The following is a 72,089-nucleotide window of genomic DNA, read 5'->3' as shown; positions in this document are numbered from 1 at the left end:
TGCTTACTTACTGTTTTCATTGTGTAAGTTCTTAACAAACATTTGATTTCTCTCATCTGCCACTGTTTCTCTCACTGCCATTGCTACTATAAATACTGGGACTGATTGATTGGAGGAATGAGAGGCTTTAGGATTCTCTTGTCTGTAATAATTCATATTATTCTTTAAAAAACACAAAGCAAGGCATCCCAGACTAGAGATTATTGAAGACACAGGGTCCACAGGATCAAAAATGGCATTTGGGAACAGTAAGGGACAATGCTTCAGGGTTTTGTGAGCAAGCTGGTGGTAGAGCTGGAAGGATGTTTCAGTGGCAGATGGAATGTGTTTCCTCTGTGGAGAGAATAACTATCATTCCTTTGAACTAGTGTTCCAGGTAAATCTTTGAACAATTCATTTGAGAAAACATAACAAGGTTTTTAATAGTTAAACCTTCTCAGAAGAGCCCCATCCAGTGTTTTCCTGCCAGACCACACTGCCACATGAAAGGGGAAACTAACTTATGCTAATGTCCAAAAGGCTGGCCTCTGGGAAAATAAAAGAAACCAAAAGATGAAAAAATGAGTGTCAAGAAATCCATGAAGGATTTTTCCAGCTAGTTGAATTGCTTATGCAAACTTCAGTCCTTATTCCATACTTAGCATGAAGAGGCAATGAACTCAGTGGGAAGGACATGAATTTGCTGAGACAGAGGTAATGAGTTGGAATCCCACCCCCAGCACTATGGCAGTCACTAAGGCTGTGCACAGATAGCCTAGTTCTCGCTGCTGGGCTGCAGCCTAAGTTTGACCAGTGAAATGTGAACACAGTAAGGTGAGTCACTTCTGAATGGCAGATTTAAGAGCAGATGCATCCTCTTTCTTTTGCTGTTATGATACCCAATATGCCAATTCTTGCTTCCCTGTTAGCTTGGGCCCCAGGGTGTGGAACATGATGATGCACAGCCAGCCTCCCAGGGACTCTCAATCCCACATTCAAGTAGCATAAGAGGGAGGTAAACTTTTATTATTTGGTGTCCCAAAGACTTTGGGGTTGTTTGTTACTGCCACATAATTCAGTTTACCCTGATGAATATAAACACTTTCTGCAGATTATTGAGCAAAACTCTTGTTCCTTTAATCATCAGGTTTCTCATTTCTAAAATGGCAATAACTGTAAAAATAGCTACACTCGTCCAAGGGTCTGAAATTTGCACATAAACAGTAAATCCTTTTAACAATGGCAATTCTTTTCCTTGCCAGATCTCCATTAAAAAGGATGGAAGAATTTGTCTTCCCAAAGTGACTTCAGAACATATTTCCTTCACAAAGGCTAGACTTGGATGATAAGAATAGTACCAAAGATAACAAAAATCTCCAATGAACTTTATCATCAGACTTTCATTAAGGAGCAGAATCCACTGCTTAAACATTAGCTGGTAAAATCTGAGGCTTAAAGCTAAAGAATTTTATAGTTGAAAGGTGTCATATCCAAGAGATTTGCATCTCATTGACCAGCTGAGTAGGAGCTAATAGAGCAGCAGAACATCTGGCCAGAATACTTTCCTGTTCCCAAACCTGGGAGGACGTCTTGATACCTGCAAGGCTCTGTGAGCCAGACTACAACCAGGAAGCTTGAGCCTTCCATCTTGCACTATTAAATATCCATCCTCACTGCTCCCCACTATTGGATTTCATTATTTGCATTATATGTGTATGTCTGTGTCCATTAGTAGACTAAATTTCCAGACCACCTTCTTTTCCTACGGGCAGTTCCTATTACAGCATCTATCTGGATGGTCGCTAGGTCAGACTTTAAGCATTTCCTGTGAATGGGGACCTTACTGCATCCCAAGACTTTTCTATCTATGAAAAGAGTCTTATTTTACATACCAGAACAGACCTCTTTAGAATGCTCCCCTACTTCAAGTCCCATCTCCTAAAATAAAACAGAATACTTCTGCACTCCTTCTAGGGACATTAGGAAGACAATTATCATGCTGATCTTTAATTTTTAACTGTCTTCCTGGGCTCTAATGTCTATACATCTTATCACTTTTATCAGGTCTAGACTCTAGTTTTCACAGTCCCTCTTAAAATATGGTGCATAGACCTAGTCTGTCAAGTAACGTGCAATTACTTTGGTGCAGAAATAGCATGTGTTATGGTAATGGTTAATTCTTCAATGACTGACAAGATTTTTGGCTCATTACAGAGACTCAACAAATAAAACTAAATAAATGCCTAAGTATAAAAGTACCCTCTGATGTGGTCTATGCCAGTTCATCTGAGACCACATCTTTTCATCATGACCACAGACCTCTGTCCCACCAGTTTTCACTGCACGTCCTTTTCCATGTGTGACCACAAAGGAAAACATCTGACTGTTCTGTGTCTTATCAAGCAGTAGACTGCATGTGAGGCTACACTCAAGATCATCTTCTTAAGCACTCTATGCAGCTGCTTTGCTGGCCTCCTCCCTGCTGTCACACCCTAGGAACTATCTCAGGACCTGCCACATCCCTGGGCAACCAAAGTGGAAAGTAGGGTCTTTCCCTGGCCTAAAAAATTCTACAAGTTCTGTTCCCTGCCTCCTCTAGACTCATCTCATTTCATCCACACACCTCCAACCTGCACCTGTGCTCCCGTCATACTGCGGTCTTCTGGCTCCTTGAAGATGCCATGTTTCTTTCTGACTCAGGGCCTTTGCACATGCTGTTCCTTCCGCCTGAAAAATTCTCTCTCTCTCCCCTTCTACTCCCCTTCATCTAGTTAACCCTTGCACACATCTGCAATCAAACATCATTTTCTCAGAATAGTCATGCCAAACCGCCACTCTAGGGCTGGGTGTTATTTGGTTTTCCTAGCATTGTATACTTCTTTTTCAGAGAATTAACCATAATTTATAATTATGCAGTTTTTATGTTCCTCTTTAAGTTTTGTGAATGCAGAAACTTTACTTATCTTGATCATTGCATGGTACTCAGTGTCTAAAAGAGCACCAGACATGTAGTAGATACTCAAGAACTATGTGTTAAAAGAATGTGTCTGCAACTTTCTCCTTAACTAAACTTGCAAGCTGCATGAGGGTGGATAGTGTTATTTTTGCAGATCATTTTGTGCCTTAGGGAGGACCTACACAGTAGCTGGCACAAAGTAGGTACTCAATAATGTAAATAAATAAAGAAGGAAGGCAAGATGAGGGGAAGGAAGAACAGGATGAAGAGACATAACTAGTAATAACACCTCCTTTACTCTCAGAAGTGTCTCAGTTTGGACAATGAATTACATGGTCACCGTATTTATGTCTTATTAATGTTTTGAAGATTTTTTTAGGTCAGAGAGCAAGGTATGTGAAATAAATTAGGACTTGGAAATGTGCCTTATCTCTACAGAGGAGTTACAAGGCAGTCAGGAAGCCAGATAGGACAATTCCATTTCTTATGGTCCCTAAGAAGTCACAGGAATCTTACGGGTGTTCTGAGTCTCAAAATGGGCTGTCTCTATCCACCGTCTTGTGGAAGCTCAGATCTGAACTTGATTTCTTTTTTTATATTAGTGGAAAACCAACATATCTCCAAAACATTTCCCTACCCTATAACACACACACACACACCACACACACACAGATGAAAGATGTCTTGGCTTGGCTCGATGGCTCATGCCTGTAATCCCAGCACTTTGGGAGGCCGAGGCGGGTGGATCACCTGAGGTCAGGAGTTCGAGACCAGCCTGGCCAACATGGTGAAACCCCATCTCTACTAAAAATACAAAAATTAGCTGGGCCTGGTGGCGGGTGCCTGTAATCCCAGCTACTCAGGAGGCTGAGGCAGGAGAATTGCTTGAACTTGGGAGGCGGATGTTGCAGTGAGCTGAGATTATGCCACGACACTCTAGCCTGCAGGATGGGAGTGAGACTCCATCTCAAAAAAAAAAAAAAAAAAAGAGAGAAAGATGTGTGAGTCCATTTGGGCTGCTATAACAAAATAACATAGAGTAGGAGGCTTATAAATAATAAGTTTATTTCTCACAGTTCTGGAGTCTGGGAATCCCTAGATGAAGGCACTTGCAGATTTGGTTTCTGGTCTGGGCCTTCTTGCTGTGTCTTCACATGGTGGAAGGGGTAAGGGATCTCTCTTGAGACCTCCTTTTTTTTTTAACTTTTTTGTTTGTTTGTTTTTTGAGACGGAGTCTTGCTCTCTCACCCAGGCTGGAGTGCTGTGGCACGATCTTGGTTCACTGCAAGCTCCGCCTCCCAGGTTCATGCCATTCTCCTGCCTCAGCCTCCCAAGTAGCTGGGACTACAGGCTCCCGCCACCGCACCTGGCTAATTTTTTGTATTTTTAGTAGAGACGGGGTTTCACCATGGTCTGGATCTCCTGGCCTCGTGATCCGCCTGCCTCAGCCTCCCAAAGTGCTGGGATTACAGGCATGAGCCGTGGCACCCGGCCATGACCTCTTTTATAAGTATCCTACTCCTGTTCATGAAGGCAGGGCCTTTATGATGTAATTACCTTCCAAAGGCCCCACCTCCAAATGCCATCACATGAGAGATTAGGTTTCAACATATGAATTTTTTTTTTTTTTTTTAGACAGTTTCACTCTCATCACCCAGGCTGGAGTGCAATGGCATAATCTCAGCTCAATGCAACCTCCACTTCCCAGGTTCAAGAGATTCTCCTGCCTCAGCCTCCCGAGTAGCTGGGATTACAGGTGTCTGCCACCACACCTGGCTAATTTTTGTATTTTTAGTAGAGACGGGATTTCACCATGTTGGCCCAAAGTGCTGGGATTACAGGCATGAGCCACTGCACCTGGCCAACATATGAATTTTGAGGGGGCACAAACATCCAGTCAGTAACAGGGGAAAGCAGAGAAGAGAAATATGTGACTTTTTATGTTTTCACCAGTCTCCAAAAGTCATGGCTTCTGACCTGAAACTTTCCCTGTAAGTTTAGTTCATATTCCCTAGGACGAGCCTGATGAAAATCTTGGAAGAGAGGTATGTTTGAGCCCAGATCTGAAGAAATCAAAACTATTCTGTCTTGTCCCTCTCCCTCACCTTATAGTAAAGCTTTCAGAGCTGAAATTCTGAACTAGTTTGTTATCAAGTTTAATAGAGAACAGAGTTCATTCCTGACACTTAAGCTCTGGAAACCAACATAGTTCTCAGAGTCCAAAATCTATCTCCCAGTGGCCAATGTAGTTTATTTTCCCCAAAACTTCTTGCTACCTTAAACTTATCTCTCTATGTACTATAGTGATAGTTTACTGTAGCTAGGGTGCCCAGGGAGTCACTTAGACCCACTCCTTTCACGTTCCAGTGTGAGTTGCTGAGCACATTCAACAGAAGCAGATACTTTCCACACATACACACGCGCGCACAGACACACCCCTTACCAATATGTCTCAGTTCCTTTGAATATGAACACATATATGCTTACATTTAACTATAGGAATGTTTATAGGAATAAATGTTGTCACTCATGATATATATACGTGTTTTGGCAAACATATATATCTACATTTTATTTGTATATGAGTATATCAATTCATTCATTCATTCAACACATATATACCAAGTGTTTTCTGAACCTAGCTCTGTTCTAGTTGCTTAGAACGTTGGTGAACAAATAGTTTGTTTCATGAACAAACCAGAAAAATAGCCCTGTCCCTCCTAGAGTTTACATTTCAGCTAGGGGGGGTTGATGGAAGGGGAGGAGAGTAATGATAAAAAGTAAACGTAATAAATAAGTAAATTATATGATATCTTATAAGGTAATAAGTGCTAGAATAAAGTAATTTAGATAAGCGCATGGGCTGGAATGAGTGGACTGCAATTTTAAATAGAATGATTGAGTGGTTATGTAGATTTCATTGAAAAGCTAATATTTGAACAGAGACTTAAAAAAAGAAGTGATAATATAGTCCTCATGATATCTCATGGCTTTGGTGTCTTCTCCGGTCTCATGACCTAAGATCCATAGTCTAGTGGGTCTGGGATGGGTATTTCATTTACAGGGAGCAACCAGTACAAAAAACTCTAAGGTGAGAATGTACTTGACATTTGTGGGACAGCAGGGAATAGTTTGGAATATAATGATGGAGGCAGAAATATTACAGTCATAGGGGAAATAGTCAGGAATGATGGGGACCAGATCATGTAACTCACATGGATGTAATAAATAGATACTGTGTGTGTATGTATGGTACACATACTTGAATATGTATTTTTACTCTTAAATGTATTTTTAGACTTACATGTATTTTCATATAAATGCCTATTGTAAATGTATAGAGAAATATAGTATGTTATATTGCATGACACCATCTATTTGATTATGCAGATATATGCTTTAACTATCTATGCTAATAGATGTTCACTGATGTATCTACTGAGCAATTGAGTGCACATGTGAATTTATGGAATATGTGTAGCATCCTGTATACGTGTGTGCATGTGTGCTTATATACTATACTACTGTACCTGTCTACTAATAGCCTGCATCGTTTCAAATGACAGAAAAATCTCATGGATATGAAATACCCATGCATTCGTGGTTTCTCTCTGCAGACACCTAGCAGGAGACAGAAACCCACATCATTCCTCCTGACCATTACTCCTGCAGAGAGAACCTTGTTCCCTGCAGAAAGCTTCAGTGCTAAAACTAGCAAATACCAACAGGTTTCAAAGACTATGGATCTTAAGTCATGAGACTGGAGAAGACACCAAAGCCACAACCATTTGATTCTGGAAGAACATGCAAGGGTTCTATGACATCGATAAACCATTGGCCTCATTCTGGTGTTTGGCCATTTATCACAGTAGTTAAAAGTGCCAGCCTGTTCTTTGTTACATCCTATAATTTCTTTTCTTTTCTTTTTTATCCTTTTTCTTCAACTTGTTGCTGGCAAATAAATTGCTGATACATTCAGATTCAATTTGAGATTTTATTCTTAAAAAGCTTTGTGTTATAGGGTGAGATATGAGATTGTTTTTTCTTTTTTTTCATTTTCCATAGTTGCCAAAGTTGTAAACCTAAGGCCAAGTTAATTAAAGTCAATGGAGAATGTATTTTTTTATTAAACTTTCTCTATTGATTTTTTCCTCTCATACAAATAGTACAGACTTAGCTCTCGAAATCAAAAACACTGTAGAGCAAAGAAATGGAATAATTGGGCTCCCAAGATGATTTACAAACTCTGACACAGGATTTCAGAGATGGCTAAGATTTCAGAGGTGGCTAAGCAGGCAAGATGGTGAGAATCAAGGTCAGCTAAGGACAGACAGACCCAGCTGTGTGCCAGCTAAGGTTTATGCGGCCAAATTCCCAGGTATATTTGGCTAATAAAAGCTGTGTTGGTTTCTCCATGGTGCAAACATGTGGACCATTGCAACAGCCTCCTAGTTTTTCTTTCCACTTTTATTCTATTCCCTCCAATCCATTTTCTATCCAGTAGCTGGATGTATCTTCCCAAGGAATAATTCCGATGATGCCATTTTTAGGGTCAAAGTCTTCAATGGCTTCCTTTAGTTGAGGGTCGGCAACCTACAGCCCATAGGCCAAATCCAGCTCAATGCCTATTTTTGTAGATAAAGTTGTATTAGAACTATAAAGAAGAGCTTTCTCTTTCTCTCTTTCTCTCTCTCTCTCTCTCTTCTCTCTCATCAATATGAACTCAAGGATTCCTATTTTATGCAATGAGTGGTTGCATAAAATGTTACAATCACTATTTATTTTGATGGTTAAATTGTCCTAGATTTGGCCAGCAGGAGCCCTTCAACCTGACTCTTATTTCCTTTGACTTGTTACCATATTCTTTGAGCATTTTTCTATTTTCCTACTTTCTAGTGCCAAAAATGTATTGAGCTCATCTTACACTTTTCCTGCCTCAGCCTTGGAATCAACCCTTTTTCCATGGGACCTTGTTTCCTTTTAGCGAAAAATTATATTTGGAAAGCAAGATATGGGAGCCGGGTGTGCACATTGCTACTGGAATGGCATTGTTTTTAGGTCCTTTCAGCAGTAAGAAATATATGCATATGTATATACATACATTAACACACATGCATATACATACATACATATATATACACATCTATGTCTATTTCTACATCTATGTGTATATATATATACATATTTTAAAACAAAGCTATGAGTTTACTCCTCTATCTCCAGTTCCAATCTAACACTTCAGGTTTCTCTCTAGACTTCCCCTTTCCATATTTATAAATCTCTTCTCCAATTATGCTCAATATTGACTCTGATATTTTAACAAACTTAAGAGCAACGATCTTTTCTTGCCTTTGCATTCACCAGAGAGCTGCCAATGTGTTCAAAATTCAGGGACTCGATAAATCAGTGCTGTTCTTTAGTGCCTGGGCCAGGGGCAACCTTGGCTTTAGCAACAAAACTACAGACTGGAGAATTTTCAAGAAATCTGGAGGCTAGTTGTGTGCCTCACTGTCTGCGTGTGACAAGAGATCTTTTTAACTGACATTACTCTTCTTAAAATGAGAAATGAAAAAAATATTCTCAAAGTCTCTCTGAGACTCTCCAGAGACAGGTGCTATATAAATTTAAAGTGTAATCATTGTTGCTGTGTGGAAAAAATGTTCTCCATCCATCTTGTTCTACAATAGATGGAGAATGTTTTCCAGGATCACTGCTCTTCTCAGGCTTCTAAACAGGTAAAACAGCTAAATATTGCATTAGATGTGATTGCATCAGTCAAAACGAATTATAAACAGCACTCAACTCTCATATTTTTAAAATTTATTTTACTAAAAAAATGCAGCACAACATAGAGAATACACCTGAACCTATCTTGTTACTTAAAGTAGGGAAGCCTTTCAACTCAGGTCAGATGGGGAATGCTCTCTAGGGTGAAGCAATAGACAGTAAGCTAGAAGTGTCCAGGTGGCCTCAACCAAAGATAACTCTGTCTTTTCTTCAGTTTGCAGCATCACAGAAAATGATGCTCTCTCCTGCCAAGTCCCATCTTTTGGAAGGAGGAAATTGATTAGGTCCTGGAGGTTTTCATAAATGCATCAAGTGACTTTCTCAGCATCATCTGAAACAGTAAGTGAAGAACAAAGACTCAAAGAATGCTACCCTCTGCATTTACCTAACAGCTGCTTTCTGGCCTCCAGATGTAGGTTTCTTAGAGCATGATTATTTATTGCTGGCTATATTTCAGTCCATTAAACTTAGACACTTATATATACACAAACTCAGTTTCAAGCCCTGCCTAGGATCAGACAGAATAAGTCAACATAGAAGGACCTTTAGGAAACTTCTTGTCTAATTGCATCTCTTTATAGATGAGAACATTTTATAGATAAGACTTGTCCAAAACGAGTTCCGCTCTACCATGCTTTACTTCCCTCTCCCTTGTGATTTGTCCTCCTGATTTAAAAGCTGTATCTTGGTTAGAGGTCAGCTCTGGGTTTAGCTACTTTTCAAGATATCACAGTTCCTCAAAATAATTTTTGTTTAAGAGAAAATGATATACTATGATTTTGCTCTCAGTCTCAAACTGCATGCTTGGCATAATGGAAAATGCATTAAAATGACTCTTATTCTAACATTGCCACCAACCAGTTGAGTGATCCTAACCTTTCTGAACCTTAGTTTCCACATCTTTGAAATGACAGTATTGGATTAAAATATCCACTCCATTCCCCAAAAACGTATTGAACAAAATAGAAATCCTTCCCCCACCTACTTTATTTGGCACGTGACCTTGGGCAAATTACTAAACCTATCTGTAACTCAGTTTTCTTATATGTATAATGAGGAATAACAGAAGTACCTACTTCATTGCTTTGTTGTGAGGATTGAATGAGATGCCCACACAAAGCACTTACAACAGCAACTGGCATATATGGCAAGTGCTCAATAATTGCTTGCTGCTATTATTATTATAGTTATCATCATTGTTATTACTGCTGTTCTTTCCCTGCTCCTATTCTTGGCTCATGCTGTTTCCTCTGCCTGAGTTGATCTTCCTCTCATCTGCACGTCCAAATCCTATCTGCCCTTCAGGGCCCAGTTCAAATAATCTCCCAAGGAACCCTCCCTGATTCTCACCAGCTTCTTCCCTGGAACACCCACCCATGGTACACTGACATCACCATCTCATTTAAATATCATGTATACTCATCTATTATCTGTCCTTCAAGGCTTCTTGATGGCAGGGTTTCCATCTGACTCATCTTTGAGGTCAAGTGGCTGCTGCAGAACCCAGCAACTTGTAGGGAAGTAGTAAATATTGGTTGAATGAATGAGGTATAACATTGCTAAAATAGTATGTCTATATTGGTTGTATAAATGGTTATATCAATCCAACCAAGAGACATTTTTTTCTAAATGTTGTTAATTAAAAGCTGAGGATATAGACACCCCCCCTCAAAAAAGAAATCTACATTACTGATCCTAAATGCTAGTCCTTAGACCAGATCAACCCAAATCATCTTTGGAGTTCTTTAAATATGTGAAAACCTGGTACCCATCTCCCAAACATTCTCATTCAGTAGGTTTTTGTGGGAATGGAAGTGACTGAAGAATCTTTATTTTTAAAAGGCTTCACAAGGGATTGTGATGTACAGATAAAATGAGGATGCTCAAGTGTATACTATGTCTAACAACTTTCTTAAGGTTTCCTCCCCCAAATGACTGATTAATTTTAATACATAACCATAAAGTCTGAGAATTTTTTGCTCTTTTTATGTTGTCATAATCAATGGTTTTTTTTTTTCCAGACTGAAGATCTTAAAAAAAATGATAGCAGCTTTTAAGAGTGACTATAGTGGAACAAGCAATATTCTAAGTGACAAGAGACATAGGTTCTAGAATAAACTTAGCCAAATATGTATGAACTTGAACAATCTCCTTTGCCTGTCCGGGTTTTAATTTCCCCATCTTTAAAATGGGAGCAATGACAACAGCAGAATGCAGCTAGTTTGGAGATTTTGAAGTCAGATTGGCTATTTAGCATTAACCCACCATGATGCTGGTTGATCTTGCTAGATACAAATCTGCCATAAGTGAAAGCATCTTGACGGTGTCTTGGAAGCTGACTGGGAAAATACTGCTTTTAGCAGTACCTTTAAAGCAACAGGAGCTTTTCTGCATTGCATAGAGACAGAATGAGCTTTGTGTAAACTGTGCTGTAGCCACATTATTCTGAAAGCCCATTGGGAAGATGCCAATAGTAATTCAGCTCAAATAATCTCTATTAGCCATAACCCTTTTGGTTGCAAGAGACAAAAACATGACTGAAATTATTTTTGGCTAGAAGGATCGAGGAGACTTGCAGCATAGCTTTGAGAACAGCTGAAATTAAAGACATGAATGCTGCAAGTGTCTCTGCTACTCTTTGTGTATTAACTTTATGTGCTCAGCCCGGCTTCCTCCACACTGCAAGGGATATGGCTGTTGCTTATATTTTCATCTCCATCTTTGCCACCAGAGAGGGACTGCCTTTTGTCTTGTTCCAATTTGGGAATTCCTGGGGAAGGACTACTCTGGCTTCGGTCACATGTCCATACCCTGAATCAAACATCTGAGTCCATGGAGAAGTACACTGATTGGAAGATCCTACTAATATTAAAAAGTTTGAGGAAGAGAAGGAGCAATTGCCTCTATAAAGGGATGCTACTCCTAGAAAAATGATAGGTGCTGAGAGGCCAAATGATCAGTGCCTACTGAACTGTCCCATAGGTATTTAGGTAGATATGGGTAATACAGTTCTTGTGAACTAGCCCTCTACACGGAATGCAATGTAAGGAAACACAGCTTGGTTCTGACACCAACTAGCTGTGTGACCTGGGACCTCATCATTCATCTCTCTGCATTTTGATTACTTGTATAAACAACTGTCTTCCCCCTCCCCTGCCTTGAGTAGCGTTCTTTGAGATTGGACAGAAGGTATTACTTATATTTACATCTGCAGAACTGAGTACAAAGTATAGCCCTTAATTAGTACTCCATGATGTGGGTGTTTTTTTAAGTTAATATCCAAGCAAAGTTTTTGATGTTGCTTACTGAGATACTTGTAACAACTAGATTTTTTTAATGAAGAAAAGGGTGAATGGAAAATAAACAAACAAGATAAAGCCAAGTGCATACCGTAAAGTACTGTTAGAAAACAATGATGATACATTTGCCTTTAAGCTTCCTAACAGTCAGAGCAAAGATGGGAGATGAAAAGACACTCTATAATTAGGGTTGCCAGATATAGAAAAATAATAACAGAAAGCCAAGTTAAATTTGAATTTCTGATTAAAATGAATAATTTTAATATTCTATATTTATGCTGTATTAAGGATACATTTATACTAAAAAAATTATTTAGTGTCTATCAAAAATTTAGCTTTATCTGGATGTCCTGTATTTTATCTGGCAATGCAATCTATAATCAGGTTTTCCATACCCAAAAGATAAGGACCAAACCAGTTGCTCAGGTGATGTTGAGCTTTTCCTAATACCAGATTTCTCCTAATAAAAGAATAATGGGATGCCTAATAATACTTGGTTAACTGAGCTTTCCTAGACTCTTGGTTTTCTCCTCTGTACAACGAAGGAGTTTGAATCAAGAGCCTATAAGCCTCCTCCTTGTACCAATGTCCTGTGATTGTTTGTGATTTTTCATACCCTGGGATTATGCTTTTTGACTAGATGGCTCTGCTGCAGCCAAAAACTACCAACTGGAGTACTTTCATTTAGCTGAATTATTTACTTCACTCAAGGTGGTGATGTAGCCATGCTCTGATTCCCCAAACCTTTTGTGCCAGTTCTGGCTGGTGGCTCTTGTGCCCAACCCAAAAGGACTAGAGAGAGTCGCTTTCCCTCTTTCACTCATTCCACATGTGCATTTTACTGCTAACCTCCTAGGCCCAGCAGGAGCAGTGGTGACTGTAGCTTTCCTGAAGGAAGTTAAACTGAGGGCTAGAGTGTAAGTACTGCCCAGGAAGCAAAAGGAGACTCAGGGAAACAAAGCAACTAATCCTGGGTGGTTTGGCCAGTAAGTCATTGAGTGCTGACTTATATCCAAATTCTACAGCCTTTCCACTATGTAATACCGTCTCACAAAGAAGCTGAAGCCCGGAGCCTTGCAGAAATTTGTTTAGTTTACAACAGTAGGACCCAAGTGAAGCATTTATTGCCGTAGTGAAGCTCTCTGAGTTTAGATTCTTTTCTTTAACTTATTATTTTTATTATTTTTTGAAGCCTGCATGTTTGAGAAAAGAGAGTCTGGAAAATACTTTCTGCTCTCTGAAATCAAAAGTTTTTTTTGTTTCATGGACCAAACTGGTAATATTTCAATGAAAAGATGTCAGGCTTACAAGATCAGGCCTCTAGACCACCCTTCCAACCTTCTCACTTGGTTTCTGTCTGCCCTGAGATGGCCTAATTCAGTAGTCGGACAACTGTTTGCATTTCCCTGAATATACCACATCCTCCCAAGCCTTTGAGCCTCTCCTTACCTTTTCCAAGACCCAGCTCAAGAATCACAGCTTCTGAGAAATCTCTCCTAGTTCTCTCAAGCAGAGCAAGGCATTGTCAATCAGCTCCTAGTGCCTACAACTCTTACTACATAAGATTATGATTCTTCGTTTACACATCCTTTGTCCACTAAATCATAGGGTCCTTATAAAAATTTTTTTCTTTTTTATCTGTTTATTTTATAGCTACGTACCTCCGGCATTTAATGTAGCACCTAGCATAAAGTTCGAGCTCAGTAACTATTTGCTGAAGGGAGAAAAGAGGAAAAGGAGGAATGAAAGGAGGGAGGCAGGAATGAAGAAAGAGTATTTGTATTAGAGTTCTTCAGAGAAAACCAAGAGAATCTCTCTCTCTCTCTCTCTCTGTGTGTGTGTGTGTGTGTGTGTGTGTGTGTAGCGAGAGAGAGAGAGAAAGATTACAAAGTATTGGCAAACATTCATTGATGACATAGACCAGGTAGTCCCATGATCTGCCCACTGTGAACTGAAAAACCAGGAAAGTTGGTGGTGTAATCTGAAGTCCTAAGAGCTGGAGAGATGGTGGTATAAATTCCCATCTGGGTTTGAGGGCCCGAGACAGGATCTCCAAGGCAGGGAGAAGATCGATGCTCCAGTGCAAGCAGACAGGCAGAGAGGGTGAATCCTCCCTTCCTCTACATTTTTGTTCTATTCAGATCCTTAATGAATGAGATGATTCCCAGCCACACTGGAGAGGGCAATCTACTTCACTCAGTCCACCAATTCAAATGCTGAACTCTGATAGAAACTCCCTCACAGATAGATACACTCAGAAATATTGCTCGGGCAGACATCTGTGCATCCCATGGTCAAGTTGACACATACATTAACTTATCACAGTTTCTGTGCAGTCTGCAGAAGAAAGGAAGCCCACTGACGTTTTGTTTGTTTCTTCTATTATTATTCTCTTGGTGACTTCTTTTAACAGTTTCCTTTTATTTGTTTGTGGGCTTTATACATAACCAATTTTTAATAAGTCCCCACTGTTTTTTAATATTGAACCATTAGGATTAGGACTTACAATTGTCTAGACTGTGCCACAAGGTCTGAATCAAGGCTTAAGATACATTGGGAGGAAATTGGTCATTATCTAAGTCAGTTTTTTCTTTGGTTTGTGTCTTCTCCCTTTGTACTTTCGGGCATAGGCTCAGTTAGTTGCTCGTAATATAAGGATAAATGCAACGAAAGCAATTTGCCAGTGCCGTTCAGTTGCACATCCAGTCATGTCAGCCAGTGCTGCCAATTTTCCTTCATAAATATTTTCCATATCTGCTTCATCTTCTCTAAACACCCTGCCACTGCGTTGAGCCAAGCTTTCCACCTCTCTCTTGCTGAAGGATTGCCACAGCCTCATGGTGTTCAACCAGCCTCTCCACTTCCCTACCTCTGATCTATCCTCTATCCAACCACCAGAATGAGTTTGCTAAAACTCAGCTCTCAATTGCTTAATTGTCTTTAGTCGTCTTCTATTAGTCTTCAACAGAAAGAACTGGTTTCCCTGAGAACAACACTGTTCGCATTGGATGAGGGTCTACCCTAATAACTTCATTTTAAATTGATTGCCTCTTTTAGGATCCTATCTTCAAATAAGGTCACATTCTGAGGTACTGGGGATTAGGAGTCCACCACATAAATGTTGGAGGGGCACGGTTTAACTCATAACATCACCCGTCCAGCCCCTTTCATACCTCCTTGTTTTTACACACATTGATTAATTTGCTTGAGATTCTTTTCCTCCCAGCTCCTAAGCACCACAGGTAGATTTGAATAATTAAAATCTTCTATTTTCTCTTCATCTTGTTCATCATTTTCTTGTATTCTTCTTCTATTATAACCTTTCTTTCAATGAATGATATCTATTGGTTTCCATGTCTATCTCTCTAATTTGCCATTTTGTTCCTAGTGCCTAACAGTTTTTGGCATAGTGTGGATAATTAGATGTGTTAGAATAAATAAATTAGAAGGGATGAGACACAGAAATTGACACATAAAGTGAGCCCCCCAAAAAGCTTAAAAAATTTATCCAAATGAAGAAAACGGGGAAGAGCTTTCCAGGCCTGTCCAGAGAAGTGACACAATATGATGTGTTTATGGAACTATTAGTATATAAATTAGTGAGTTAGAAATTATAGAAAGTGTGACTAGAAATGTAGGCAGAGACATATTATAAAGGGCCTTGTGAGCCAAGGAGTGTGGTCAGTATCTTATACTCATTAATTCATTTTATACACACACACACACACACACACACACACACATTTACTGACTTCCTAGCACATCGTGTTAAATCATTGAAAAGTCCCAAAAAAGGAAATGACATGGCCACATTTGTTTATTAGAATATTATTAGTTTTGGTAGCAAAGTAAAGACAGATTGAAGAGGGTCAAGACTGGAAACAGGCAGGCCATTGAAGAAGTTGTTGCCCTGGCCCAGGCCTGAGATGATAAATAAACCAGCACAGATATTACAGAGAGTGGGGCAGGGGCGGGGGGGGTGGGAATCACAGTAATACTTAGAAAATAAAAGCAAATAAATTTGATGGCTGATTAAACAAGAGACATAAGAGAAGTTAAGGAGGAAAAGATAAATCCCATGTTTGACTGGGTGATTGGTAGGATGATAGAGCCATTCCTAGAAACTTCAAAGATAGAAGAGAATCTAGTTGGAATGCATTTAGAGGTGGGGTGGAGTAGGGGATAAAATACAGAGGAAGATAAAAGTTGAGTTGAGTTGCAAGTGCTCAGGAAATATCCCATGGGAGATAGCAGGTAGATGGCCATCTCTACCAGTCTGAAACTTGGGAGAGGTTTTGGCCGGATACTGTAGTCATCTATATAGAGAATATAACTGAAGTCGTGGTAATAGATCCATATTCCAGAGAAAATGGATATAGTGAGAGGAAGTCAGGAGTAATTCTAAAACTCTAGGCTTAGTAGCAGTAATCCACCAGCTTTGGTTTTGTCCTATTTGTTGGTAACCCACATATTTGGAGGACTACAGACTTTCTACGTTCATATTGAATATTGTCATCTAGGAATACATTAGTTTATGAAAACAAATACAATCAAATCCATGACTTTCAAGAGTGACAACCAAAAAAAAAAAAAAGCCTCTGGTGATCTCATTTTATTTTGTTCATTTATTTTGCTGATTTTATTTTTGTATTTGGAGTAATGCAATGTATTAAAAATATAGTCATTATTCATAAACCAAATCTCCCTAAGGAGCTCATTCAAAGTTATAATTGCAATAATTAAGTTAGATAAAACAGGTAAAGGTTATCTAACCTCTCTTTTCACCTCCATGAAAGAAAACATAGAAGTCCATGAAAGTAAAAAAATCTTTACCTGGCAGGGACCCTATTCAATCGTCACACAAAATGGGAGGGCTGGAATCCTCCACTTTGAGGGATGAAAACCTAGCTATCAATAATGGGCATGTCACAATTGATCTTTACTAGTAGAGTCAGCCATTTGCAGATTCTATTCTGTCAAGCTACATAACCTTGTTCCCTCCCCTCAACATTTTGGTTTCTTTCCACTGTTCCAGTGCAGCCATCCAGCCCAGAACACAACAAGAATAGAATTGATGAGCCCTCTTTTCCTCAACAAACACCTGTGGTAAGCAAAGGCTGTGTCTACTTCTTGACTATTGTATTAATATTTGTCTATTCTTAAATAGTCCCTCCAAATTCTCAATTTTCTTCATCTGTAAAATGGAAATTGTACTGATTTTTCTACCTAGTACTCTTGCATTACAAACTACCTTTGGGTTTGACTGTTTTCCCTCTAGTAAAATCGTTGACAGGACTTGAAGGTTAAGCCTTTCTAATTCCTTGGTTGTGGTATCAAAATACCCTTGACATTAAAAACCCCACTTCTCCACATTACATTGAGAAAATAATCCAAAAGAAAGAATAAAGTTTGTGCCATAGATATTCTTTGAAATATTATCTATTGTAGAAAGATGATATCTCACAACAAGAGATTAATTAATATTCACTTAATAGAATTGTATGCAGCTCTTAAAATGGCGTATTTATGAAGAAAGAACTAAGAGGGGAAAAGATAAAGGTGATAGCCACTTATATTTCTATAATAATCATAGATATATGAAAATGATTTAGTCATTTAGGCAAGGACTTTAAGAGGACATTCATAAATGACTTTTAAAAGTCAAATTCTAATAATCTTGTGGTCATCCCTGCTATTTCCATTTAACGGAAGAGGAAACTGGACTCAAGAATTGCCCAAGACCAGTTTTAATCCGTTGAAGTAGCAGTATTGTGAGTGGATTGTCTTCTTGTCATTGTGTCTTCCATTAATGATGTTGGATGATTTTATGCAATTTTTGTTTTAATATTTGCTAGAAAGAAGACTGGGAAAATGAGTTCCATCTTGTAATAAGTAAACAGCGTGTTCATTTTTAATTCTGCAATTAGAAGTATAAACTTTAGAACTGGGCAGGCTCTGTATTCCATTGCTATTGTGGAAAATGCCTCACAATCATTTTAGAAGTGAGTTCCTCCCACTCTCCATGTCCTGGGTGCTCAAATGGAAAGGTCTATTCACCCCCCATCCTTTGTCTTTTCCCATAATCACTCATGACAGTGGCTGAGAATCCCTGTTGATCATTAAATGGATAAAAGAAATGGGCTTGAGCCATCTTTTTGACTGAAATTGTACCACTGTTGTGAGCCCTATGGCTCTCTCGCTCTCTCTAGCTTGGCTCCAGCCCCTTTAAGACTGCCCATGCAAGCTAGCTCAGCACATTGCTGAGAGAAAACTTGAAGACTCACTTAAATGATTGACCTATTTCTGGGCTCTCTGTTATTGCAAATTACAAGAATACACTGTGTGCATTTTCAGGTAATTTGATACTATTACCTTAAAACTCACTGGTTCCGCCTCCCCCTTCCCTCCTCTGTTCAGATGGAATATCTGACCTTTTCCCTTGGCAGGCTGCTTCTCTTTTCCAGGTAACTGATGATGATTTTATACCCTGGATGATAATCAATATGTAGAAGCTGTCTTTATTGATTTGGATAAAACCACCAATTATGGCTATTTTGAGCAGAGCTCAATGGGATTAGATGTGATTACATGGCAATGGGGTGTGAGCCCATCAGCAACTCAGGGGCTGCTGTGAGGCTATTTAATTGTTACAGATGAAATGCAAATGGGTGCTTATAACCACTTTCCACTCAGAAGACATACCTGCATCCTTCACAGGGCAGAACCTCCAGGCTGCACCACACCTGGCCATGCACTTAGGACTGTATGAGTCTGGTTCACAGACAGCACAGATCAAATGGCTCAAGGAGAACCAATGGCCTTCATGAATCCTGTTTACTCCAGTCTTGGCTGTGTCATTTATCCAGAAATCAGAGGCAGCAACATTTCCAAGAATATATGGATTTCAGGCAGATCAGTAAGAATGTCAGGCAACAGGAAGAGAGAACACAGCAGGCTTTAGCTCAGGCAGTATCTTTAGCTTGGAATGTTGGAGTGTCCCTCCCAGAATCCCCTTCCTGATAGCCCCAGATTCTCTGCTGCCTCCTCTGAAAACTTTCCTTGTCATCTTTTCTGGAAGATGATTCTATATCCTAGTCATTAGGAACATAGATCTTGAAGTTCCCCTGTTACTTCTTAGCTAAGTAACTTTGCACAAGTTACCAAACTTTTCTATGAACAATTTGTACAATAGGGACAATATTGAAATACTTAAAACTATACTTGGCCCTCATCCCCAGCCTTCCATTTGCAATGAAAAAGAGTTGGAGTCAGAGATTCCAGTGTACATCTCTGCTCTCTATATTTCCCAGCTATGTAGCTATGCCTACATTTCCTCATCTGCAGTAGTTACATGATTTAGCATATGCAATGGCCTCAGCCTACAGAAGGTGTGCTCTCTCCCTGATTATTATTTTTCTCCTCTCACTCAGTTACTGAGTGGATTATCTGGATTTTAGACATCTAGGACCACATGTGTCCTCCAGTCATTGAGGGCTTGGTAGCACAATATGATCATAATAACAACAACAACACAGTCCTATTCCATTCATTAATTCATTTATCCATCTGTTCATTCAAGAGGTATTTATCGAGCATTTATTAAAGGAGGGACTGTTACGAGCACTGGGGTATATGGCGCTGAGCAAAACAAATGAGGTGTCTGAAATGATGGAGCCTACATGCCAATGGAAGGGGAGAGATATTAAACATATGGAAACAAATAAATGGAACAAGATAATTTAAGTGCTGTGGAAATATAAATCAGGGTTATGTGACCAAGAGTGACTGGGACATGAGCATTGGGAAAAGGCTGTTGATTTGATTAGAAAGTGCCTCTCTAAAGGGATGACATCAAAACTATGACCTGGAGGCCACAAAGGATTCTTTCAGGTAAAGTTCTGGGAAGAATTGCAACAAGGTCATTAGGCAGAAACAGACTGGTATGTTCAAGGAATATCAAAGGCAATCTGGACAGTCCATAGCAAGCAATGGGGAAATCTCCTTGAGCAAAAACGCAGGTGCTCCCTCTCCACTGAAATCATTAGCTCCTATTTATTTCAGGAGTCCTGCACTGACTCAGGAACAATCATGACTCAACTGCTGGCTCCCTCGTGGTGACTCTCGAGTCACACTGAATGTGGGGCCTGGGCTTTTTGTTCCTGCAGTTCCTGCTATGCCATTTGATATCACCAGTGTTGACAGAGTTCTAGCCACTGCCCTGTTCTCCTTCATAATCACCACACTAGAGCAAGGACACAGATGCGTGTTTGGGGAACAGAATATTTCTCCTTATGTGTACTGCACTCAAGACTTAGACCACAGAGCAGAATTGTGATTAGTTCTCTTGCCAGCCCTAATTGAGTAGAATCTATTTATATGATCTTGTCTTCAGTTCATTCAGACTACCCTAGAAGTGGCATCCTAGAATGCTTTTACTAATTTGGGAGTTCAAGACATTTAAAATGTATGGAATCATGCTCTATTCCACATAACTCTTCTCTTTTCTAGTATACTTAGTAGATAGGAGTCCAGACGTGGAGTCAGATGGACCTGGGTTCAAGCCTCTTTTCCACTGATTGAGTGAACCTGAGCAAGGGAAATAATCTCCCTGTGCCTCATCTTCCTCTTCTATAAAATAGGGAGAGTAATAATAACTGTATCATAGCTTATAAAACACCAGTACAGGACCTGTCATATAAAAAGACACAATAGTTTTTCTTCAGCGTTGTTACTTTTGGACCAAGATGTGCGCCTTGACCTTCTACTTTTTTCCTTTTTTTTTTTTTTTTTGAGATGGAGTGCAGTGGCGCAATCTCGGCTTACTGCAACCTCAACCTCCAGGGTTCAAGTGATTCCCCTGCCTCAGCCTCCCAAGTAGCTGGAATTGCAGGCACCCACCACCACACCTGGCTAATTTTTGTATTTTTAGTAGAGACAGGGTTTCACCATGTTGGCCAGGCTGGTCTTGAACTCCTGACCTCAGATGATCTACCCACCTTGGCCTCCCAAAGTGCTGGGATTACAGGTGTGAGCCACTACACCCGGCCCTAACTTTCTTCTTTTAAGAAGAGTTCCTTCCCACTTCCTGTGACACTAAGATGTGATTTTTATTCTCCATGGTTGGGACACAAATGAGACACACCCATCAGCTGGTTTGTTGAGTTACTGATTTCTTAATTACTGAGTTACTGATTCCTCCAAAGAGGATCCCCAGACTCGCATATAAGTAAAACTCTTCTCAGCAGTGGCTGAATTTATAGGAGATAACACAGCTGAGTTCCTTTTTTGGAGTTCCTTAAAACTGCAAAAAACAAAACAAAACCCAGAGCTCACACTATACTAGCTACTCTGATTTGTGCAGACACCTGGACATGCATTAAATTCACGGTGTCAGAAAACAAACATGGAAAACCCACTGAAGCACCAATCCATGTTTTCCTCTCTTGCTTTTCATGTGCTTTTGAGTAACCAAAGAACATTCTTGTTTAAAGTTAAAAAAAAAATGCTAGTAGAGTTTGCTTTTGGAGAGAGCTCCTTATAAAAGCTGCAGGCTTTTGGGGGGCCGAAAAACAGAACAATTGGAAACTCCAAGTGTGACTTCTGGCCCCATCATTTAAGGCTGAATTCTTCTGTCTGAGACACAGTGATGGTTCCCACTGCATAATTTAGACTCCCGCCATGCACTTAAGTCCTGTTCACAGGAAGAGTAGCTTACTCAGCCTGCAGCAAAGGTAGAATATGCAATAGTTCTGTGGTGTTGTTGGAACAGGGCTGACAAGAGAGAATTTTCCTGCTAATCCTCTATCCATTCTGACACCAGCCTGGCATTTGGGAAGTGGAAGGGAGATAAAGATTAGGACTATTTAGGGTGAGCAGAGACGTGTAGCAGCCTATATGCAAGTGTCGCTTCTCAAATATGAAACTGAGAAATAGATCACATTTTACACTGAAATTTTGCACTGCTTCTGAGCATCTTGCCAAGAGCTATTCGAAGATAGCAAATATTTTAGGATTAAGGGTCTCCAAATCTGAGCAGAATAGGCCCAGCCATGGAGTAGGTCAGCACTTCTGAGGCAGTCGCTTTCACTTTTCATGGCCATGTTTGTATCCATGTCATGACTGAGTCAGGAAACCCGCCTGCTCTGTTTTGTTTTGTTTTACCAGTTTTGGTTGTTTGACCATCAGATTATACAATCGCTGAGACTCAACATGCTACAACTCAACTTGGCTGCAAAGATAGCAAAACATAGCATTTTTAAAAATCTGCCAGTCTTTAGAGAGTTGAATTGCATAATGTCTGTAGCTTACCAAGTGTTTTTCCATCTTCAGTCTGATACAACCAAACTGAATAGTCTTGACAAGGTGATGTTTATGGTTGCTAAGACAGAAAATTCCCACCTTAAGCCCTGTTCCCTCTTCCCTCTGCTTGCTCCCTGGGTGACTTCCTTCTTTCCTTTATTTAGTCATTCAATTGGTTTAAACTTCATTTTAACAAATGAATTCATTCCAATATGCATGTGGTTTTAGCCACCACCTGATGCTGATGGCAGCCTGCTCCCTCTTGTCATCCACAAGTGAGTACTACTGTCTGCTGCATGAACATTTCCACCTGGCTGCCTCATGTACACTTCTGCTCACCCTACATAGTCCCAAACTCTGCATTCCTCACACTTAAATGTAAAGCTTAACTCATTCTCTTTCCTCCTCCTTCTTCTGAATTTCTAATTGATGGGAAGCTATCAGCACATTTTGCCCAAGCCAGAATGCTAGGTATACCTATTGATCCAGCTCCCTTACCAATTTTATACAATTGATTAATAAAACTTGCCCACTCAGCCTGTTAATATCTCTGAACTCTGTGCCTTTTCCTGTTGTCACTGTAGCTCAAGCCAACATCATTTCTTACTGTGATCACTGCATCAGCCTCCCATCATTTCTCCCCACCATTTTTCTTGTCCAATTTCAATAGCTTCTATGCAAGTAAGAGTGATCTTTCTGAAATGCTTATTTGACTATGTCACTCACTACTAAAATCTTTCAGTGGCTCTCCATGGCCCTCAGTCCAAGCTCCTTTGTTTGGCTTAAAAGTTGTCCATACCTTAACCTTTTCCTGCCTATATAGCCCTGTTTTCTACTGCCATCTGCCTACTTCTACCCTCCAAATTTCCCCCAGTCTCTCTACCCGCCTCCCCAGCCTCCTTTCTCTCTCTCACTTCCCTGCATAGATGGATGGAGCCCTTGCTTCTTAAACAGCGCTCCTTCTCTTCTCTGCCTATTTCTTTCCTTTTACCCATAAGTTAGCTAGTGGAACTTCTTCCAGGAAGAATTCTCTCATCACCCTCCTCCCTTATTAAACTGTGACCTCCTTAAAGATAGGGCCCATGTCTTCTTCACTTCTGAAAGTCGATTTCTAGCAGAGGGCCTCCCACACAGTGCTTCATAAAAACTCAAAAGGTTGAGTGAGAATTTCTATCTCAATGTATGACTGACAGTCTAAATGCAGCTCTTAGCCCAACATGTTACCCAGAAGGCCTCAAGGACCTAGTGAAGAGTGACTCCCTGTGTCCTCGTGGGTTTCCCTGCATCCTGAAGTGGGCACACAATCAAATGGCCAGCTCTTACAGTTAAAAGCCAAGCAAACCTTCCACACCTTTCCGGAAGTTCACAGTAGATCTGTTTTCATTTTGCAGATGAGAAAATTGAGGCAAGGGAACAGGTGGCCAAAAATACCCTCATAGCCTTGAGAAAGTCCATCTTGATGTTATCCAGTGAAACTTAATGGCAACACAGGAGCCAGGGAGCCTGCTTTATTTTGGAAATGAAAATGTCGGTATAGTTGGTGAGAATTTGAAGAGAAAAGACACAAAAAAGTAGAAGGCTAACACCAATTCCAAACAATTATAAAGAATCATAATAAAGTTACTATGAATCAAAATATCTCATATTTATCTCATTTAGTTCTCACAATAATCTTTTTATTCCTGTTTGTTGTAGGAAGAAATTAAAGCTCAGAGAAGTTCAATAAATTGCCCAGAATCTCACACACACTAGTGAACAGCATAGTCAACATTTGAACACCAGTTTGCCTGATTTCAAAGTCTACATTCTTGGATGTGAGGGTGATCTGGCTGTGACATCTGCTACCCACTGATCACCAGGGTTGATTCAGCTGATCTGGCTGGCTAGGCAGATGTCCCCTTCCTCCCTCACCGCTCCATGTGTTTCCCTCCCTAAGCTGCATGCTCGGTTGAAGAGGACGACCATCCCCAATAGAGGAGGGCCAGTCTTCAGCAAAGGGTATACGAGTAGCTGTGCTCCACTGCTAGAACCTCCAAACAAGCTCTCAAAGTCTATATTCTTCATCATCAAGTGATACTGCCTTTCTAAAGAGAAAATTGAAAAATTCAGGAAGACTGCTCCTTATGTGTGGCCAGGGCCATATATAGTAAACATTCCTTAACTATCTCTTAAATGAAAATGAGTGAGTGAAAAATTTATCTAGAATCTTCTGCTGGTTTATTTTCAGATTTCTTCCATTTACAGAACAGACTTCCCAGGAGTCCTCAGGCCAAGTCAGACAGTATCTCTTGAGATTTTTTTTTTTTTTTAATGGAGTTTCACTCTTGTCACCCAGGCTGGAGTGCAATGGCACAATCTGGGTCCACTGCAAACTCCTCCTCCTGGGTTCAAGCAATTCTCCTGCCTCAGCCTCCCAAGTAGCTGGGATTACAGGCACCCGCCACAATGCCCAGCTAATTTTTTTGGTATTTTTAGTAGAGACAGGGTTTTGCCATGTTGGCCAGGCTTGTCTCGAACTCCTGACCTCAGGTGATCCATGTGCCTCGGCCTCCCAAAGTGCTGGGATTATAGGCATGAGCCACCGTGCCCGGCTGAGATTTTTTTTAAGAGAAAAATCTAACCATTGACCATATTGGACATGAACAAGATGCCAACATCTTGAGCAGCTTTGTCCAACAGAGCCTTCTGTGACTAAGGAAACGTTCTAGAACTGCATTGTACTATCTAGAGGTAGCCACCTGTGGCTGTCCAGTACATGACATGTGGCTTGTGTGACTGAGAAACTAAATTTTAATTTAATTTTAATTAATATTAATTGAAATAGTCACATGTAGCCATTAAATAGCAAAGACATTTCATTCAATAATTATTTATTGAGCACCAAGCTAGATGATGTTAAGCACTGAACTAGGTGATAAGTGAGGTAAAAACTAAAGCAATTCCTTGTCCTCATGGAGCTATAGTCTCATGAAGCTAGATATCAATCAAATAATTATACCAATAAAAACAAGACTGCAATAATGGTGATTGTTATGAATGAAGGTTATAGAGTGTATTGAGATCTGGACTAATCTGAGTGTCTCATGGAAGTTTCCTGAAGAAGGAATATTTGGGTCTGATCTGATGGATGTTAACCAGGTGAGAACCTTCCCTGTAGAGGCAAATTATAGGAGAAGTCCTGAGACAATTGGCAGAATGAGAACTAAAATGGGGCAGAGAGGCTAGAATGATAAGATCATGGGGGCACTGTAGGGATGGCCTGGGTCACACCATATCAGGTCTTATAAAGCCATGTTAAGGCTTCTGTCTCTGTACCAAGCATAATGTGAACCTATTGAACTGGTTTTGGCTGCATAAGGGGATGCAGGGAAACCAGTGAGGAAACTGCCTGGTAGTGATAGACTCAGTGAAGAAGGGAGCTCAACAATAGGCATTTACTAGAATCTCCCAGGTACAATACAACTTCTATCTCATCCTTTTCTAGAGCCAGCCTTCCTACAGTTACATGCATGCCTAATTGCAGGGCTGGGTAGGAAGCCCCTCCCACTCCTACTCTCTGCCATGGCTGGCACATCTCACAGGTTCTCACGCTGAAATCTCCTCTTCTACTATCTACTACAAGTCTGCCCACCATACAAAGGGTGCTGCTTGGCTGTTTTAGGCTCATGGCTCCTTAGAATGAACCGTGAAGGTTATGAGAAGAAGAACATTTAATAAGCCTAGTGAGCCTCTTCTCATTGCTTTCTTCTTTCCTCCCAAATAACATTGCTGTCTCACTTCTCCCTTCGCATGGGACAGTCGTTTATTCTTTTCTCTGGTAGTTACTCTTTCCAGCCAAACTCTGACAATCTACCTTTCTGATGCCTCTTGCCAAAGGCATCTTACAATCTCAAGGGAGGGATGAAGGTTCACATACATAACATAATACAAGATGGCAGGTATTGAGTACCATCTTCATGGAACAAGTAACAATAAGCACTTAGACAATAATAAATCAAGAGAGACTTCACAAAGGGATGATATTGGGCTATATCTTTAAAAATGTGTGCACACAAGAGCAAGAAGCCTTTCTAAGAGATAAAACTGTACAGGCAAAAGTCAAGGGCAGGGAAAGGCAAGAACTGCAACTAGAATTGTTTGGTTAGAGCCCTGAGGGAAGCAAGGCAGGCCAGACAAATTGAAGCCAGATGGCAAGGGGCCTTGAGTGTCACATAAAGCTATTTGAGCTGTTTTCATTAGGTAGCAGCCACTGGAAATATGGGGAGGCCTGAGCTAATCTGAGCAGCATCTCACAAAGATGGATCTTAGAGTTATGTATGGAAGAATTTCACTGGATAAGAGACCAAAGTCAAGGAAACCAGAACAAAATCTTTCGAATGGCCTTGCCTGGGCTTTCTAAGGCTTCACACTTTCTAAGTGTGCTGACTCTTTCTAAGTGCCTGACTCTTTATTGTACACCTGTTTTTGTTTTAATGTATTTATTAAACACTTACTAGACATTCACCAGGCATGTCCAATGCCAGACAACAAAGTTGACCTCCATCCTAACACTATGTTTTATTCATCCTGCATCTATAAACTCTAGCAGAACTCAAGTCAAGCAGTAGGCACTTAACAGATATTTGTTGAAGGACTGGTCAACTTTGGTTTCTAAACCATTGTAGCAACAAAGATAACAACGATAACAACAGCATGAGTAATGTCAGAGGTGTTTGAACCAGAGTGCCTCCATCTTGAATAGGGGCTGGGTATAATAAGACTGAGACCTCTTGGGCTGCATTCCCAGACAATTAGGCATTCTAAATCACAGGATGAGACAGGAGGTCGGCACAAGATATAGGTCATAAAGACCTTGCTGATAAAACAGTTTGCAATAAAGAAGCCAGCCAAAACCCAGTAAAACCAAGATGGTGATGAGAGTGACCTATGTTCATCCCCACTGCTACATTTCCACCAGCACCATGACAGTTTATAAATGCCATGGCAAAGTCTGGAAGTTACCCTATACGGTCTAAAAATGGGAGGAACCCACAGCTCTGGGAACTGCCCACATCCTTCCTGGGAAACTCATTAATAATCCACTTCTTGTTTAGCATGTAATTAAGAAATAACCATAAAAATGGGCAACCAGCAGCCCAGGCTGCGGCTCTGCCTATAGAGTAGCTATTCTCTATTCCTTTACCGTCTTAATAAACTTGCTTTCACTTTGCACTGTGGACTCACCCTGAATTCTTTCTTGCACAAGTTGCAAGAACCCTCTCTTGGGGTCTGGATGGCGCCCCTTTCAGGTAACAGTAATAAGAGTGACATCAGGGCATCACTCTGTCCCAGGCAATGGTATGAGTGCTTCACACAAATCAATTAATTTAATTCTCACAATTATCTTATGAGATAAGCATATTACTGTCCCCGTTTTACAGATAGGCAAACTGAGACCCCTAAGAGAAAGGTCTTCCCCAAGACATCACAGATATTAAGTAAAAGAGCTGGATCGCAAACCATAGCAACAGATCAGAGCCTATGTTCTCACTCAATATCTCACACCTCCTTTCATGGGGCTGTCTGCTGATTTCTGGACTCTTCACCTTCTGCATTCTGCTTTATGTCTAGAATAGCAAGAAGCAGAGACGCTCTCCAAGTAAAAGTTCATCCAGACAGCCCACTTAAGAATTTCTGGAAGGGAGGACTTCCCTCCTGAAATTGGATAATGGGGTCCACCCTACACTGGGCATGAGGTAAGGAATTTTACCTTCTCACAATTCTCACAACTTGTGATGGAAGTATTATTCTCAAATAAATTGCCTAACATCGCACCACTAACAAGGGGCAGGGCAAGTCTGTCTGAACTCTTTCCATCTCACCTCTCTGCCTCTACCTCTACAATAATGGTGAAATTGGGGTGGGGACAAGGAGGAGGGAAGTGAGGGGGCATTTGTACCCCTCACCAACAAATGAAAAAGCAGACATTTGGAGAAGAATCATTTATATTCTATGGGCATCATCATTAGGGTTTTGTGGGGAAGTGTGGGTTGTTCTGTGTTTTTGTTTTTGGCATGAAAACAATCTACCACATATCTTATCAAAATGACATGGCTATTCCTTGTTATAAGAAAACTCCCCACACCAAACCATTGCCATTACAAAGTGCATTAAAGTAGCAAATTATTTTTATTCTGCCTAAGTATATAAATTACTAAATTTTTCAGGTTTCTCTAGTAAGTGTCATGCCAATGCTATTATCTTGTCCTAGTTCAATGAGCCTTATCTTGAATATCACCTAGTGTTCATAACGGAAATTTTAAAACAAAAATCTGAGGTCAAACAATATGTATTGAAAGCAGACACCTGGCCTGAATGACACAACCTCAGGTCGTTCAGTGATTCTCCTGATTATCTGTCTTTTTGAATAGAAGAAAATGGTTTTTCAGATTTGTATTTAAATTTCAAAATAACAGTAGTAGAGGCAAATCTCCAAGACCTGATATTGCCTTAAATCCAGTTTTTAGTATTTTTCCTTCAACTCTTCAGCAGGATAAAATCATTACAAAAGTCCCCTTAAGGTCTCATTAAGAGGAGACCCCATGAAGCTGACCCCACAGGGAGATATAGGTAGGGTACAGCCATCCTATCTCATAAAGAAAGAACAAGCCCTTCTGATGAATCTCAAACTGTCTTCATCTTAGTCCAAATGTAGGAGTTACATGTGAACCAACCAATCGACATCTCACTCCTTATAACTAACAATGCCTGCAGAGGCTGTTCTTGGGCTCTTTCTGAGGTGTTGACTGAAGTCCTAAGACGCAGACTCTCTGGTTTCTTCCCAGAGTCCCTGGGCTTTGTGGAGGTCCTGGAATCCAAGCCACGGTGAGCTCATGATCCAAGGGTTTACTCACCGGTTCATGCAACAGGAAGAGAGTTCACCTGGGGCTGGTCTAGAAAATATAAAAAGTGAAGCTCTCCTGGCCCACAGGGAAAAGGTAAGAAAGTGTGTCTGGGGAACAGGAAGGCACTCATTAGGATACGGAGCATCTCCTAGGGGCAGAGTGATTTTGATTCAGATTCAGACTGTAACAGCTCCTGGCATCATGCAAATGAAAGCACCAAGGAGTCTTTCTTCCATGAAAATGGGGCAAGTTGCCCTTTTTTTTTTTCAAGTAGCTAAGCAACAAAAAATATAAATTACATCACAGAATGGTTGCCTAGAAAGAAGAGAAACTATTTGGGCTTTAAAAATGACCTTTCTTTTTGAGAAATATTTAATTGTGTCTAAAAAGTGATAGAAAACAAAAGGTAATGAAATGGCCCTAAATCACCTTAGGGTTAAAAATAAGTAAAAATAGTTCTGGCTGAGTGTAACAGTCAGTGTGAGTAAGAGTGTGCATGTGTGTTTGTGTGTGTGTGTGTGTGTGAACATGTATAAATCTGTCTTCTGCCTAGATTGAAAATCATTTGAAGACAGAGACTATGATATTTGGGCTGAATTGAAATCAAATAAATTTCTAAGATAAATTTTGATCTACTCCTCTCCCAGTCTTTCTTTTCTTTAAAATGGCACTATTTTCCCCTTGTCTACATATGAGAAACTCCCATTAACTATAAACTCCTGGAAAATAGAGACCACTTAATTATCTCTTTTGGTTACCTAATTCCATAACACTCACCTAGTTCTCTCTCTCTCTCTCTCTCTCTCTCTCTCTCTCTGTCACACACACACACACACAAAACATTCAAATACTTCATAAGGAAGTCTAGGAAGAGCTAATCAATACATATTTACTGAAACACTTTTGAGTATGTACAATGTGCATGGAAGTTACGAGAATTTGTAAGAGCTGCACCAAGAAATGAAATGATTGAATTCTGATTGTGGATTCCTACACCATAGAAAATACTCATAAAAATATTATAGCACAACTGTTTCATTGGTATAAAAAGAGAAACATAATCTGTGCTGGCTGTTTTCCTACTTCTAAGTGTGTCTATATGTTTTCTTTATTTCAGGCAAACAAACACACATTGAGCACCTATATAAGACACTACTGTAAGAAAGACAGTAAAGGGTCAGATAGGTGTCTGCCCTTAACATGTTCAGGAAGAGAAGAATAAGACAATATGGTTGGCAGAAGAGGTGGGAGTGTCCAGACTGGAGAATGTGTCCATATTTTGCCACTTTCTTGCTGCGTGACCTCAGATAAGTAGCTTAACATTCCTGAGCTTTAGTTTTCTCTTCTGTAAAACAGGGATAACTAACTGTACCTCAAGGTTTTCACAAAACTCAAATAAAATCATGAAAGTGATGTGCAATCTATAAAGTACTATTAGATGTTAACTAAAATATAATTTCACAGACAATAAACATATCTACTATATTCACTGAATGGTTGAAACTGGAATTCTGGCCATCCTGGGGTTAAACCTGGCTTGCATTGTGTGTTTTTAAAACTTTGAAAGAGTCTCAACACTTAAAACTCAAATTCAGATTCCATTAAATAAAAATCTGAAAAATCTTACAGCATTGGACCCACATTATTAATAACAATAATGGGCTAAAATTGAGTAGCATTGCTACTTTTAGAAGGAAGAGTTATCTTTTAGTTAGCCACAGTCTCCACTATTCCCTTTTGGCTTATGTAAGTTAAAAATCACTATAATAAAAGAGAGACAGAGGTAAGTGCAACAAAAGAAGGGGAGCTGGCAGAGAGATGGGACTTCTGCATATTCAAGAGAACACTAGCAACTGGAAGGGTTGGGAGAGCTGCCTGGTAAAGGTGATATTTGAGGATGTGAGAATGAGGGGAGTTTAAAAGAAGAACAGTTTGAAAGAAGGTACAGTGGCATGGGAATTGGTAGTGATAACCACTATCAAATTAAGATAAGGATATGTGGAGAGTACTCATTTATTTATCCAATGTGTATTGAGAATCTAAGTGTCAGGCTCTGGACATCAAGAAACAATAAACAGATACTTGAACCTGCCTTCTCTGGAGCTCATAGCCTAGTGAGGAAGACAGGAAAGTAGAGGTAACAAAGTTGAACAAATTCCTTTTGGGGGTCTTTGATGACAACTAGGAAAAAAAATCACAGTATTCCTCAATCTTTACCAACTAGACATGCTATTCAGGAGTTAGGATCATGAACCATAGACAAGAGTCCAATTTTACCATTAATCCCCGGTATACCCATCAACAGCTGGCCATGCTCATACACACCACTCTTTCCTAACTCTTACAAATAGAGATAAAGCCAATATCAGCTACTTCCCAGTTCCTTTTAGATGACAACAGTAGAAAATAGAAGTGCAGATGCTTCTTGACATGTGATGGGATTACATCCCAATAAACCCATCATCATAAATCAAAAATATCCTGTTGAAAATGTATTTAATACTCCAATAAACTCATTGAAAAGTCAAAAAATCATAAGTTGAACTATCATAAGTCAGGGACCACTGTAAAATTATTTGCAATGTAAAATATGTTATGTAAGTGTATGTTGTTAGCATAACCATTTCTCTGATCTCCAGGGATCACTTACAGCATAGGCAGTAGGGATAATCTCCTATCAGGGCAACAGCAAGAATAATGCTTCATAACTATTCGTGGGTAATGGAAAACAAGGGCAGAATGAATGTGAGCACAAGCCTTTAAACTACACAGACTTGAATTCAAATCCTGTCTTCACCATTTGTTACCTGAATAACTGGGCCTGTTTCCTCACTTATAAATTATATCTAATAATGTCTCTTTCCTAAGGCTGTTATGAGAATAAAATTAGAGTTAGACAGTGCCTAGTTCATAGTAATTATTTGATAAATGGCACTAAAGATTGTTTTACTTACAGCTCAACTATCTCAAGATGACAGAGGTAGCATTGCAGAATCAAGGAATCATAGAACTAGAATGACCTCAAAAAAATTGTATTTTCTCTTTCTGAGACTATGGTCTTTCACATCTTGTTCTAGCATTTCTTACTCCAAAAGTTGTGATCCGACTTATTCATTCCAAGAATTCCTCCTCCTAAATGTAAGCCCATTTTGTCTTATTTTATTCCTCTGTAGAATAACAGGACTAGAGAAAAAATCAGGATAAGACCAAGATCTAAAATGACCAAATGTTCTGGTTTGCCTGGAACCAAGGAGTTTCCCAGGACACTGCACTTTCCATGCTAAAATGAGGACAGTCCTGGGGAAACAGACAGTTGGTCACTGTACCTCAGTTAGTGGTGCCATGTTTTGATCTCTGATTAAGCTAGAAAAGCCAAAAACTGTACAACTCAGTGCATTCTATTTCTTACTGTATACAAATACTGACAACTAGAAGTAGTAAGAAAACTAGAAGCAAATGCCCCAGGTGGACCAGTGTATGCACTGCCACCTTTCTCCCTTAATTAAACCTGGTCTTTACGTTGCCAGGACTCTCTGATTTGGTAGTTATAGTCACCGTGGAAGAAATGTGGCCTTCCCATTGTAGCTATGTATCTGATGCTATCTCAGAATCTCACAACTTGATGCCAAGTGATTTTTGAATGAACAGTGTCTATAGTGAAAGGCTTGTTTTTGTGTCTTGTCTTGTCTTATGCAACCTGGATCAGAACAAAAACATGGCACCTTTTTTACTTCAGTGACTATATGTGAGCTTTGTCTCCACTGATTTAGGCCAAAGTTGAGTTCTCCTGTCAATGTATTTGTCTGTCTGATTAACGGCAGTCCTCTCTTCTTTGGCTAGGATGCCAAAAGCACATTACTGAGTGGCTTGTGAACCAAATAATGATGGCTGAAGGTATGAGCTCTCTGATAAATTTGCACATATCAGACAAAATGGGCTTCCATTACATATATCAGAAAAAATGGGCTTACATTTAGGAGGAGGAATTCTTGTAATGAATAAGTAGGATCACAACTTGCAGCTGTTTAACTTTATTTTTCATGAACTTAAAATAACTTAGGAAACTTTTTTGCTTTGGAATTGTCTTTAGTTTTTCTCTGAGAGTCAAAGCCTTGAAGTCAGTCAGGACAATGTCTGAATACAGAGAGAATGAGAAACATTCCCTCTACGATGCCCCCAATTCCTTTGAGGGTTATAGGAAATAAGCCAATAATTTCCAGTGGTCAGTCAGTTTTTCCAGTAATTTAAATGACTCACAGTGGTATAAACCAGGTCCTGTTGAGAAGCATTACACCATCCCCTTGTGATGATAAGCAGAAGCTCTTTAGAGAAGTTGTACAAACCCAACTTTCAGCAGCATCAGCCACATAATCAGATAATCTTGAAGAGCCATCTTGATTTTTAAAGCATTGAAAAATAGGTCTTTAAAAAATATGGAAGATTTAACAAATGACAAGCTGAAAAAATAAATTGTAACACATACGACCTACAAGTGATCTGGTTTCCTTAATATATAAAAAGCTCTTATAATCCAACAAGAAAAAGCAGATTAACAATCCAATAGAAAAATGGATAAAGATCACAAGCAGGCTTCTTCTTAGAATATAGAAATGGTTTATAGGATTTTGAAAAACATGTTCAACTTCATTAAAAGCAAATGTTCAAAACCCATAATAAAGCAATAGTGTAAATTTATTTTATTATGATAAATTACATTGAAACATTTTGAGATAGCAAAAGAATAAACACATATTAAATGTTCATCAGTTTGAAATTGAACTGGTACAAGAATGGAGATTCAGTATGCCTTTCTTATGAGGATCCTCTCAAAACCCTTTCTTGTTGTAAGAACAGACTTTCACAGACCATTGGTTGGAGTAGTGCTGTTTCTTTATTCGACCTCCAGAGCTGCTAAATAAGATGACAAAAGTCTGTGTTTGGAGAAGGGACAATATTGTTGGCAGTAATGCTGGGGTGTCCAAGACTAGAGGATGAATCTAGGTTCTGCATTTTCTTGCTCTGTGACTTGTGAACAAGTCACTTAACATTCCTGAACTTAAGGTTTCTCCTTTGCAAAATAGGGATAACAGCACCTCACAGGGTTTTCATGAGACTCTGATAAAATCATAAAAGTGACTTGCAAACTGTAAAGCACTATAACATGTAAATTTTAAAAATTTCACAATTAGCATATCTACTTGTACTAATGGGATTGTTAATTCTGCCAGACTTTATAGATCATCCATGGCCATCCTGGGATCAAATCTGGCCTGCACCATGTCTTTAAAGCTTTGAATTATCAACATTTCAAACTCAAATTTCAGGGTTTTAAAAAGTCTGGAAAATCTGGCAACATACTGCCCACATTCTAGCATGGCAATAATAGACTAGAATTGAGTGGTGGAGCCTCTTTTAGACGGGATGTTTACCCTCCACTTGGCCGCAAGTCATCACTACTCCCTTTTGTCTTATGCTTCACTCATTTACACTTCCTATCTGTAGGCCTTTGAATTGCAACCCTGCAGTTAGTTTGTCACCATAGTTTGCAAAAGAAATCACTGCAGACCAGGAAAGTAGGGTCTTGGTCACCGTCACCCAGCAAGCACTGAAACCCACCAGAAGAATCTTTATGGCCAATTACTCTTTAATTCATGTGTGCCTCACACACCACAACTCTGAAGCTCTGGGCCCATAATCAAGCTCATTTATTTTCTACAAAACAAGAGAGAAGATCCTGTTTGTCCTGTAGCTGATCTGGGCTCCCTCTTACTAGCTCCTTCTTAAAAAGCTAGATTTCAAGTGAGAATAATCCTCAATTAAAACCTTGTCTTGATTTCCCTTTTTAGCTTGGCCACTCTTGCCCACCCCAGTGTCCGTTAGGCAGTTCCTCTGCTACAGTTTCCATGGCTGTGTGCTCACAGGCCTAGTCACTTTATAAGAAACTTCACTTCAGCAGGATGTGAACACCACAGGGGAAACGGTCTGGCAGAATTTATCCTGCTAACAGTATTAAAACTGGTTTAGCAGAAATACCATTTGACCATCGACCAATAGGATTACTGGGTATATACCCAAAGGAACATAAATCATTCTGTTACAAAGATACATGCGTGCGTATGCTCATTGCAGCACTATTCACAATAGCAAAGACATGGAATCAACCCAAATGCCCATCAATGATAGATTGGATACAGAAAATGTGGTACAAATACACTATGAAATACTATGCAGCCATAAAAATGAATGAGATCATATCCTTTGCAGGGACATGGATAGAACTGGAAGCCATTATCCTCAGCAGCTAACGCAGGAACAGAAAACCAAACACTGCACGTTCTCACTTATAAGCGGGAGCTGGACAATGAGAACACATGGACACAGGGAGGGGAACAACACATACGGGGACCTGTCGGGGCAGGGGAGTGTGGGAGGGAGGGAGCACATCAGGAAAATTAGCTAATGCCTCCTGGGCTTAATACTTAGGTGATGGGTTGATAGGTGCAGCAAACCACCATGGCACACATTTACTTATATAACAAACCTGTACATCCTGCACATGCACCCCAGAACTTAAAATTTTTAAAGAAACAACAAAAAACTGGTTCAGGCTCTGAGTAAGCTTCAAGACACTCCTAGATGAAATTCTTCTCTATCCCATGGGAGCCAACAGACCCACAAGAAAAGGAACTCGTGTGTGTGTGTGCGTGTGATTTATGAATGAGAATTACGCAGTAAGTAAGCAAATTAAACCATATCTGGACAACTCTTGCCTGAGAAGTATGATGTTAAGAGATAAATGGGTTGACTCAACACTGAAAATGAAAGTCGGTGATTCATGAATGCATTCATTTTCTTCTTCATGCATTCAGCATTAACCGAGTGCCTGTTACATTCCTGGCATTTGCTAAGATTCCTGGATAAAAAAACAAGCCCAGTTCTTGGTCCCAACAATCTTACTTGACTGTACCATTAACCACCTGTCCAGTTAAACAACTTAACCTCTCTTTTTTTTCTCAATTCCTTTACTTTTGTAATGGGCATAATACTACTCACTTCGAGAGATTCTGTTAGCCTAAATGAGGTTTGTATAGGTTTCCGGGGCTTAAAACATATCAACTAACCACAGAGATTTAATAAACTCTGAGCCAAGCAGAGCCCATCACTTTACAGATAAACCTATGAGGTCCAGAGGAATCAGATTACTTGCTCAGGTGGGCAGCAAGTTGTTGACTGAGCCAATTCCCAACACTACCACAGTCACTACCATCACCAGAGCCCAGCAGTTCTGTTGACACCCTAAGCTACACTAGGATGCCTACTCTGATTTCAGTCCAATCACTATATAAATGACTATAGCACAATTTTGTGTTTTTTAAACATAATTTTGATAACTTTAAGAGAAATGCTTTTCCTTGTTATCCTATGTATTTGTATCCATTTAAAAATATTAATTTGAGAAAGAGTTAACTATCTTCTCCAGATTGCCAAAGGAGTTCACTGCACCAAAATTTGTAAGAAATTATTGCCTTTGAGCAGTGGTTTTGAACTGGAAACAGTTTTGCTTCTGGCCCCTGGGGATATTTGACCATGTCTAGGAAGAGTTGCTACTGGCATGTAGCAACCAGGGATACTGCTAAACATTTGACAATGCACAGGACAGCTCCTTCGTAACAAAGAATTATCGTACCCCAAATGTCAATCATGCTGAGCTTCAGAAACCCTGTTTTGGAGCAGTATACAGCAAAAGGCCAAAAAGTTGCTAGACTTTGTATTCTCACCTAATTTCCAAGTATGTTCATCTTTTTTGATCCGCTTGATCTCCCCATGACTATTCACAAAAGTGAAGTGGTTTTATATGTTTTTGTTGATAATCCTTGCACCTACCCCAATTCGAGCAAGTATTACAAGTTCCCCTGGATCTGGAAGCCAGAAGCTCTGTGCAAGGCAGAGTTATGAGTGCTGCTGAATTTATTGGGCTAACTTCTTGGAAATGTAAGTGAGAAATCTGTCCCACAGGCAAAAGCAAGATGGTCCATGAGCCCTTTGTTTAGCTAGCCAGGCCTTGCATGGACTGCACGGCTATTTCAGTGGTTTCCCTTAGGATGGCCTCACTTAAAACGTAGAACTCCTTTTCAAGGCTAAAAGAGCAGCAGGAAAGAAGGAGCAGGTGAGGGGATAAAAACATTTTCTCCACCTGGGGACCAGTAATAGCAACAGAAGGTACATATGAACAATCTTCTTCTTCCTTCTTTCCTCACAGTAATATATTCATCTTCAAAGGAAAGTCTTTCATGTGTTGATTCTTTTTTTTTTTTTTTTTCAAATGAAGCTTCACTCTTGTCATCCAGGCTTGAGTGCAATGGCATGATCTTGGTTCCCTGCAACCTCTGCCTCCCAGGTTCAAGCGATTCTCCTGCCTCAACCTCCCAAGTAGCTTGGATTACAGGGATCCACACCACCCCCGGCTAATTTTTGTATTTTTAGTAGAGACAGAGTTTCACCATGTTGGCCAGGCTGGTCTCGAACTCCTGACCTCAGGTGATCCACCCGCCTCGGCCTCCCAAAGTTCTGAGATTACAGGCATGAGCCAACATGCCTGGCCAGGTGTTGACTCTTAAAAATGAATTACTCAAATAGAAAGAACAAAGGTTGAAAACGCCAGGAATTTTTTCTAAAGCAGAACAAAGGGTAGAAGTCAAAATAGCATTTTTAAAATTCTTGTAGGAGAAGCCTTGACAAATAGCTTGTCTTGTCTTCGCACATTTTACGTTTCCCATCCAGGCTGTGAGTGGCATTCCTTTCTGTTTGGAGGTTCTGAAAAACATCTGGCCTGGTCTGGCACAGACCCGGCTTGCTGGTGAATCTTTCTTCCTATGTAATAGCAAAAATAGGATAAGTAACTGATGTTCCAGGATGATACAGGTGCAAGAGTGGATCAGGGATTTCCAATGAGTAAAGAATTCAATTCCAAGTGAGCTGGTTAACTCCTGAATTACCAGTCAACAGTACAATACTTAGCACTGGGAGGATATATAATAAATATTGTTAAATGTATGAATTCACTAATGGATTAAAAAAATCACAACTACCCTTTGAGGAAAGATGTATTTCTCATTTGCAGATGAAAAAATAAACTCAAAGAATTTAACCATGGTTGCCTCAAATTATAGAATTGCCAATAGACTAAGCCAGGACATGGGCTCCTAGTCATTTGACTGGAAACACCTTATTCTAGACACTATTTTTTTTTCTCTTAGAGCTTTACCTAGGAGGGATTTAGTTTCAGTATACCTTACATGGGCTAAAGAATAATCTGGCTGGAACATCAGTCTCACCACTGACCATTAGCACTGATGACAACAGACAGTTTGGAAAATACTACATTCGGCAATATTAAACAGGTTTCTTTATTACGGGGCTTATTAGAGCTTCTAATATGCCAATACATGGCAGAAATAGACTGCAACATTCCCTAAACCTAACCAAGCAGTGCATTTTAGACATAGCGTAGCACCAATGTTGCACAGTACTTTTGAGAAATATGGGATAACCATTTTGCCTGTCTTATCTTTGCTACCTGATTGGATGGTGGCCAAAATTGAGAAATTATCTCACTTCATCTTCGGAACAACTAACCTAGTGAGTCAGCTGTTCACCACCATCTGAGTATGAGATATCAGTTTAGAGCACTTCAGAATGAAGACCCAGCCCTGTGGTTGTTTAACTATTTAACCATTAGCTAAAACAAAACAAAACAACAGACAAAACCCTGTGCTTGTTTCAAACCAACTCAGGAACTGAGCAGCTTACTGAAAGTTTGTGCAATGCCAGAATGCATGTTCATCTTTGCTTTCTGACTGCTGGTGTAACTTGAGCCAAAAAAAAACCTTGATAAGATACATATGAACAAATTCAAGTTAAAATAATCTCTCTCCTATCATGCCCTCAATGAATAAATGTGACATGAAGTACATTCAAGATGTCCAGATGATCATCTGTAGGACCTTGTTGGGGTACACATGCGGATTGTTTTTGGTCAAATTATTTTGTCTTTCTTGTATATATAGGTCATCTTTTAAGAGATATGAAAATGAAACTGATATAATGATATCAGTTAATTGATAACATAACTGATATAGTGCCTTTCTGCCTACCTACTTGGCTCTAGGACTTTCAAGAAAATAAAAGTGACATTCCATGACATATGTATTAACTCAGAAAAGAAAAAAAACCCAATAAATGTTATATGTAGACCAAACTATTATATAGGTTCTATTTTTTTTCTTATTATAAAACGGGATTGAAAGTTATATCACTTTGCCACTAGAACTCCAATGCACTATCCATTGCTCCACAGAGCTACCTAACAGTTACATCACTTCAGAGTATAGTCTTTCTTTAGTTGTCACGTCATGGTGCTGTATAGCCTTTGGAGGCAAATATTTGAGAAATGGGTACCCAGCTGCCTAAGGCAATGCTGAAAATACCCCAAATCTACTGCAGGGGAAGAGTAATAATCAAAAGTAGCATTAAGGAGATATTTTAGAGTATGAAGAGGTTGTAAAATTCAGAGTGCTCATTTAAGCATGCTTAGTGTAGTATGGCGGTTAAGAGCTCAGATCAGGGAGCTAAACTCCCAGGTTTGAAACACAGTTCTGTTCTTATAACCTTGAACAAGTTATTTAAACTTTATATGTCTCTATTTTCCCTCTGCAAAATGGAATAAGAGTATAACCTACCTTACATGATTATGAAGACTCAGTATGTGTTAAGTGCATAGAATGGGGTTTGGTGCAAAGTAAGCTTTCAATTAATATTAGCAATAACGCCAGGCTTGGTGGCTCACACCTGTAATCCTAGCACTTTGGGAGGCCGAGGTGGATGTATCACGAGGTCAGGAGTTCAAGAACAGCCTGGCCAACACGGTGAAACCCCATCTCTACTAAAAATACAAAAATTAGCTGAGTGTGGTGGCATGTGCCTGTAATCCCAGCTACTGGGGAGGCTACGGCAGGAGAATTGCTTGAACCCAGGAGGCAGAGGTTGCAGTGAGCTGAGCTCATACCACTGCACTCCAGACTGGGCTACAGAGCAAGACTCCATCTTGGAAAAAAAAAATAGCAATAACTAGGATTACTAGCTGTGTGTCCACAGGAAGTCAGTTCACTCCTATAGGTCTTATTTCCTCCATCTATAAAATTCAGATCCTCATAATAACATTGCAGTACGATAGGAAAGATCAAGTAAGACAAAGGAGAGAAGCTAAAGTGTAAAACATCACTTCACAAACATTAGGAAATTATTTTCTTTCCTGATATGATCTTTATTCATCTCAGTGAATGGTACTTCCTCTTCATCTGCAGGCCTTAGTTTTCCTCTCTGGACACTGCTGTTTCTAGTGTACAAAGTGGAATGCACTTGCTGTGTGTGCTAAGGCAGGAACCCCTGGTCCGTCATCAGCACTTTGCTTCTCAGAGAATGGCACCATCTGCTATCCAGGGGTCGGAGCCAGAGTGCCTGCATCCAGTTGATGGGCACTTCCTTTTGGGTACACCCCCAACACAGAGACCTAATCCCTCTATTTCTCCATGTCCTCAGCCATTATTGTAATTCATGCCATCATCATTTGTCAGTAATAGCCTCCTATACTCCAACTTCCATACTTTTCCAGTCAAATCCATTCCATTCTCCCCAATAGAAAGGGAGAATTTTTAAAAAATATGATTTTACTCATGTCCCCTTCCAGCTCAAAGTCCTCCAATGGCTTCCTATTCTCATATCCCTGACCAGAACATGCTCCTTACAAGGCTTTGCACGACTGGAACCCTGCCTATTTCTTCAGGTTTACCCCATACCATTCCAATCTCCCCAACTTCCTCTCCCCGCTATGTTACTTTCTACACCCCTGTCCCATAGCTCTTTTCTCAGTGATGTGAATACCCTTAAGCTCTTCCCTACCTCAGGACCTTGGTACTTGCTGTTCGTTTCCCCTGGCTCTTTGAATGGCTGCTGACTCCTTTGCGTCTTTCATATCTCAGCTCAGATTTCACTTCCTTAGTGAGGTCCTTCTTGATGGCCCCCAAATGCTTGTTTTCATAGTGTTTACTGCATAGTTCTTATGAGGTTTAAATGAGAAATGCCTTTAGAACAGTGCTTGGCACATAAGAACTGCTCATTAAAAGTTGTGATAATTATCATCATCATATCATCCTCCTTCTCTGCCACAGTAGCCTATTAAATTGCACGAAGAACACTAACAAGAGTGTGTGACTGTGATGTGTGTTTACTTCCTTTCTTTTTGTCTATCTGATTATCAGTTCCCTAAGGGATAGATCTCGTTTCTCATTCCCCCCCGGTGTACCCTCGCCTCGCCTCGCCTCGCAGCAAACTGCCAGTCACAGAGCTGGCTCTCAAACATTTATTGAAGGAATGAATGAAAGTGAGTGCCTCTTGGCTGTCAAAGGAGTTCAAATTACTAAAACCCCACAAAGGCCCAGGGCAGTTTCACCATTACGGCAGCCCCGCACCTGGTTCCAGAGAACAGCACTGCATATGCTCCCAGGCAATTGCATTTGCGTGTCTCAAACACTTGCCTGAAACTGGTACAGAATTTCATCTGATTTCTGATGACTCCCATCCCTCCTTCTTCCCTCCCACCCCTTGATCTCCCTCGCATTTTCCTGTTTGTATTCAACGCGTCCCTGCTTGTGTGAGAAAAGCAAAGAATCCCACAAAACTCTTTTCTTTATCCTCTTTCCAGAAAAATGGGCCAATTCACAGCTGCAATCGTTGGGAGAATTTCCTGTCTGGGAGTCTGGAAACTGCCAAGAGTGGAAAGCTGCAGCCAGCCAGCGAGGCCTCTGTTGTCACTGGCCCAAACAACAACAAAAACAACCGCAACAACAACAACAACAACAAAACATGCCACGTGTGCACTGGCATATACAAACACGCCCACAGAACCAAACCAAGCGGACAAGGCTTCAAGGAGAGCTTCTGGGCGGCTCATTCCCGCGGCGAGGCATATCCCTTGGCATGGTGCCATTGCAGCCCAGCTCCCAGCCCCCCCGCCATCTGTCATCAGCGCTCTGCCTACTGTAAGTGTGCCGACACAGTACACGGAGGCTAACAAGTAGCAAATGGAGGGGAAGAAAAAACAAAGCCACTGCAGTCAGTGGGAGAGGTGGCTAGGGCTTTGACATAAACTGACAAAAAGCTGGGAAATTTAAACTGAAAGTTTGCCCTCAAGACTTTCAGCTGTGAGCGTTGGGCTGGGGAGGAGGGAAGGGTGTACGGTGAGGGAGGTTGGCAGGGAGCAGTCTGCAAAAAAGCTGGTGAGATAGAGTTAAGTAGGCCGGCTTTTTCCAGACTCTATGAATAATATGAGACATTACTTAAAATCCATTCTGACTGTTCATAGATTGCCCAAGAAGGCTTTCCCTTAAAAGAAAAAAAAAAAAAGGAACTAAGAAAACTTTTTCCAATAGAACTTCTGAAGGAAACATTTAATCAGGACATTGCGTGTAATATAATACAGGTTGCTAAATTTCCTATCAAATAATCACCTCCAGAGCAATTAGGATAGATTGCCCTTACCTTATTGTTAAATTAGTTGTCAGCTTTATGTTGTCATTTAAGGAATCGTTGGGGAAAAATCAGGGTATTTGTTATTTTTCAATGTTTTTTCACTATAACAAAAAAAAATTTTTTTTAACCTAATTGTCTACCAAAAATCTACAGCAGCAAAAGAACCTAAATCGGCTAAGATTCCTGCTAAAATGTGTCTAGATTTTTTGTGTGAGTGGCACAGACAGTCTGCATGCACTTGGATGGATGATTGTCTTGTGGTTTTCATTCCTTGTCATTAAATGCAGAGACTCTTTCCCTTAAAATCTTAAATATAAAGACCCAGATTACCAGGCATTTGATGATCCTCTCACAAGCTTGGCATCGCTCTATGTTAGAGATGGAGAAACTAAGGCTAAGAGAGTTTAAAATTACTCAAGTTAAAATGGCAGAACCCCAGGATCTTCAGACTTGAGGCCCTACCCTTTTGTTTTAAACAATGAGATTCTGCTAAGCTGCTACTATTTCACTTTGCCCTTTTAGTTCTCACCACAAAGCCACAAATGCTATAAATTCTAATTCCCACTATTCAAAAATATTAATTAAGCAAGCAAAATTGCAGTAAGTTTTAACTAATATGGCCAGCAACAAACCAGCTCTCATTCTGTTTGTTTGTCAGTTAAGTGTTACTATTTGATCATTTTAATAGTTGATTGCTAAAAAAGTTAAACTCTGCAAAAGAAGTTTCAATCCCCAAACAATTCTGATTGATAGCATGGTAGCTCAGCTCATTATCCCTAATCAACAGAGTAAACATGTATTTACAAATAAAAACATATACCAGATGTATTTTCATCCACAAGGTGATGCTGTCAACTAAAATAGGGAATGTGCACCAATGTACATCATCCACCATTTTCAAGACAGATTTGCCACAAACCCTCCTGCTTCATGATTCACAGATGAAAGCCTGTATGCATGCAGGTGGTTGTGATATTACCATGTTTACAAAAAAAGGGTGAGGTACTTGAAAAGCACCAGTTCTAAAGTCAGAAGAATGCTCTTTGAGTGCAGGTGCTACCATTTCCAGGCTTATACTGTTATGCCTCAGTGTCTTCATCTTTAATATGGTAATAATAATGGCACCTACACAATTGTTTTAGGTATTAAATGAGATAGCAGATAGGAAGGTGTTTTATGTATAGTAATATACTAATGTAGTTCCTTTTTCAGTATTCCTCTATTTCCTTCAAATAACCTTCTGTTTCTCCCAGATTGATGAGAGTTTAAAAGGAGATATTTTACCTCCCTCTTCCCATGCTCCCTTCAGAAGGTAAAAGTCCTTTTAAAGGGACTCGTAATATTCTAGAGACCAGCCTAGCACTTTATATCAAAAACCCATTTTGAGTTTCACCTGAGAGAAGAGGAGGACATAGAAATAGCTTTTATTTCCCTTTCCTGTGGAATTGAACAGAATTTTCAAAAACCCTACACAAAGCTCTGCTAGGAGCATGATTCTGCAGGAAATTTCCAAACTGTGCTCCATAGATGTCTATGAGTGAACAATGTAAATTAGTATCTTATATCAACGCTCATAACATTCATCCACTGGTTCATTAAACTCATATATTGAGTGCCTATTTGTACAAGACAGTTTGTCAGGGACTTGGGTGATAACAGGGAACAAATGTACTCCATGTGAGCAAGTTACATGGTGGTCCTTTCAGTAGGCTTTCCTACCGTGTTAGGAATAATCTAAGTTTTTAGAAGTGTTATTGAATTGTGAGAATATTGTTTAAATGTTAGAGGAATGCATTCTTGTAACAGAGCAAAAAAAATAAGAGTTTAGAAACCCACTTCTCTTCCTGACTTTACCAAGATATGAGGCCTTGAATAAATCACTCTCCTGCTTTGGGTAGCTCCTGTGCTTTCCTGACATTTAAGGCTTTTCAACCTCCTCTCACTTTGTTTTCAGAGATAGTACAGTAGTTTCACCATGAAATATTTCACTAAGGGTTAAATCTGGAACCAGCATTTGTTTCACTCTTTTAAAGTTTGTCTTTATCAAATAAAGTGTCATGGCAGGAAGCTGGGTAAAGATACAGTCCAACAGAGGTCTTTGGAGAGGTAAAATGAAGCAGGACTTAAAAAATAGTCTCCCAAATCCTTTACTAAGCTGAAGGGTCCACGAGGGCAAGGTTTTAGGATGTCTCATTCACCACTATTACTTTCTCTCTCATCTCTACAATGGTGCTGGTCCATGGCCAACTCTCACAAGTATTTGTAGAACAAACACATGAATGAATCAGCTTATGATGACAAATAATATCATAGCACATAACAGCTGATATAAAGTAAAATATCAGCTGATGATAAATCCTCCCAACTGCTTTATCAAATCTTTTGGAAACTTCCCTGAAAAGATGACCATGATTCTACGTGGATACAGTTGCCTTTGATGCTGAAGCAGCATCTCAAATCCCCTCAATGGTCTCCATTCATAAATTAGAAGATTGGGATAGGGTTGAAAAGGCACTTTCCAGAAGCTTCAGATGTTGGATTCTGACCCTGGCTTTTCCCTAGCTAGCTGTGTGGCCTTGAGCAAATCGTCTACTTCTCATGACCTAAGTTTTCTCATCTATAAACAAGAGGTTTGGGTTTCTAAGACTCCTTCCAGCATTAGGAATTTAGAAAGAAAGTGGAAAATTATACACATGTGGGCATTTTAAAATTAGAGTTTCACCATCCAAAATGCCTCTGTTACTTTATTAACTCCATTCCTGTTTTAAACTTGGAAAATTGGCAAAATGAATGCAACTGTTTCAGAAGTTAATGCTGTGTTGGATCAATATAGCAAATAGACACTTGCCTAGAGAGTAATATTTTTGCCAGAAACGGGCTGGCGCTGAAAAACATTGCCCTGAAAAGCCCTCTCCAGCCCGTCACTCACATCTTTTTCTTCCCACAACTCAACACCCAAAGACCAACTTGAACTGAGGTTAGAGGTACAAAGCAGCAGTAGCCTCTCACCTTAGGACTAAACATTGAGTCATCTTCATTGATAGTCCAACCATAACCTGGAATTCAGAGTGAATAACTGATCTTCAGCCTTAATCCTTCATCCTGAGTCTGGGGAAAACTGGAAAGAGTGGTTTATTCATGCATGCATCCCCAAGTACTTACTGAGTTTCCAGGAAGTGCCATCTCCCCTAATTCATTCCTGACTTGCACTTGACTCCTTCCCGCTTACTTTCCCATGCCCCCATGCTGTCCTCACACACTCACCTATTACTCAACTCCACTCTTCTCAACAACAAACCTTCTGTTGGCTGCTTCACACAGAAACCTTGACTGCATGTAGATGACCTGGCCCACCAAGTTTGAAAATATTGAAATGTCCAAGACCTTGTTAATATGATTTCTTTGGGCCAAGTGAGTTGGGCTTGCCACCTGCAGGGAAAGGCCAGGTAGAAAGAGTCCAGCCCCAGTAGGCACTACGCCACAGACTAAGGTTCATGATTGCATTCCTTCAGAGATTACAAACTGCCCAAAGAATGTCTCACAGTGGCAAGGATTCGTTATCTGAAATGCAACTATTATGGTCCTGTAAGTACAGATGCTGACATGTTAATGTTTTCTAATAGGTGTTACTATTATGGGCTAACAGGATCCCTGGAGCCATTAGAACCGTAACCTTGTTAGACCTGACATAGTTTGGCTGTGTCCCCACCCAAATCTCATCTTGAATTGTAGTTCCCATAATTCCCATATGTTGTGGGAGGGACCCAGTGGGAGGTAACTGAATCATGGGGATGGTTACTTTCATGCTGTTCTTGCGATAGTGAGTGAGTTTTCACAAGATCTGATGGTTTTACAAGTGGCATTTCCCTCTTTGCTCAGCACTTCTCCTTATTGCCGCCATATGAAAAAGGAGGTGTTGGATTCCCCTCCCACCATGATTGTAAGTTTCCTGAGGACTCCCCAGCGATGCTGAACTGTGAGTTAATTAAACCTCTTTCCTTTATAAATTACCCAGTCTCTGGTATGTCTTTATTAGCAGTGTGAGAACAGACTAATACAGAACCCTCATCCCCATCAGGAATGAGAGCCAAACCTTGAACTCTTGCCAGTAGCTACTTGACATCATTGATTCCTACTGCACACCTAGATTTTGGAATATCACCTACGCCTGTGTTCTCTGCTTATCCATCAGAAACTCAATTAAAATCTTCTTAGACCTCTGATTCTAACTGCTCCTATTTTACCTAGTATTGATTATCATGTTCAAGAGCTACTCAAGGAAACCGGCTAAAACTAGTTAAGCATCATGCCCAGAGTAGCAGAGCTCACATGGAAAGAGTCCAGGGCCAGTTTCAAGCAGGGACACCTAAAGTAGTGTATCTGCATGAAATGAAATCTTATGGAAGTCCTGCTGGGACCACGGTACCCACCATCAAATCCAAAGGGCAGAGCAAATACAGGAACGAGTGAATAAACTCTGAGGTTAGTAGCAGGATGGACCCACAGCAAAACAGAGCACACATCAATCAATAATTCAGAGTAAGTTGTGAAAACTAAAACTGTAGACCTAAGCGAAAGATGTCCCCTTGTGAACCACATAGTACATGGGACAGGCAGGGAAGCTTTAAAAAAGACCATGATGTTTGTAACACAAAGGATAAATGCTTGCTGAAATAGATACTCCATCTTCCATGATGTGGTTATTACACATTGCATGCTTGAATCAGAACATCTCATGTACCCCAAAAATATATATACCTACTATGTACCCACAAAAATTAAAAAAAAATTTAAAAACGTGAGAATTGGACCTGCATATTCTTTGGGACTTGCTTTTTTTTATGTGAGACTGAACTTTCTTAGAGCATCTGTAGATATGGCCTCCATTTCATCCAGGCTGTTCTATTTCATTGCTAAGCCAGGATAAATTTTACTTATTTCACGCTGATAATGTATTTGGTTTGAATTTGTTTCACTTTTTATGAAACAAAATTTAAGATAATCATTAGAAACCCCAATTAGGGTTTGATAATACCGTACGTATTTATTTGTATTTCAGGAGATGGGGTAAAAAAATGTTTTCATCTACCAATAATGTAATCTAGAGAAATTAAGGCTTTGTTTCATAGGCTCATTCTAAGTGAGAAACAAAATAGTACGGAGAGAATTTGCCTCCCCAATCCCCTTACAAATAAGGAATAGGGAGAATAAGGCAGAAAAGCTAACAATTTGCCCTAGGTCATACAGGTAGCTAGTGTTGGAATTAAGAAAGTTTATTTCATATGGCTCCAAGATAAGCAGGAAAAGGCTTTCCCAATTAGTATTGTTTCTCTGGTTTACTTGGGCAAGCTAGTCAGTGGTCTTTGTTTCCGGAAACATTTGTGCAAAGCATATCATCCAGTCTCAAACGCAGCCAGATTCAGCAAGATCAAAGACAAAGTTAAAGGAGGACATGCCACACAAAGAAAATGAAGTCAGCCTAGAGATTTTACCTCTGTAGAGACTCATCACAGCCCCAGCTGCTTCTTGGTCAGCCAGAGACTCTGGACCTCAGGAAGCCACACCCCCCCCAAAGAAGAGCAATTCTGCTACATGTGTACAGCCCTGTGACTTAAAGCTGGTGAAATCACACTGCTTGGTTGAGTGGCTTTGTCAGTTTGTGCCCCAGCTTTCTCTATGCTTTGGTTTCTTCTTCTAGTCCCTAGCTGCAAAGAACCATAATGCAATTTGCAGAAACTAAGCAAAAAGGAATACATTAGTCTAGTCACTTGGAACTGCTGCCAAAGGAATAGTATCTTCAACTGATTGCCAGCCAAGTCCCTTATGAGATTGTGTAGACTCTTACAATATTGCTCGGGGAGTGAAACAAAGGGGAAGAGAAAGAGAAGAGCCGTGCTTATTATAATTTATAGTCCATTGTTATGGGAAGCTTCTTATGTTACCAGAAAGCTGGTGTCTGGGGTTTTCCTCTGCCCCAGAGGAGATGAAAATGGGAGGAGGGAGGGGAAGGTTATCTTACGAACTTTTTACAGCCAAAATCATCAAGGCCAAAATTCCTTCCTAGAAAAGTCAGTGGCAAGATTCAGACAATTCCCACCAGTCCAACAACTCCCAGACCTGGGTGATTAGCACCATCCCTGACATCGAACAATAAAAGTCACTCCACCCACCCCCAGGGAGCAGAGAAATCTCAGGACCTCTTGCTTTAAAAATATTCTGATGAGAGGCATCAAGGAAGAAAATCGAAGTGTTAAATATTTGTCTAGAGGATTGCAGCACCTTGGTTGCTGTGGTTTCTAACTAATTTAATTCTCCTTGTTCCTCATCTTAGAGAATAAAGGAGTTTCAGGTATTCCTGTTAAAATTTTCTTATATATATAATATATACATAATATATATATATTATATTTTAAGTTTTAGGGTACAAGTGCACAACGTGCAAGTTTGTTACATATGTATACATGTGTCATGTTGGTGTGCTGCACCCATTAACTCGTCATTTACATTAGGTATATCTCCTAATGCTATCCCTCCCCCCTCCCCCAACCCCACAACAGGCCCCGGTGTGTGATGTTCCTCTTTCTGTGTCCAAGTGTTCTCATTGTTCAATTCCCACCTATGAGTGAGAACATGCGGTGTTTGGTTTTTTGTCCTTGCAATAGTTTGCTGAGAATGATGGTTTCCAGCTTCATCCATGTCCCTACAAAGGACATGAACTCATCCTTTTTTATGGCTGCATAGTATTCCATGGTGTATATGTGCCACATTTTCTTAATCCAGTCTATCATTGTTGGACATTTGCGTTGGTTCCAAGTCTTTGCTATTGTGAATAGTGCCACAATAAACATACATGTGCATGTGTCTTTATAGCAGCATCCTGTTAAAATTTTCTAACTCAGCTGTCTTTACCATTCTCTCCTGTGGGGAGAACAAATGGATTGTATGTTAAGCAATCTTCTCCAAAGGCTATGACTTCTGATAACCTTCCTTGATTACATTCTCTCATTAAATTAGGGTTCTTAGTCAAACAAAATGTGATGCCAGAAGTCATGGTGCTCATCATTGGTGGCTTCATCCCTTTCCTCCTCTCTGTGTGGGTTCCATGACACAGAAGCCTGATGCAGACTAATAGGTATCCCTGAATGGATTGCTTTGAGGGCAAGAACCTTGTCTTATGCATCTTTGACTCCATATTCCACAGCCTAGTTCATGGTACAAAGGACAGCGTGGAATGAATGTCACTGTGAAGCATGAAAGAAAGGGTTACCTTTGCTTGTGAGCTCCTCTTTGCTTGTTAGCTCAAAACTCACAAACTGAAAGAAATGTGTTGATGAGTCTCTATGGAGGTAAAATCTGTAACCCATGTGCTGGCATATAAATATATGGGTTGTTTCTACAAAATGAGTCAATAGAAAGGAGCATGCTTGTGTAATAAAGTTGCTGTGGAGAAAAAAAGTAAAGGAAGCAAGTGCTGACCCTCTGCATAGGAAAATATTATCACAATGTAGATGCACCAGTGAGGATGTCTTAACTCTAAGGTATGGACCTTCAAGTGGCCTGACCAACTCATCCAATCATCTACTCTCCAGAAGATGATCTTCACAGTCATATTCATCTGCAGATGAGTACCACCCCATGACTCTCAAACATGTGACCCCGTTCACCTGTATGAAACACCTTCAAGAGCAAATGTAAGTTTATCCCAATTCTCCACCCACTAGCTTTCACTAGAGAAAGCACATGGGTCTAAGAGTGATATGATTCATAAAAAGACACCCTTGAAGTCAATCTTATGTTCATTTATAAATTCCAGAATGTTAAATTATATTAATAAAAAATCTTATGGATTTTTTATTCATTCATTTACTCCCTTCACAACTTTTTTTTTTTTTTTGAGATGGAATTTTGCTCTTGTTGTCCAAACTGGAGTGCAATGGCTCAATCTTGGCTCACTGCAACCTCCACCTCCTGGGTTCAAGTGATTCTCCTGCCTCAGCCTCCCAAGTAGGTGAGATTATAGGCACGCCACCACGCCCTGCTAATTTTTTGTATTTTTAGTAGAAATGGGGTTTCACCATGTTAGCCAGGCTGGTCTCGAACTCCTGCCATCAGGTGATCCTCCCACCTCAGCTTCCCAAAGTACTAGGATTACAGGCATGAGCCACCGCACCTGGCCTCCCTTCACAACTCTTTTGACTTACCTGTCTTGACACTCTGAGTCTCAAGAGTCCCATAAGTAAAAAATCCTGTTCCCTCATATACTCTGTTTTTATCTTCCTCCTACCCAGCTTGGGGGCGTTGGCTCTGTTTTCCACTTCTGGCATAGTTCCTACCTCTCGGAATATTTCATAGATTATTGTCATTTCCCCTACTTAAATTTCAGCACTTCCCAAAAATCTTGGCCTGAATTCACTTTCTGGTACTTGTTATTCTTTTTTTTTTTTAATATATATATGATTCTTCTCCATCCAATAACCTCCACCTGCCCACCCACACACTCCACCAAATCTATACCCTCAGGAACTAAACCTAATCACCAGTGTCAGAGGTGGAGGTGGGGGCAATGGGAGGGTGGGGAAGGTACACCAAGGGCCTCAGATGACCTAGAAGAAGCAGGGTTTGGATGTTGCAGATGTCACAGGACAACTGATATTTCATTCTTCTGCCAGTGTATGTTCAAATCTCAGGAGTGAAAGGAACTTGAAAATTCATCCATGTCTCCTCCTCTACACCAAAATATTAGCCATTAAGAAAAGATTAGCATTCCATGGTGTCCTCAGAGATCTCTGAAGTGGATTCCATCAACTCCCTTAGTAATGCATTCCAGAGGCTCATCTCACTCAAAGATATTTTCTTCATGCTGAACCTAAGTCCTGCTGGAAACAATTTAAACCATCCCCCTTTGGCCTGACTTTGTAGGGAAAAAAAAGAAAACTCTTTGCCACTGTCCTTGCAGGGTACCTTCATAGATTCTTTGGCTTCTCCAGGCACTTCATGTATTAGTTAAAATGAGAGCAAAAAGGAGACTGGGAGAGCAAGAGATGGCGAGAGAGAGGTCACAGCAATGCTCGTCTCGCCCTCTCTGGTCAACATTTCAGAAGCACCAAGGCCCTGGGTTTGACCCAGCTCTCCCTTCTCATTTCTTTGGCTAAGTCACATTCTCTTTTCACTGCCTGATGACCTACTTTTATCGCAAGCAAGGTTCTCCCCTTGAAAAGTGTAGATAACATGTAGCCAGACCCGGGGTGAATCAGCTGAGCTGCACAGCTGCTGTGACCTTTTCCTTCATCTCCTGGTAACGTGAAGGAAGGAATAAAGATGATCAAGTTTTCTGCTGGCCAAACCTGCTTCGCTTTCCTGGCAAAAGGACATGAGGAGATAAAGTATATTCTTCTACCCGAGACAGTAAATAAAAGAATGTTGTGGGCGTACAGGACATTTGGAACATTTCATTTTTGTGATTGTGCATTCTGAGCTAAGAGCCACCACAAAAGATTGGTCTTTGGAAACTGAGGGGGTTTTGTGGTTGTATTTCGGGGCTGCAGACCAGCCAGGATTCTGTTTCAATTTTCCCTATTAGTCCTCAAGTTCTAGACTGAGGCCCCCAAAACCCTGGGGCATCTGACCAGAGACAGCTGCCAACATTTTCCCATGATGAGCAATGGAATGTGTATTGGCTGAGCATGTTGATTTGCAAGGTGTTTATAAAGTTTCTTGATCCTTTTTTCCACCTGGTTTCCTTCCGGGACCCAGTGGTGTATGGACTGCAGTGTGCCACTTGGAGCAAAGAAAAGGAATAAACAGCATACTCTCTTCCCTGGAAGCTGTTTTTGCATAATTTTATTTTCAAAATTATTTTGCTTTCTTTACTTTCTTTTCCTTTTTTTCTTTCCTCCCCACCTCCCACCCTGCCTCTGGTGTCTCTGTTTACACAGTTTAGACATTGGGAACATGTTGGTAGTTTTCCAGCTGCTTATGCACAAGTGTAATTGAGTCATTTATTTTTAGTGATGTCAAGACTTTGAGAACAGAAATAAAAGAAACATTACACACTGACTAACTAAAATGTAAGAGAGTCCTCATCTGGAGGATGAAGATACAGTGGATGTGATTATTTTCAAATTGTAGGTTCTTCACTCTTCATTTCAAAACCAGATTTGGAACATAATTTGCTTTATTTTCAGCTGGTGGGGTCTCCGATCTCAAGTGAAATTATCCTGAGCTTTTTCATGGTCAATGGCTGACTGGCAGCTCCTCATTTTCTTCCCCTTTAAGTGAGAGACCAACTCGGATTAGTTCCTGGATGGAAAGGATGAGGCTTAAAATCCTGTGGGACATCCTGAGATCCTTATAGAAAAAGGTCATTGGAACATTATCTGTCATTTAAAACGGAACAATTAAGTAAGTGCAACAACCTATGTGTTTGATGACCAGCACATTCCAAGTATATTGTTACCTTACTTTCTATGCACCCACATTTATTTTGGGTGTAAATCAAACCTGGAATAGAAGCATTCTTTGTTCTTTACAAAGCTATCATGAAGTGCTAATGACATTTATACAGGTATTCTTTAAGTTCTTTCAATTCTCCCACCCCTAACATTCCCTAAAAATATAACAACTATTAAAATCTTGACACAATATAACACAGGATATTTGAAAATAAAATTCTGATTAATAAAACTGGTTAATATTAATTGAGTGCACATGATATGCCAGGCATTATTCCAAGTAGAGTACATATTGGGAAGATAGAACTATAGATAAGGAAAGACATGAACAAAGATATTAAGTAATCTACCTAAGGATACACAGCTATTGTTCTGTGATCCCAGAGAGTCTCTTTAATTATGATCACTGTACTATACCCTGCTTATAGCAATAGAAAGGCAACCAAAAATGGGAGAAATATATGCAAGCTAGAAGGCAAAGAAGTAATCTTCTTTACATATAAATAACTTTTGCAAAACAATATGAAAAAAAGTCAGATGCCTCAGTAGAAAAATGGGCAAAAGACAACAATAGGCAATTCATACATAGAAAGTGCAAAAATGGTTAATAAACTTTTACATTATGAAACTACATTAAAATTAATGAAACATAAATGCAAACAATGAAGGCGAATTAGATTAGAAGAAAAAATGCTGCTCAGTTTTGACAATGATGTGAGGAACAGCCCCTCTTAAATACTGTTAGTGTGGAGTATAGATTGTTGCAACATTTATGGAAAGAAAATTCTCAGTATATAAAGTCTTTAAAATAAGTTTAGTAATTTCTCTTCTAGATATTCATACTAAGTAAATAGTCAAGAGTGAAAACAAACATTCAGGTATAAAGCTATCAACCTCAGCATTATTTAAAATAATGGTACATCTTTATTGTAGAATACCAAACCATCATCAAAATTCATGCTCTTAAAAATTAATATAAATAAGATTTCTGTGATGTTATTAAATGAAAGAGGGGTTAGTATAAAGGTATGGACAATTTGATTCCAACATTATGAAAAGTATATCTATGCAAAAAAAGAAACACTGGAAGACTGGAGTGTAACCAAGTATTATTCCTGATGATCAGACAACTCATGATTCTCACTTTTTCTGAAACTTCCTCTTCAATGAAAATGTATTCTCTTATAATCAAAAAAATTTAAGTAATATTGGAGTAAATATAGGAAAACATAGATGTGCTCAGACATCTATAATGAATAAGCTCTTTCAAATCACATTTGAGCACGGGCTTTAGCTCTGAAAGTCCGGGCAGAGGAAGCAAAGGAGAAATAAAGTACATATTGTCATTTTTAATAGAAAGAATACAAATTTCTCTTTCAAAAACACTTTTTCCCTGATGTTAAATTAAAAGTGAATCTTATTGACTGTAAGGGACCTTAGGTGACATATTGGACAATGTCTTCACTTTGTCCCTATGAAAGACACAGAAACTTTGTTTCAATGTACAAGCTTCATAGTGGCCCACTAAAAAGGGTAAACACTAAGGAAGTAAGAGTAAATAACAACTCAGAAAAGACATTTTTACAGGAAAGTAAGGTAAAGTAGTAAGCAAATTTTTTCCCTTGGAGTACCTAACCTTTTAATCCAGGGTTAGAGCTTAGAGGACCCTGAGGAACACTCTTGGGTCAAATGCCCAATGTTTTATTTTCAAAGTCATTTAGAGTGAACTGTGTTAATTCAATAAAAAATACTGTAGGCATACAAACAACTCCAAGTTAAATAGGATAAAATTTACAGGATCTTGGGCCTCTAAGAATTCTCTACTGTAGTAAAAGGTATTTCTCCATAATATAGAGTTAGCCTCAGATTAAAGTGAAGAAAGTATAATTTAAAGGGATTTGTGCCAATTCTTCTCTCTGTAATATTTCCTCTATAAGACTTACTACAAAGATAGAAAATCAATGAATGATAACATTTTCAAACTTGAGAAGTTGTAGAGTTTCTGTCATCCACAGGCAATTAACTTTTGGAAAGCCATGAACACTTTGTAGATTGAATTCTCAAAAACTGTGGAGTCTTGCCCCAGAAATATACATACATGTGCCAAAATTGAAGAAGGTTAAGAATTCCCTCACATTCATCCATAATTCCCTGGGATAAGAACACCTGAATTAGTTTAACCTTGTTTTCCTGAGAAAACCTTAGAGCAAGATACATTATTCTACTTAATTGAACAACATTTCTTACTTTTGCAAAATTAGTCCCATCACATGAGTGAAGTAACTCATCCAAGATTATAAAGCAAATTAAATGGCAGGTCCAGGATAAAAATCAGGTCTTCTAATTCCCAGGACAACCTTCCTTCTCCCACATCCTTTGTTCACTTAGGTTTTAAAACCTGCTCAGTTTCCCACAGTCCTGGTAGAAAGGAGGATCTCTATAACACACTTAGGCAAATCCCATGGAGGACTGAGGTATCTCCTGGGAATGCAACACTGAGAAAACACTTGGAGTAAAGTCAGGTTAAAAGGGATATGCTAAGTCCCCAACACCAGTTTTTAAATGGACAAGAGTTCATGTCAGCATCATATCCAGTTTGGGCAGTTCTTCTTTAATTAATCTTGGGCTGGTTTCTGATTATGGTTAAAACATCTGAAAGTCAAGACATTATAATGTCTTACTCTGGTGTGGGAAGCAGTCATGAATCAAAGCCCTCCAGCAACCCCAGAAATAAGGGTGATGATATGTCTGAAAATAAGGAGGGTGAGGCATAAAGGTCAACAATATCAGAGCCCTGCAACTTATTTTCATGGTATTAAGTAATCATTATTTTCTTTATTTGCCAGGAGGAACCTGTGACTCATGAGCAAAAGAGAACTATAGGATGCTTTTGTGTCTGAAAACACAGACAGAAAATTTAGATCTTTCTGGTTATTTAACAAAACAACTAAGTTGAATAGTCCTATCATTGGACCACGTGGTTGTTTGTACACTGGTTTTGGCTGGAAAGTCCCCCATAACTACCCTGTTTATGTGAGTCCTACTCATCCTCCTAGGTCCATCTCACATCTCACACTACCCAGAGACACTGCCCCAAGTATCCCAGCCCAGGCTCATCTCATTCTTCTAGCAGCCCCTATGGTACTTTTATGTAGGACATAATTCAACAATATTTACCTACTGCTTAATAGAGCTCATTAACTGCTTCATGAATCTTGTTTCTCCACCAGATTATAAGGTATTCAAAGGCCAGAATCATGTTCCCAGTGCTGCTTCCTACTGTGCACTCTGATGGTATTCAAAACTTGTTTGTTGATTGACCGATTAAAATGAGAATATGGCCACTGTCCCGCCTGAATCTGGTTCAGCAGCATTCTCTTCAGAACAGAGTTAAGCTTTCCTGCCTGATGAACCTCTGCTGGTGCTTCAAGATCTGGCTCAAAATGCTACATCCTCTACAACAGCCCCACTAACAGAGAAGTTCTGATCATTCCTCATCATACCAAATATCATGATATTTCTAAGGAGATGATGCCCGGAAGAACAGATCCCCCCACTCCTAAAATGATTGTTTTAATCCAAAAGTGCATTTTAAATGGTAATCAACATTATCGTACTATCATCTTTACCTGAGAGCTAAGAAAGCCAGTGAAAATTTTCAGAGTAATCAGTTGAGAAGAACTTTAAACATCATTTTTGTTAAATTATGGTCTAGCTATATAATAGAATACCATGTAGCCATTCAAAATAAGATAGAAATACATGAAATGATGTCTAAAATATAATTTTACTTGGTAAAAAAAAAGTTGTAATTAAACAATACTGCTAATATAATTACATTTTTATTTTTAAAATGTGAGCATGAATGCCCATATACATGCATTCATATGTATTATACATGTGGAGAAAATATATGGAAGAATCCCTGAAAAAAAAAATAATCATCATTCATGGTTCTCTGGCAGTGGAATTTGGAGCCTGGAAAAAGGAGGAGAACTCGGCCTTGAATGTCTCACTTTAGGCAATTTAGTACTGTTTCTCAGATTTTGCAGTAAGCATTACCTTTATTACTTATGTCATGTTAGAGTCGATTTTTTTTAATTTTCAAAAAAATTACCAGTCCAACTCTTTAACACTGTAACCTCATCTACCTCTCACTGCTCCTCCACACATTTGGGACCTCAGACAACCCATGTGACAGATGTTTCCTCCATGCTACTTCGACTAGTCCTCTTTTCTCATCCAGGAATGACCATCCCTCTCTGGTTTCTGCAGTGAACTCCTACTTGTCCTTCAAAGCCACTAAAAATCTCCTCTCCTCTGTGATGCTCCCAGGATGAATTAATTGTTTGCATTTCTATGTCCTCACAGAACTTTCCACATATCTCTGCTAGAACAGAGATGTATACATATATGTGTAAAACTACATATAAAAATTGTATCTGTCTTCCTCACTACAGTGAATTCCTTCAGGCCAGATCTGTCTTTATTTTGTTCATTTTTGGCACTATCTTTTGCAACTCATCACGTGGAGCTTGGGACACAGTACATACAGAAATGTTTGATGAATGCAAAAACTGCACGTCTGATCCTGAAATCCCTTCTCTGCAACCTTGGACCTTTCAAACACCCAGTCAATTCTAGGCAACAACCCGGTTGTTGGTATTCTCAATAAAATGTAGCCTTGGACTCCTAGCCAAAAGATAAAACATCCACTTGTATCCTGTGTATTAACTTCAGATAATTTGATATCACAGCCTACTATAAGTCAACTCTTTTGATTGAGTTAATGAAATACAATAAAAATAGATGTTGCTATAGAAAACATCATGCAGAGGATCTCAGACAGGCTTCTTGGATGAACTTGACATAAAATTAGGGTGTTGTTTCCATTAAGTCCATATGTAACAAATTTTCTTTCCATGTTGATATTCAATAACTGACCTGATTTGAATGACCTCCCTGTTGTCAATTACACATTGCTTCTGTGTGAGAGCTTCGTGTCCACTAGCTTCCATTACTGTTTACTGGACAGAAAAATGAATTCCAGTAGTCTCATCACCAACATAAACTCAAATAAAACCAGTAACTACAACACTGTAGAAATGGTTCTACATACCTTATTATATTTAACTCTCATAAATGTTTCAAGAGGTAGGAATTTTTAACCCTACCTATGAAGAAGAAAACTGAGGACCAGGGAAGTTAGGTAATTTATATCAGGTCACAGAGCTACTAAATGGTAAGGCCCAGATTAGACTCCATTCCCTCGGCTCTTCTCATTAAGATATGTGCATATGTCATGTTATTAAGCCACATGACCTCCATCTAAAAGATGTGTATCCATCCAATTTCAAATGAGAGACCTTTCATAGTCATTAAAACACCAAAAATGGAGGATTTGTTTTTGCTGTGGCAGTCACAGATTTTCTTCCTTTTCTATCTTCCTTATTATCTTTCTTATCTATGTATGGCTATCTAGCCATACATGTATCTATTCATTCAACATTCAGTGAGCACCTACTATTAACCAGACACTGTAGCAAGCAATTGGAGTGAACCGTGAACCCAAAAAGATAAATATGGGTTTCTGTGGCCCCAAGGCAAGCTCATTGATATATAATGATTAGAACTCATTATCAGGTATAGTTAATTTTATCTGAGTAATTTTCTATTAAAATTGCTATGAATATGTGAATATTAATAGCCATCATTTATTGAGGACTTACTTATCTTCTAGGCATTGTTCTAAGAGTTTTACATGTAACTCATTTAATCCTCACTGTAACTCCACACATTTGGTGACTTTTATTAATTCCACTTTAAAAATAAGGAAACTGAAGTACAGAGAAGTGTGATACCCAAGGTCAGACAGCTAAGAAATGGCAAAGCTAGGATTAAAGCCCAGGCTGTCTGAACACAGAATGCTTGACCAATTATTTTATACAGTCTCTCCATTTAATATATTGGGTGCTGACTCTGGGGTCACCAGCATGAAAAAGGCATCATTCTTATCCTCAAGGAGTTAAAGAAAAAAGCAGGCAAATAAACAGGTAGAACAATACAGAGTGGTAAGTGGGATGATAGGACGGGTGTGCAGGGAGGTGCAGGCACACAGAGAAGTGGTCCTGACAGCGTTTGCAATAACCCATCTACTATCCTCATGTGGACATAGCCCAGACTCTTCTCCTATGTCCAGAATTCATTCAGTACCCAGAGATCTTGGTAAAGGAGAAAGATGGGAGAGGGAGAGACAAGAGGAATGATCAAGGAAAAGAGGGAGAAAAATCTTGAGAAAGGAGGCACATAAAAACGTGCTTGCCCAACCATAGGGTTTTGTATTTGTGAGGCATTCCTATCCCTCAGAAATGCATACATGCTTAGAAGAAAATGAGTAACTCTGGTCCTAATTGTTTCCCTACTCTTCTCCATGGTAACACGACAAACAGAAACGTTCTCCCCGCTTCGCACCCCTCAGTTACCCTGAGAGATAATATGACGAAAATTAGGGATCCTAGGAAAGAAAGTGGACAAGTCCCTGCTACTCCAATATGTGGATGCACCCCCCATAAATCATGTAAATTATTCTCTCAGCCCTTTACATCGAATTTTCAGGTTTTTATTTTTCTGCAATTATAAAAGATGCTAGATTGGATATTTTTATACTTGCATTTTTGTACACCTTTTGACCATTTCCTAGAAAAGATCCCAGAATGGAATTACAAATTCAAAGGGTATATTCTTTTTTTAAACTCTTAATCCATATGGCAAAAACACTTCCTAAAAAGTAGTGACAAATTATATCCCATGGAGTATATTTGGGAATCCTTATCAAATCACACTTTCCCCAGCATTACTATACTTTTAAAACCTTTATTTTATTAGGAAAAAATGTAAGTTTTTCATTTAACTTTCATTTTTGGATTACCAGTGAGGTTAAATATAGTTTATAAGTTTATTAATCAACTGTATTAATTAAAACGATGCATATAAACCAGTAGATGCTCAATAAAGCACGATTTTTTTTAAATAATGAGTTCGAACGTGATTTCACGGTTTCTGGCTATGCATATTTCTTCTTAGAATTTTAAATTTATTTATTTTTCTCATTTCCCTATTTGAAGTTTAGTGGTTTTTCTCAGTGAGCTTTTTATATATTAGGTATACTGATCCTTTGTTTTGAAGAAATGTCCAGGTTTTGAAGGATTATTGTCACTTATGGAACAATGCTATATAAAGGCATTATGCTTTACAAAGATGACACTTTTTATTTGTCTCACTGATAAGGAAACAGAGGCTTAAAATGTGTATGTGTTTCCTCTTTTTTAGGTAAAACTTTTTATACAGTCAAATGCATGAATCTTACATGTACCCTTTCATGAATTCTGACAAATGTAGGCACCTGTGTCACACAAGTTTTTATTAAAATGTAGAATATTGTATCACTCTGAAAAATTCCTTTGCATGCTTTTCTAATCAATATTGCATTTACCCTATCCCAACCTTGAGAGGAAACCATTGTCCTGGTTTAGAACTTCATATAAATGGAATCGTACAACATGTACTTTTTTTTTATTCTGGTCTCTTTCACCCAGCATCATGCCTTGGAGGTTTATTCATGCTGTTGTATCTGTCAGTGGTATGGGATATTAAAATGGCAAAAACTGAAATTACTTTTGCACCAAACCTATGCAATGACATGAGTGGCTGTGGCCAAGTAGCATTCTATTGTATGAATATACCAATTTGTTCATCCATTCACCTGTTGATGGATATTTGAGCTACTTCCAATTTTTTACTATTACAAATAAAGCTGACATAACATTCTTGTACAAGTATTTTGTGAATAAATGTTTTATTTCCTCTTGGACTTTATACATAGGATGGAATTGTTGAGTCATAGGGTATGTGCATGTGTAGTTTAATAAATAACTGCGAGATCTTTTTCCAAAGTTGTTGTACTCGTTTTCCCTTTTTTAACAACACAGGAAAATGTGCAAATATTATTATTTTTAAAAGCAGTATAAAAAACCACATATATAGTATAACCTTCTTAACCTTATTGTGTACTATATATATATATATATATGCAAAAGGCTAGACAAATCTTTTCAAGTGTTAATAGAAATAATCTCTGCATACTAGGTTACAAATAATTTTCACTTTCTTTCTTGCATTTTTCTAACTTGCAGCATCATGTATTACTTTAATACAATATAAATTTGTTTTTCTAACTACAGGAAAAAGAAATGTCAGTAGACTACCGGATCAAAATACTGTCTTCTATCCAAAAAGGCCAAGAGATGCAAAGGATTAATCATGAACCCAGTTGCCCAGAGGTGGAAAAAAAAAAAAAAATCTGTTGTGGTACAGTGAAGAAGCAACAAGTTATATGGTAAGGTTCATTCATAATTCACAAAACTGTTTATTGTGCAGGGCTTTTCTTGAATGCTTGAATTTGTGGTTAGGTAGAAGGACTTCTCTTCCCCTGCCTTTATTTATTCTCTGTGTTTATGTTGTGTTCCAGAGCTTTCTGCCTAGACAATTAGTCCTGTGTCTTGTTATTCTGAGGCAAGAACATAATAGATGCTCACTGTGTTTGTGGAAATACTGGACACTTCGTGGAAAGTATATTTGACGTGGTGGCCGTGTCTAAAACATAGTCATATCATTAATATCAATAATGTAGAAATTAAAGATACAATGGAATGCTTTTGCACAACATGAAAAATACCCAGTTACACATTGCATTGGAATGCAACTCCCCACTGCAGGCACAAGGAGGCTACTTAAACTTGAGAAACTGCTTGGAAGTCATTCTCAGTGTGATTATTCTTTATCTTCAAACAGAAACTCAGATTACAAGGAGTAACTTTTCCCTCAAGGAACAGTATCAAAAACTTTTAAGTAGACCATATGGCATTTGTCAAATGAGAGGGGGAAAAAAATCTCCCACTTCTGAGGGATATTTATTTTACCTGTCAGGTCTTTAAAGGAGAGATTATATATAATATCTCTTTTAATCTTCACATGCAAAAAGGTGTTCAATCTGCCTACTTGTCTCTGTGGAAGTGTGAACCTAGGCAATAAAATTACTTTTCTCCCACAGCATAGCATAGCATAGTTAGATACTTTTTATGAAGCTACCCTAAAGCAGGATGTTGAGAACCATGTGCAGGGATTTCAAAGTTTATTTCTTCTTCTAACTGGAATGCTGTAAAATCAGAAAGTTGTTAAACAGAAATAATACGGTAAAAAGAATGCAGATTCTGGAGCCAGAATCCTGCTTTGCTTCTAACAATATGTCCTAGTACAAATCACTTAGCCTCTCTGTGATTTAGCTTCTTCATCAGTAAAATATTATCAAAATTGTAATTACTTCATATAGTTGCTGTGACGACTGAGGGAGTAAAACTTTGTAAATGAGTGAATTCTTGCTTAAAACCATGCCCAGTACATAGTACTTTTAACCAAAGTAAGTTATTATTATTATATTTCTTTAGTACATGTCATTCAGATGTTCAGAGAAGTATGATTCATTCAGAATGATAAAGGAAAAATCTGCTTGAATTAACGAAAAAGGTAGATTATAAAATCTTTTTTTTTAAATCCATTATGTTACTTTCAAAAAGATACAGATATTTAAACTAAAGTAACTAAAAAGTATTAATGCTAAAAGTTTCATAAGGGGCATACTTCAAAAAATGGGTAAGTTAACAGTTTGCTTATAAATGAACACATCCTTTGAAAAGTGTCTTCTATTAAGTAGGGTAAGTATTCCATCACATCACACTATTTATTTGGCTCCAGAACAATCATTTCCTCTACAGAAAGCAATTTCATAAAGTAAAAAAGCATCTTTAGGATAATTGATGCTAATCTCCCTCTTACTCAGGAAACCCTCACACCACCCGGGACTTGGTGTCACATGGATTCAGTGAAGAAAACTTACACTTCCATTTCAGTCCAGTCCATCTTTAGAAAGTGCTTCCTTAGATTAGGCTGAACTCTTCTTAAAATGTCCACTCTCTGTCACTGTTTTGTGGAGTTCCACTGAATGAATCATTCCTCTTTGTTTTGATAACTGTTCAAGAACTTGAAGACAGCTTTTGTATGCTTCCTTGAAATCTTCTCCAAGTGTAACAGCCTCATTTTTTTGACTATTTTTCGTTGGCATGACTTTAGATGCATCATCTACCTTGGTACCTTGGTCCTTTCCTTCTGGACTCTCTCCTGTTTGACCTTTTTCCTCCTATATTGGGGTTACCAGAACTGAACATGAAACTCTGGGCATATTCTGATTAAAGCCTTGCTTGTTCTGGACCCAGGATTGATCTTGATGGTTTGGTAGTCATATGACTCTCTTGACTTCTACCAAGGTTAGCAGTACCACCCCCTCTTTTTTGTAGGGGTAAGGGGTATGTATTAGTCAGGGTTCTCCAGAGAAACAAAATCAATAGGGTGTGTGTGTGTGTGTGTGTGTGTGTGTGTGTGTGTGTGTGTACAGAAAGATTGATTGAGAGACATAGTAATTTACAGGAATTGGCTCACACAACTATGGAGTTTGAGAAGTCTGGAACGAGAATTGCTGATTGTACAGTTCCATCTGGGTCTGAAGGCTTGAAAAGCAAGAAAACAGGGGGCAAGTCCCATCCGAATCTCAGTCAGAAAACTAGTAGAGCCACCGGTATAAGTCCCAATATAAGTCTGAGTCTGAAGGCAGGAGAAGAATGATGCCCCAGCTTAAAGACAGTCAGACAGAGAGAGACTTTTTTTTTTTTTTCTTTTGAGATGGAATTTTGCTCTGTCGCCCAGGCTGGAGTGCAGTGGCAAGATCTCCACTCACTGCAAGCTCCACCTCCCGGGTTCACGTCATTCTCCTGCCTCAGCCTCCCGAGTAGCTGGGACTACAGGCGCCCGCCACCACACCCGGCTAATTTTTTGTATTTTTAGTAGAGACGGGGTTTCACAGTGTTAGCCAGGATGGTCTCGATCTCCTGACCGCGTGATCCACCCGCCTCAGCCTCCCAAAGTGCTGGGATTACAGGCGTGAGCCACCGTGCCCGGCCTTTTTTTTTTTTTAACTCAGTCTTTTATTTTATTCAGGTTTCCAACAAACCAGGTAAGGTCCTCCCACATTGAGAAGAGCAAAAATCTGCTTTACGTAGTTTGCCAATTCAAATGTTAATCTCATCTAGAAAAATCCAGAAATATTTAACCAAATATGGATGGTCACTCCATGGCCCATGCAAGTTGACACAAAATTAACCATCGCAGGGTGCTGTGTGCTGTGTCAGCTATATCTTTCCTACCTTCCACCTCAAATATTTTTACCAATCTATTACTGTTACAAGTATATTCATGTACTGTTACATGCATATGCATTTTACATCTACCCCTATTCGATTTTTAAAAATATTTTCCCCAGAGATTCATGTTCTGGGGATCTCAGATACTAGTTTCCTTATCATCATATTGGGTAGCATTGTGGAATTTCCACATATAATATGGCTCAATGAGTCTTCTTCTAATACAAAATATGAAACTGGGAACTACTAAGAAGACTATCATATAGAAAGAATGCTTGGTTTCCATCCATCCCTTAATCAGTTGTTTCTGAGGTGGTCATTCATTATTATTATCTATCTAATTGTAGCACCAGTTGCCATCATATTCATAAGGTCTTAAAGATCTGGAATAAAATTTTGTCATACGTTCTTCTATTTGTAGGATTTTATAATCTTTAGTCAAGTACAGACACATTAGAAACACTGAAATGTGGATATACTATGTCTTTAGCACTTCCCTTGTTGACTAGTTTTGCAACCTTATTGAAAAAGAAGTTAGTCTGGCATGGCCAGTTCTCAGTGGACCCACTCTAACCTCTAAGGTTCATAATCTATTTCTTTAATGATATTTTTGAGATTTTTGCCTAGGAACAAACTTTTAAGCCTATAATTAGTAGAATTTGCCCTCTTTCCTGTAAATATCTATGTAATGCCTTATCAAGTCATAAGTGGATTAATTCATCATTTGTCTTCCCAAAGTTAAATCATACAGTTTATTAAAGCTTCATTATTGATCAAAGAATATTACTTCTTCATGTCTTTGGGTGAATTAATTTATCTGCCCATGATTTTAGATTTGAGATTTCTTGGATATTAACTCAATCATGTAATATATTTGTTATCGCTATCAGATCAGAAAAAAAAATGGGGAGGGAAAATTAAAATGCCTCTTTTACCTAAAGGCAAAGGACTGAAGGAAATAATCTTGATTTTCTTTTTGTACAAGGTCTGTATAGCTCAGGAGGCTTCATTAAAACACTTGTCTGGGACCACTTTAAGTCTTCCCTACTCTGTAATCCCGTCGTGATAGACTTAAACCTCACCAATATTCACATGTGTAAATCTGATTTTTCAGGATAGTAAGATTTGAAAGATATGCTGCATCAACAAATTAGAAAACTGAATTTCACAAACACATAAAATTGCTTTCATCAGGAGGTTTCTAAAACTGTAAGAAACCAAAAACGCAGAACAAGAAGGAGCTTCAAAATATGACTGTAACCACAAGTTTATGTGCAGAAACAACTTGCCCTTTGGGACCCTTTGGCCATGTCTCTTGACTACAATTCTCTTCCTGTTTTGGTATTGATTTCAAGCCTCCCTATTCTTCCTGTTCTTGCTTAGTTAAAAGTTCTCATCACCCTGGTCTATTTCCTTGATTTCCTAGTTGATTATTTTCTGGCTCATGATGCAGACTTCCCTAAATTGGATTCTGGTCAAATTAACTTTTCTCCTCCAAACTTTGGTAGTGATCTTCCACCAGGAAGAAAAACATTTCCTCTCCTGGCTCAGAACAATCAATAATGCTCCCTCCCAGAAAATGAATGTCAATGGCTGTCCTACTCTCCCTGCTGATGGCTCTCATACTTATTAGTCCATCTCACATTTTAAGCCTTTATTCTACAAACGAATTGGCAAAAACCAAGTCACTTTACATAAAAATGAGAATTACAGTAAAATTCAGCTTGTCTAATCTCAGCCCATTCAATCCATCTAGATGCACTAGAATAGGACTAACCGTGTGATGATTTAGAAGAGCCAAGTTTTGTTCCTCTTTTTGTTTATATTGTCCTTTGCCCTTAGTGAAGCTGTGGTATATCAATCTAGACAGCTCAATGGCAAGCAGTGAGGCAAAGGCTAATGTGTGCTCTGTTAAATTCAGCCCCTGTTCCAGATACTGTTTGGCTTTCGACTGTGCAGATCACTGTATCCACTACTATGATCTTCATAACACTAAACAGCCAATCACGGTATTCAAAAGACACCAAAAAGTATTCTCTTACGCAAAGTTTGTGAGTGGTGAGGAGATGGTCTCTGCCTCAACAGTCAGCTAAAACTGTGGAATGTAGGGAAACCATACTCCCTATGCTCCTTCAAGGGTCATATCAATGAAAAAAACTTTGTAGACCTGGCTTCCAATGGAGATTATATAGCTTGTGGAAGTGAGAATAACTCTCTCTACCTGTACTATAAAGGACTTTCTAAGACCTTGCTAACTTTTAAGTTTGATACAGTCAAAAGTGTTCTGGACAAAGACTAAAAAGGAGAAGATACAAATGAATAGGTTAGTGCTGTGTGCTGGAGGGCACTACCAGATGGAGATTGCAATGTGCTGATTGCTGCTAACAGTCAGGTACAATTAAAGTGCTAGAATTGGTATGAAGGGTTAACTCAAGTCAAATTGTACTTGATCCTGCTGAAATACATCTGCAGCTGACAATGAGAGAAGAAACAGAAAATGTCATGTAATGTCTCTCCCTAAAGTCATCAGGGTTTTGGATTTGTTTTGAATATTTTTTCTTTTTCTCTTTTCCCTCCTTTATGACCTTCGAGACCTTGGGAGTACCCAGCCAACTCTCCATCATCATTGTAACTCCATGGACATTGCTGCTCTTGGTGGTGTGGTTATCTAATTTTTGTGGTAGAGAAACAAATTCTTTTGAATAAAAATAAATAACAACAAAAAATAAAAGTTTATTGAGGAAAAAAAAAAAAGAAAAGCCATGTCAACTAAAGGTCAGATCTCTGGAATTAATCCTAGTTGTACTCTCTGAGTCCATGACAAACCATGTCTTCTCTTCAAGCCTCAGTTTTTCAATCTGTCTAAAAATATGGTTTGATCAGAAGGTTCTCAAGGTCCCCATTAACTTTCAAGTTCTTTGGATCTATGGATCTATTTTAAAGTTGTTCACTATTGATTAATAACATTCATGTGATAGCCTGATCCAAATATTAGCAGTATAGAGATGTAATTGCAACTTTGGAGGCAATGAAAGAATAGCAGTTCTTAAAGTAATCAAATCAATTTTTTTCTCTCTGTTTTTCCTGTTTGCTTTTCCATTTCCCCAAATCTTAATGTATTGTGGTGAAGGAGGCACTCTTTCCTAGTGTTAATGGCAGTAAAGACTACTGCAAAATGTCATAACAATGCCTGTCCTCCACTGATCCAGTCCACATTTGCAGATGCAGGAGCTTGAGATAGTCATCCTAAATTCTGGATGCCTGTCCAAACCAAACCTCTAAGTTCCTGGACTTGGGCCCTTCTTTTAAGCTGAAATAAAGACTTGCACTTTCTTCCTGTCTCCAAAGATCTTCAAACTTTTGGGTAAAACCAACCCATAAATGCAAATAGACATCCTTTCACACACAATGTACACCTGTACATAGGCTTATACATGTGCCAGTAACTAGAAACTTCATCATACGTTCATCCACCGTTCCAAAACATCAACAGAAGGCAAATTTTCTAGAATGTGAGGACATCAATTTAAAATGAGCTACATTAATGAGGTTTCCAGGAGGCTTCTAAGCTGTTCCAGTGATGGCTTTGGCTAGAGTGACCCACTGCCTAGTTTTACCCATGATCTGATCACAGAGAGTTGTCTTTATTTATGTGCTGTGTTTGAACAGTGGAGACAGTTTGGCAGAGTTATGGATAAGAGATTTAACTGCCACATATCTTTAAATGCTAACAGCTTTTAACATTTTTTTCTATACAACATGCTATATTTATGAGACAATGAAGGGGTAGGGGTCTGAGGAAATAAAAACGAAGAGAGAATAAAGGAAGAGAACAGTAGGGAACTCTGGCCTTGATGGGACTGAAAATATTTTAGAACTCTCAATTCCATTCTGCTCTGAAAGCACCAGTTAGCTTTCCAAAAGTTTCCATTCATTATACTCCTGAGTTTGATGTAATCCAAAGTTTAAACAATATGTTCATTATATCTCTATTTACACACTCATTCAATCAGTAAACACACTTATTGAAAGTGTATTCTATCCAGGGCATTATATTAAGCACTGTAGAAAGTTTAAAGGTATATAGGGCATAGCTCTATCTTTTGACATCTGTCTAATGAGGAGATATAATAGATATGCATATGACTATAATACATCACTCTGCATTGGCAATTAATTATAGAAGAGGCATTTTTAAATACACATTAGGATGTAAGAGAATGGAATCCCAGGAAGAGAGAAAAGCATGAGCAAAAATGTGGAGGCAAAAAGTACCAGGCTATTTTAAGGAATGACTGAATCACTGTGTTTGGGTGTTAGAGGAATGGAGGGGGAAAGTCTTGAAGAAGTATAAGCAGGCTGGGACGAGATATGAATGACTTTAAATCTTACACTGATGAGTCTGGCCTTTTTTACTAGAAATGAGAAGTTAGTGATATTTAGAGCAGGGAAGAGCATGAGCAGAGTGTTGCTTTCAGAAGGAAGCATGATCTCAAGGCAAGGTGAAGGACTGATTGGAGTAAGAAAGCTTAGCACCACAGTGACCAGTGAAGAGGCCCTTTCAGTTGACTCAGTGCAGGTAATAATGGCATCATCTAGGTGGATAAAGATTGGAAGGCAAAAAAAATTAATAACTACAAGAACAGGCCTGGGCCAATCAAACACCATATATGTAGAATGAGAGAGGAGTTATGGAAGACTCTGGAATTTTAAATGGGATGACAGGAACAATGTAGATCCATTGAGGGACAACTAGTAAGCGAGGGATGTTAACAGTCTTAATTTTAAACATGTAGGGAATTAGACAATATTTCTCTACATGCCTATGAGAGATCTCCCCTTTCAAACTTAGACTTCAATTGGGAAATAAGAAAGTCTGGGGATAACTTCTATTTTTTTTTATAAACCCATTCTGAATTCCAAACAAGAAGGAAAATAGACGCAGTTCGTGTTTTCTTTTTCTAGTCACCAATTAAACTGATGATCCAACACCATTTACTTCCATTGCCTTATCCACATTGCTGACAAAAATAAAAACAGAGCCCAACATGAGTCCATGAAGCATATCCCACCTCTGCTTGTACAGGACTGCAAGTGATAGCTTGAGAACAACCAGCCGTGGAAGAAAACACACCCAGTATGGATTGAGAAGGCTAGTATCCAACCCAGAAAAGGACTTTCTAATATCAGTGAGGATGAGAATAAATGGCTCCCTAAGGAAATGGTATGTTCTCTTAATAGCTCACAAACTTTCCAGGTTAGTTTGATCAAGTGAAGCAGAGGTAGCAGGGATACAAATTATTGAAATGGTGGCAAAGATAAAGCTTCTATGTAAAATAAAATTTAAGATGCAAAGGAGATTAACAACTAGCTTTTTTAAGAGAATGAAGGAGGGGGCTTACAGCCTGAAATATATCTGTTTATGTTCTTACTCCATTCCAGGGTCCAACTCCTGAAGATCAGAAATAGGGAGGATTTGGTAAAACCTCTAGGCTCCACTTTCTATCTAGCCTGGCCCTGTGTTAAATCTTTCACCCAGACTTATTAATCCATACATCCACTGGGAGAAAAGCGTGTTAGAACAAACTGAGGAAGCCTGAGAGCTTCTCCTCACTTTCTGGTTGCCCTTCAGCAAATAGGGTTCTGCTAGGGACAGAAGCATGCACTCTATCTCCTATTTGGAGTTGGCTGTAGGAAAGAATCTGCACACATAGGCAAACTGCAACTCCAGCACACAGCTCTGGTTTGGTTCCAACTGAAGTCAGTTGTCCCATATCCTCTGATTGCAACACATTGTAGGGAAACCATCAGTGCTCTTCACTCAGATGTTGTCAGCCAAGACTGATCCCAAAATAACCATGATGGTCCCAGAGGGTGAATGGAACCCACACTTCCCTTGGTTTTCCAGTGACATTTAGGAAAGTTTTCCTCCAGCTTCAAAGGTGACTTATCTAAGCAATGACTGGAGTGACTTCAAATTACTTAATGTTCATAGTTATTAACACCATAATTAAAAAGTTGGTCATTTGTTCCATTAATATGATATTAATGACATTGGAGATTCATAATATGAATCCCAATTTATATTTCCATCCCAGTTTATGGTGGACAGCTCACTTCCACAGACGTTGTCAACCCCATTTGCCAACTCAATTCTCTGTTTATGTTATCTCCATCTTCAGAGGAGAAGACCCAGTCTCAGAGAGGTTAAATGATTGTCCCAAAGTTTCACAGTTGCTAAGAGGCGGAACTGGGGCTTCAGCCCAACTCTTCTAACTCTGAATCCCTTGCATTTTTTTCTTACTGCACCACAGAGTAATTATAGGGCATGTATATCAATTGGTGTGTGCACCAAGTCGAAAATCTCATTTAATTTCTAATTGTTCCAAACACACACTCACCACTGGGCTAGTTCTGTAGGGGGTAAAAAATCAGTGAGTCTGGTGGATTTTTTGTGGTTGTTCTATTAGTCAGGGTTCTCTAGAGGGACAGAACTAATGGAATATATATGTATATATATATATATATATATATATATATATATATATATATAGAGAGAGAGAGAGAGAGAGAGAGAGAGAGAGAGAGAGAGGAGTTTGTTAAGTATTAACTCACACAATCACAAGGTCCCACAATAGGCTGTCTGCAGGCTGAGGAGCAAGGAGAGCCAGCCCAAATTCCAAAACTGAAGAACTTAGGGTCCGATGTTCAAGGGCAGGAAGCATCCAGCATGGGAGAAAGATGTAGACTGGGAGGCTAGGCTAGTCTCTGATTTCACATTTTTCTGCCTGCTTATATTCTAGCTGTGCTGGCAGCTGATTAGATGGTGCCCACCCAGATTAAGGATGGGTCTGCCTTTCCCAGCCCACTAACTCAAATGTTAATCTCCTTTGGTAAAACCCTCACGACACACCCAGGGTCAATACTTTGTATCCTTCAATCCAATCAAGCTGACACTCAGTATTAACCGTCACAGTAGTTGCTTTTTTCATAATATAGTCAAAATGCCCAGTTGAGCCAGTAAGGTTTTTCCACCTTGAGTGGATTACTTGGCCAAGTATTCATTCTCTATAAAACAAATATTTACTGAATGCCTACTGTGTTTTACACATAATGCTAAAAATTTCACAGTTTTCTCTCTGTGACTTAGGTTAAATAATTCATCCAAATTGAAAATGTTATACACTTTTTTGTGTATTTATTTTCTAGTGTGCTAAAGTCATTTTTAGGCTGGTAAACCTTCCTCATTTCTCCTCAGGAGAAAAAAAAATGTATTTGCATTTAAGGAGGTTCCCCCTCATTTTTCAGTTATGTTCATCTCTATGACCCACTTATTTAGGTTCTTTGGAAAAGGAGAATTCACCTTCTGTGGGTCACCATATTAATTACTATTACAATGAGCTGATTTATGGCCACAGAGCTCTTGCAGGTGTTTGAGAATGGTGCTCCACAATGGGAAATGGAAACAGGGTAATCAATAACCACCCTGAGACTCCTGCTTTAAGGCTGTCCTTGAAGGTGTGCTGTGGATCTTTTTC

General features: G+C 39.2%; 1 pseudogene; it reads left to right on the top strand.

The window, feature by feature from the left end:
• The first annotated feature begins 29,219 nt into the window (after positions 1 to 29,219).
• LOC100581451 lies at positions 29,220 to 67,051 on the top strand (annotated as a pseudogene).
• Positions 67,052 to 72,089: the final 5,038 nt, after the last annotated feature.

The sequence above is a fragment of the Nomascus leucogenys genome, chromosome 1a (assembly GCF_006542625.1).
Source record: "Nomascus leucogenys isolate Asia chromosome 1a, Asia_NLE_v1, whole genome shotgun sequence".
NCBI lineage: Eukaryota > Metazoa > Chordata > Mammalia > Primates > Hylobatidae > Nomascus > Nomascus leucogenys.
This window is presented reverse-complemented; position numbering and strand designations above follow the sequence as displayed.